The sequence below is a fragment of the Rhodnius prolixus genome, unplaced genomic scaffold (assembly GCF_049639745.1).
Source record: "Rhodnius prolixus isolate KJV_2025 unplaced genomic scaffold, Rpr scaffold_4, whole genome shotgun sequence".
Taxonomy (NCBI): domain Eukaryota; kingdom Metazoa; phylum Arthropoda; class Insecta; order Hemiptera; family Reduviidae; genus Rhodnius; species Rhodnius prolixus.
This window is the reverse complement of record NW_027411614.1, coordinates 18,962,591-19,016,201: the sequence shown is the minus strand read 5'-3', so window position 1 is coordinate 19,016,201 and position 53,611 is coordinate 18,962,591. Positions and strand designations below refer to the sequence as shown.

Here is a 53,611-nt window from a genome sequence, read left to right as displayed (position 1 = left end):
TGCTATAAAATCTTTACTTTGAGCTGATTTCAGTATAATTAATTTAATTACAGTTCTGAGGACGTTGGGAACTAATTAATTTATTTATTATTAAAGAAGTAAGAAAGAATAACGTCAATTTCAGTCATACTTCCCTTTATTACTTTGCTGAGCTTTCGACTACTTCGCCTTCAGGGCTTCTAGAGCAGAATTAATAACAGACAGGACAGAAGGCACACAACTTTACGATAACAATGTAAAAATATTATATTGCCAATAAGACCTGAAGATAACCTAGTCCCGAGGACTAGAATAATGACTAAAATGTCATTATTCTTTCTTACTTCTGGATTAATGAATAAGTTTCCAAAAAACATTTTCCTGTAATTGGTAAATCTTTTGACGAAAGAGGAGTGAAAGAGATTCGTCTCCAAAATAAATATTTAATGACGGACATTTATCACCGAGGAAATGGCGCAGCCTGCGCTGTTTCGGACGTCGATTACGACTTTCGGGTCGGCAAGAGATGTGAGCTGGATGAACTAATGAATTATAATTTCCAGAGAGAGAGAGTGTGATGAAATTAAGTACTTAATGGATTGTTCTGAAGGTAGAGATAAGTTCGGCGCAGAATCGTGGTCTGTCATGGCAGAAGGCTGCAGGTATAGGAAATTCTTGGCTGTTCTCCATTCTTTAGAACCTAGTCGGTTTCTGCAGAGCGAAATAATCAATAATTTGTTGGTCAGTGTTACTTTTAAACGTCTATCAAGTAATCGCGCTAGTAAGTAATAAGGTTTTTAAATAATAGTCGTTACATGTTAGTTATTTGTCAATTTAGAGCCATAGGGTATTTGAGTTTTAATCAGATTTTGAAAATTTTGGAAGGCAAGTCTTCCAAGTTATATTCTGTCATTTATGAACATTTTAATTTTATTTTACGTTTTACTACCAAATAGTCCAGAGAGTATAAGTGTTGCTGCAAGAAAAGGATGTCCTGGGACAAAATGAAGATAGAAGATGGCTACATCATCGGAGTAAGTGAGTGTACTTGCATTGGGTTGAATTTGAAAGTATGAACCAAATAAACTTTCTACGGAGCAAAATGCAACTTCAATTTAACGGTATGGTACAATTATTTCTTTAAATAAACAGAGAATTAAAGAATAAACATTCAACGAAGCTTACAACTTTGAACATGGAAAGCATGCAGAGATATTATGTTTTCGTTAGCTAGTTTATGGACAGCTTCCTTACAAGCGATTGGCAAAATTACAATTTCTCATCTGCGCCAATGCCACTACAATAATTTTTGAGTTTACATTCATTTTGTATAAAAATATTCTTTTATTTTATTTATCTAATATTAAGATCACACTTTACTAGAGTTAAATTAAACGCATTCTCTGCCATACAAACTAAGAAGCTGAAGTTATTAGTTGAAAGGTTAGGAATTAGTTATTCAAGTTAAGCAAAGATACTTATGAATATGGAAATATGAATACCATTGGATCAGTTTCAAAAGGAAATATTTAAGCAATGTCAGCCATCTAAAAGACATTATGTTCCAGATATTTCAAATGCTAATACTTCCGAAGTACTATATAAATGATAGTTCACAATATTTTCTGTTCTGATTAAATCCATTTTATTGATAACTAGTTAATTATTACTCAGAAAAAATGGTGGATAGAAATGTAATTTTTTACTGGTTTTAGTTTCAAACAATTTGCAAGGAAAATGGTCTCATTATGCTTTCCATCTAAATGCCTTAACTTTGGAAAATCAGAGAAAATAGTTGTTATTAAACTTTGGTGAAACAAGTAGCTACCGTAATACTTGAAACATATCTTCGTGAGAATTGATTTTCAAATGAATTCGGTGGACATTGGTGCTTACGAGGGTCGTTTGAAAAGTCCGTGCAAAGTCAGAGAGATAGCACTACTGGCGCGTATCGAGGTTATGTTTAGTTAGTAGCATCTCTTGGAAGAACACACACCAAGTTTCAGCCAGATCGGTCTATTTCTTTGTGTTTGGCATTCGTTTGAATCGAGGAAGTCGAGTGATTTTCAAAAAATGGACGAAAAAGAATTTCGTGTGTTGATTAAACACTACTTTATGAAAGGCAAAACGCCTCAGGAGACTAAAGAGAAGCTTTATAAACATTATGGTGACTCTGCACCTTCGATTAGAACAGTTTATAAGTGGTTTCAAAATTTTCGGAGTGGCCATATGGGCACAAGTGACGTTGAACGTTCTGGACGCCCTGTTGTGGTTACTACTCCAGAAATCATTGATAAAATCCACGATATGGTGATGGATGACAGAAGAGTGAAGGTGCGTGAGATTGCTAGTGCTGTGGGCATCTCGAATGAACGGGTACATAATATTTTGCATCAACATTTGGACATGACAAAGCTATCCGCAAGATGGGTGCCGCGATTGCTCACGCTTGACCAAAAACGAAATCGTGTGAAGTGTTGCAAGGACGGTTTGCAGCTGTTCCAGAAGAATCCGCAGGACTTTAAGCGTCGTTTCGTCACTGTGGATGAAACATGGATACATCACTACACTTCTGAGACCAAAGAACAATCTAAAAAATGGGTTACCAAGGGGGAATCTGCGCCAAAAAAGGCGAAGACCGTTCCTTCGGCCGGAAAGATTATGGCGGCTGTCTTTTGGGATTCGCAAGGAATAATCCTCATCGACTATCTGGAAAAGGGTAAAACTATTACAGGTGCATATTATTCATCGTTATTGGACCGTTTGAAAACCGAGCTGTAAGAAAAACGCCCACGATTGGCCCACAAAATAGTCCTTTTCCATCACGACAACGCACCAGCTCACACCTCAGCAGTTGTGGTGGAAATAGGGTTCCAACTCGTTTCACATTCCCCCTATTCTCCAGACTTGGCTCCCTCTGACTACTATTTGTTCCCCAATATGAAGAAATGGCTGGCGGGAAAAAGATTTTATTCAAACGAGGAGGTGATTGCAGAAACGAATGGCTATTTTTCAGACTTGGACAAATCCTATTATTCGGAAGGGATCAACAAACTAGAGCAGCGTTGGACGAAGTGTATAAGCTTAAAAGGGGACTGTTGAAAAATAAAAAAGGTTCCCCCCAAAAAATTAAGCAGTTTTTATTTTTGCACGGACTTTTCAAACGACCCTCGTACATCTTAGCGATATTTCTATACTTTTACACAGTCTTACCACCCACATATGAGCCGTTCATTGCACAAACTGGTTAACTCAACTTTTTGAAATATCTTAAATAGAAGTGTCAAAGTACATGGTTCAGTCATAGCTTTTTATATTTATAATAAATTTCTCAAATAATGAAGGTTAACACCATTAAACGACAAAAATGTTTTGGCTATTGAATAATAAATAATCTATATTTTAGAAGCCTTTTGATTAACTCTGGACTCTATTGTAAATCGTTGCAATAATTCAACTCAAATTCAGTAGCAGGCGCTGAATGATGTCGGCAAATTTATTTGAATTTATATTATAAACGGAATTTTAAAAAAGAATGTACATTATTTCATAGCATTTCACCATTTATTTATTTACTTATTTATTTATTTAAATTGAGTTAATCGAGATAAAGTGAACAGTTCATAAATAAGAGGGTGTTTTGCTAAAATTCCTTTACAACCCCAAGAACATCGTGAAAGTTACTCAAGATTTTGAATTTTATTATCTGACTGTTGTCATGCCAACACAATTTCGTCTATGTTCTCTCCCTTTCACACTACACACGCGCACGCGCACATAATATTTCCTAAGCTAGATATACCTAAATAAAAAGTTGCGGTTTTAATGATTTTCGACTTTTTCATAACGGCAAGTGAGTGGCTTTGAAACTAGATTTATTTATTTATTTTTTTTTCTTCAAACGGAAGTGAAAAGATTGTGCCACTGTAAATAATTCTTTTCAACATCTACAGGTGTGATCAACACCTGTTCCGTTCGCCTCAATTAGCTGGCCATTGAAAACAATTTATTACATATGCATGTGAAGCTTACATATATTTATCTGTTATAAATTTATACCCGAATAGCTGTTATATCTACTATTGCTAGAAAAAGAGACAAATTTTAAAAAAATAAATACAAATTTCCTACTGCGGGCAATTTATTAGGTTTTAATAATAATGGCCGCCAATAAAATTCCGTGTTAGGCTTTTTTTTTATGCCTTTAACAATTATCAGTTTCATTGTCGAACACTTTTACGGCGCGGACAAAAAACAGTTAGAAGAATCACTGTTGGTGAAATGGTGATATCCATTATTTTTTTATTTTTAGTTACCATCAATTTCTTTTTCCTTTTTATTTACGGACTGACTTATCAGTGAATCTCTTATAATTTTTGATTCTTACTGATGGAAGACACGGAACAACTATAGAAGCTATTAATCAAACTTGAACTATTTGTCAATAAAAGATATCTTTAGAAGAGAACTTTTTAACTGAGAATAAAAATAAATTTAAAGGAAAGAGTAGAATAATATTTTCCTTTGCCACAGGTTGGTGGCCGCTAAAATGTTTTAGAGAATGTTTCTAAATAAGCAGCCAAATATTAGGGATTCAAATTAGCGAGGAATCGGTCCAGAACAAAAAAAAAATAACTCCATCTTTTTTGCCAATGTTTCGACAAATTTATTGTCTTCTTTAGAACGGGTTGGTTTAGTTACAGAAAATTACAACCCGCATAGCAACGCCCTGAAGAAGGTATAAATTTGCCGAAACGTTGGCAAAAAGACTGAGTTGACAAAATCAAAGTTGAATAAATTTGAGATTAATTGAAAGGTGTGTTGAATTGAAAGAGGAAGACTAACGCTCTATTTAACAGGTAAGGCTCATAGCTTAGCAATGCCCTATATTGTAATTACAGATGGCATTTATAAACAAAATCGTATTATTATACTTCGTTGAGTGAATATATTTGCGATTGAATAGCATTGGTATTCATCGTCCCTCTAGAAGGAATCGATCCTTAATTATATTATATCGATTCCCAGGAGTCGATATCGACTACTTTGATGATCGCTGGTGTTGGGTGGACCTATAACTGATATAATATTAATGAGAATCAAATATTTTTCGAAAATGCAAAGTTAATGCAAATATGGCACTGTGACCAAAAGTGAAAAAGTATTGTACGGTTTAGATTAAGTTTTTAGCGATTATTTCGATGAAAAAAGTTCATGTTTTTTTTTAAACTTACAAAATAGTAAGCTCTATTACTTTCATTTTCAGGAAACTTGATTTATAACGGTTTATAGGGAAGGATTGAAGTTAAGCTCAACTTTAAAATGCCAAACTTTCAACAGCATTGTCTAAGATTGTTTAATAATAAGTATATTAAGGATTCAAATTGGCGAGGAATCGGTCAAAATAAAAACAACTCGTCTTTTTGCTAACATTTCGACAAATAGATTGCCTTTATTTGTAATATCCAAGCCCTGAAGAAGGCAATCTATTTGTCAAAACGTTGGCAAAAAAAGAGTTGTTTTTATTTGGACCGATTCCTCGCCAATTTGAATCCTTAATATTACATTTTTACGGTCACTAAAACCAATATATATTGTTTAATGTTACTTTTGAGTATCAAATGTATAGCAAAAATCCAGGGTTGGAAGTTCTTTAACTCGGCTTCTTCGAGGTCTCTGTTATTATTCATACAGACGGAAAAGTCTTTCAATTGAACTTAGTTCACATATCGTACAAATACATACGCATATATTATATTCCAAAATTGCTATCAATACACAAAGCCAGCTCTAACCCTATTTGACTTACTACTGTCAGGTCTCTATCAACCTCGCCGCCAACAAGAAAATTACAGTTGAAAAACATTTGCTAATAGCACAAATTGTCTATAAAACAAAAACGGACTCACAAACGCCATAACGCTGAACAAGTCAGAAACGTTTACAAACTGATGCAAATTAATTGCAGATGTAACAATTTGAAAGCAAACTGCTCACCCATCTACCCATTGAACAACATCACCAAGCATGTTCTTCACGCAATCACACGTGTTTGATGACGTTTTTCACATGCGATGGTAACTTCCGGACGTAATGCTCAAGAGGAGCTGTTCATCGAAAAAATACAAATAACAGTAATCAAACTAAAAGCAAATCTTTGTGAGGAGCAAATTAGTCAGACTCTGAATTTATACACATTAAGGAAATTCGCAAGGGCTTTTTCTTATTTCCAGTTTGTTAATTCTTTTTCTCGAATTTATTTGTTTTCCTTGGCACCAGAAAAAATAAATAAATAAGGACAAAGTCCCAAAAGTAATGTGAGAGGACTTGCGTAAACACATTAGCAAAAACATACGCAGTCTCCTGTCTATCATGTTTCATCACATGTGATGCACATATGAAGGTTGTCCTTGGGATGAAAGAATCAGGAACTTGCCTGAAATAAGCACCTGTACACGATCTTTAAGTGGATAATTAGTTGCACATCTAATTAATTAGAGTTAAATGTGTAAAATGCGATTCAAGCTGGGTCCATCTTTAAGTTGATAATCGTTTCATTTTATACAAATCTCTCAACTTAATAAGTTGTACTTACTTATTATGCTTAAGGTCATTGTAAGACATTGCATAGACCAAAAAATAAAAAATTCTTTAGATCGAAAAGCTAGCTTGAAGAAGTCTCTGGGAATTTGACATTTTTTCCCCTTATTAGATGAAATATCCAATGTCGTGTTAGTTCGTATTAAACAGTAAAATAAAAGGATAAAGATAGTTAATATTTTTCAGCTTAAGACATAATTTTGATATAAGAAAATTAGAGCAAAATTCTGCTCGTTAATGAAGCGACTCAGTTGAAGAAGCTGATAGGTAGCATATTATTCCTCTCTCCTAATTCCGGCCACCGTACCATTCCAAAGCGTATGTAAATGTCTTACAAACAGCATGAGAGCATGAGTTGGTTAGAACTGTTTGTTGAATGTTTCTGATTGTGTGTTTGTGGCAATAGTTACAATTGCAGCCGTTCCCGCTTGGTGTCTGTAAGTTCGGTAAAGGTGAGCAGTTGCAGTAACCAGGTCGATCTGGACAGTTAGAGCTTTGCATCTACCACTACTACCGCGAACGATGTTACAACTGAGCTCTAAATCATAGTGAGGTAAACTTGCCCCGATGATAATTCCAGATAGGACATAGAAACTCCAATAAATTATAGTGCACGGCTTTATAATCACAGTACAACTAGTGCTATGTTAATTCCCGCTCCTTCTCTAACGCCTCGCTGATTGTCTACTCCCACCATATGAATTCGTTTAACCAACTATTTAATCGTTTTATACAAACATTTCTTAAAATCTCTAGATTATGATAAAAATCATACATTACTTTCATAAATCCAAACAAGTTAAAATATAATGTTTGGGTAAATTATTATTATTATTATTTCTTTTTTTTAAATTTATTAGCCTTATTTACAACTTTAACTTATTAACAGGTTAAATTCACATGAAAGTCGTGATAAGAGTAATCACCCACTGGTAAAACTCTTTCTCAGTGTATTGCACTCACATCAATAGGTCCCTAGGCCACTTCCGCTTCAAGCGATGAGGAGGATTGTCTGGAAGGTGTGGAGAGGAGAGTTGTTGCACAAGAGGATTAGGATAGAGAGCTAGGAGGCTGTGAAATTTGCGATAGCGAGACTTTATTAGATCAGAGACAAAGGGGATGTGAAGGTCGGTGTGTATGGTAAGGTTAGAAATGTAGTATGGAGCATTCAGGATTTTCCGTAGGATTTTAGACTGTGTAGTGTCTGCAGGCGTTTGGAGTTAGAGGGTTTGGTTGAGCCCCACACTTCTGCTGTCCATATCGGTCTTAACAGTGTCTTGTAAAATAGTCAGTTTGTGATTCAAGTCGAGTTTGGATCTGCGGTCAAGTAGTCTAGTAAGAAGCGTCTGTTCACGTCTTGTCGTTTCAGTTGAGTATGTGGATTCCACGTGAGTCTCTTGTCAATGTACAGTCCTAAGATAAGATAAGATTAAATTAGGGCGGCCTCAAGGCCTACGCCACTGCGACCCCTTTGGATCTATTGTGGCTCCCCGACTTTAGAGCTCACCCTCCAGACCCGTCCGTTTAATTAGATTCTTAATTCTGGAGAGTGACTCCTGGGTAAAGCTCTCGTAACATCCTTAGCCATACAAGCCCCTCACACTGACACAACACGTGCAGTGCATGTACAGTCCTAAGTAACGTACTATGTCAGCTTGAGGAATCGCCACACCATTCAGTCGAACTGGTTAAATAAACCGGGTAAAATAAATGATAATTTTAAATTGGTTCTAACGTTAAGAAAAATGTCTTATTTTCAAACACCTTGATTTTTACAAATTTTAGAGAAGATCAATTTCTTTAGATTTCTAAAGCTGGATAAACAAATGCAGCAAACATTTGACAAATTAGAGAACCTCGATTTAAATAGAGTTCCAACAGACAGTGAGCTGCATGAAGTACCTAGAAAGAAAAAAATTTAAGGGCCAGCAGTTGGATTCGAACGCAGCAAGTTCGCGTGAATGCAGTAAGTTAGCTACTGAGCTAATCCCATCCCTTTAGGGGTTAAGTTATTATTAATATTAACTAATCAACGGAAAAAATGTTCCTAAATAATAATAAATGGATATTTATTGTATGGTCACAGATGTTTCTCAATAATGTTACATTTGGAGTAAAAAAAAAGATCACAAATTATATTTAATTTACACAAATTTAAATTCCAAAAAAAATAAAAGGTGGGAAATCATTCTCTGGTGAGCAGTTCTTAATTTGAGAAGGTAAATTTGATTTTCTTTATTAATAATCCATTATCCATTTCCATAGACATCGAATTTCTACTAAGATTTTCTTCAATTTTTATAACTGAAAGTTAGTAGACGCTAAAATATCCGGCTGTGTTTGTCGCGTAAAAGTCAACATAGTACAAGTTGCGTTCATTGGGCCATAGTATAGTTTTAATTTAGTGAACTTGGGCAAGATAGTTTCATTAGTATGATTTTGGAAGCTGTACTTGACATCTTTTTGGAATTTTTAATGTTTTCTTTTTATTTCAGTTTGAGATAAATAAAATTTATTTAGAGTAAATTAAATGAAAAGTCAACTTCAAAACACTTGCGTTTACATAGTAACTAGGATATCTGAATCGACAAGGATCTGAAAAAATATCAGACTCTTTTTTTATTTTTGCTAATGTAAAGAATAGTTACCCGGAGGTGTGGCCTGATTATTTTTAGGGCATGCGCAGTACAGCACACTTACCGTTGAGTTTTTAAACTACTTCCCGCCAATGTACTGTATATAATTTGTTTGAATTTCTTACTTCTTATGTTTCGCGCGCATGCGCAGTACACTTACTGCATAGCAACTGCTTCCTTTTTTATGTATTATCAGTTCCCGCGAGTGCCCTGTTTGTGACTTGAGGTGCCTTTTTTTTTGTAACTTTATGAGCATGAGCGTTTTAAATTTGCAGTTTTTTTTTTTTTAAATTAAAGCATGATTGTAGTGTGAGTGAGGATGGAGTAATGAATGTTATAAAATTTTGTTCGATTTTCTGGAGGGAGTTCGACAAGTATACCCTCCTCAGGAAAAGGACTCCACAGAATAAGGTAAGCTTCTTTTGTGTTGTTCTGTGTAATTATTGTAATGAATCTTGTGACACAAATTAAAAAATTGAGGGTGATTAGGTAGGTTAGGAGGGGTGTGTGGGGGCGAAGCCCCCCACATAAAGGGGGGTTTAAATAAAATTATCAATCTTAAATAAATAAATCGAAGTGATTCTGATTCGCTGTTACCATATAACCCGCCAGATTTAAATGTAAATATAAAATAAATAGTTTTATATTTATATTTGAATATGGCGGGTTATATAGTAACAGCGAATCAGAATCACTTCGAATTAGGCCACACCTCCGGGTAACTATTCTTTACATTTACCCGACCAGGATCTGAAAAAATATCAGACTCTTTTTTTATTTTTTGTTATAAATAGTTTTTCATTTTAATTCAGGTGAATATATTTTCCATTCAGTTTAAATTAAATTTAATGCAAATCCTGTAAAAATGTTCACATTCTAAAAAATAATCTCATAGCAACAATACGCTGTAAAATTCTTCTTTACATCTTTTACATTTAAATAATGATAATGTAATGTAACAAAATTTAACATTACCGGAAATTAAGTTTTCGAAATAATGGGACCTATATACTTATACTATTAACCAATAACTTCAACCAATTGGAATGAAGCAAAGAAAGAAAAAGAAAATTTTCACATAAGCGGACAGAGCAAATTGATCATGACAAAATAAATTCCTATCTTATTCTTTGAAAACTATAATTAAATAAAGACTCATCAAATTGTCTAAAGCAAATATCATTTTTATTAACTTGTAAAAAAGAGAAACAAATACAAAATATTAGAATTTTGTAACAGATAAGATATGTGGAAACCTGATGAAATTATCCGTAACGGCGCTAGAGGTATTCTTTTTCTTTGAAATTAATATTCAAGTAAAATTTATTAATTTTAAAGTTCCACCCCCAACTTTAGAGCTGTTCAACAGATACGGCAATTTTATCCATTTGAATATTCAAAGAATATTGTTATTATGGTGTATACAGACGGGCGCTAAAAAACTTCTAATTTCGGTGTAAAATCAATTTTCAAAAACATGATCACAATACATCCACCTAGTATGAGTAGAGAAAGTAAATTAAGGCAAAAGCATACTTGTAAATGCGAGAAAATGTGGTCTTTTTTTTGTAAAATATCTGGTTACCTTTCCTCTAAATGACATTAGTTGTTCCAAATTGAAATCTATGAACATTCAATTTAACAATGCATTCGGAAACATTGAAATAGAATTGTAAAATATTTAGTATAGCGTGTGATGTTTTCAGGTCAGACAGATGGCACTTTTGTATTTTTTTTTTTTTTTAAGTCATTTTTTCACCTGTCACTGGTGTGATATTTATACAGGGTGTTCATTTTAAGACGTCTCAAATGCATTTCATGCTTAAACGGTTGTTCTGAGCAAAAAATGGTAGAGGTAAAATTTGTTGCCCGTCACCTCTAGTATCAGAATATGTGACATGATTTTAGATTCCTTATCGCGTACGCGGCTGACGCGCGACCAAAAGTGAGGATTTGCAGTTGACCCCCATTTTCATATACACCGTTTTAAAGAGTATAAAACGTTATAAAAGAAAACGGAAACCGCGATTCGATATCTTCAAAATTAAAGGTGCTAGGCCATTTCAAAATCTGGTATTTATTAATCTTATTTCAATTTTTTAACTTGTTATCAAAGAGAAAGAAGAGCACGCGATAGGTCATTTTTATGTATTTTTCATCCCCTTTCTCCTAAAAATACTTTCAAGGCAGTAAAGCTAGTATTTTTCTCAATATCGGGAAATAAGTCGTTTTCCGAGTGATTTTTCTAAGAAAAATCAAATGTTAAGAGCTTTAGATGTTCTCAAGCATACACAAAATGGCTAAAAATTAATTTTACATCTGTTACAAACAAGAAGGTTTATTAATTATTTGGTAATTTTGGGAGAGTTGCGTTTAATTACTAAAAAAATTGGAAACCTCCTGCCACATATTTAAGTGATCAATATCTTTTATGTAAAGGATCAAACTTATTCCTTAATTTATCCAATAATGCACTTTACGCAGCTAGTGCAGCAGGTACTGAAGTGCCTCCTCTGGCTCTTTTTTTATTTTTTTTAAATTTTTAGCCATTTTGTGTATGCTAGAGAACATCTAAAGCTCTAAACATTTGATTTTTCTTAGAAAATCACTCGGAAAACGACTTATTTCCCGATATTAAGAAAAATACTAGCTTTACTGCTTTGGCAATATTTTTAATAGAAAGGGGATGAAAAAATACATAAAAATGACCTATCGCGTGCTCTTCTTTCTCTTTGATAACAAGTTAAAAAATTGAAATATGATTAATAAATACCAGATTTTGAAATGGCCTAGCACCTTTAATTTTGAAAATATTGAATTGCGGTTTCCGGTTTCTTTCATTACTTTTTATTCTCTTTAAAACTGTGTATATGAAAATGGGGGTCAACCGTGAACCCTTACTTTTGGTCGCGCGTCAGCCGCGTATGCGGGCAGGAATCTAAAATCAAGTCACATATTCTGAAACTAGAGGTGACAGGCAACAAATTTTTCCTCTACCATTTTTCGCATTTAAGCATTTGAGCCGTCTTAAAATGAACACCCTATATAATGGGTAAGTAAAAACAGTCCGTATTTAGAATGCAACGTTTTGCGCAAATTTCAAAGCAATCGGTGTAGAACTTTCGAAGATTTGAGATTTTGAACAAACGAAAATTTACATTTTTATTTATATACCTAGAGATACATTAATTAATTAGTGAATACAGTTTCTTAATAATCATAATATTTTGTAACTTTATGAAACCTTCTAAGTTCTGAATAACACATTGACCTAATGTTAGTATACTTACGGCTAAGCGCCTGCCACTCTTCGCGTTCTATCTCAAGAACGGTTGATGGTATGAAAAACTGCAAAGAACCAAATTTTATAGAGAATTTTATGCTCTATAACTTTTGTAATAACTGTAAATGTCATTTAGAGCAAAGGAAACAAGATATTTACAAAGAAGAAGAAGATTTTCGTGCCCTTTGACCACTGATTTCCGGTGACGCGTACACGAGATTCTATGAGACTTTTGAGCCTACTTATAAAATGCCAAAACAAAGATTTAAACAAGTTTAAAGATTTATACGTTTTTCTCCCCATTAATCCAACTAAAAACCCATTAATCTTCCATTCCAAGATTTACCTTTTTTTTAAACTAATTTCACTGGGCTATTTCCCCTAATAAGTTATTGTAATTATCTCTCGTTCTTAAGTTACTGAACATACCAGCCTTTAACTCTTAAATAGTAAATTCTATTTAGCCGTTTAACTATTCTAATTAAATCTAAATTATCCAAATGTGCCAATTAAATATTCAGCTACCTTTATTCCCTTTCTATGTGGCTGTTAACAACATTTACCACAAAGATGTAGCTATTCGCACAGGAATTTCTCCACAGAAGATGAAAGTGGCCACAAAAACGTTTGATTTTAGGAAGAATGATTGATTTGAAAAGAACCAAAGAACTTGACCATTCAAAGCTGTAATTTGTAATTTTACAATTTCGAAATTACAGTAATGCGCTCTTTACCTCTCTAAAAATTGCTGAGTTTTGTTTTTAATTATTTTTTTTTTAATTTACGCGGTACGATCCCAATTGCCACGACCGATAGTTCATATTAGTTAAGTTAACGATTGAGATACTTAAAGTTAGACGACAAGAGCGTTTAATAGCTTGTTCATTGTCAAAAGTGTTCTTTTCCAAACAATCTGTTATTATAACATCATATTGTAAAGTTTTTCTTGTCCTTTTACTAAGAAAGAACTCTACTTACACAACTAATGCCTGCCACTAGTTACGTTAAATATTATGTGGGTTTGATTAAATAATAAAACTCGCTAAATTTGTAAGTAATAGCCTGATTTATTAACACATTACCTTTACTCACATTAACATTTACTAGCAACTAACGCTATTCATTACAGTCACCATTTACAACAGTCACAACAGTTTACTGTTACTTACTCACTACGTAACACCACAAAACTGTTCCCCGACTGACCACTGGTCTGCACTGCACCGAATTGCACTAGTCTCTGCTACACAAACAAAGCTCTACTCACTAACTGACTAACCGCCTGATTAGCTAACTTTAAAGCACTCCGCAACACTGACTCTCTCAAACTGTCACTTCCAAAGTGTCTCTCCAAGACTCACTCAAAACTAACTGGTTAAAACTGATTAACAACTCTGTCTAAAAACTCTAATAACTCCTTAAAACTCTGTCTAAAAACTTAATTAAAACTCATTAAGATCTCTAATAACTCCTTAAAAACTCTAAAAACTGACTTCTCCAGCTGGGTCTGCCTCCTTTTAACTGCGTGCCTCCCTCCAACTGGGACTGCCCTCCTCCAACTCTCTGAGCATAAGTTTCCACGCCCTCCTGACGTTCATTGGCTGGAGAAAACATACTGCCACTACCTCAGCTGGGGCCGCCCTCCTCTTATTCTCTGCCTCGCTCCTACCTGTCAATCACTGGCTGGGAAAACACATATGCCACCACCCCAACTGAGGCCTTTCTCTTAACTGGCTTTTACACAGGTCACTAACTCCTTGAACAATCTAGCCCTTTCCTTTCTTGTTCAGGTAGAGACCGGCCTTTTGTCTACACAGTGGTGGCCTGATACCGACTTTGGTCGCTTAACCCCTAGAACAATCTAGGCCTTTCTTCTCTGCCACAGGTAGATACCGCCCTTTTGTTTATGCAGTGGCGGCCTGTTACTGACTTTGATCGTTCAACCCCTAGAACAATCTAGGCCTTTCTTCTCTGCCACAGGTAGATACCGCCCTTTTGTTTATGCAGTGGCGGCCTGTTACTGACTTTGATCGTTCAACCCCTAGAACAATCTAGGCCTTTCTTCTATGCCCAGGTCAACTTCGTTACAATATACTTCTTTCTTCCTTATTCTTCCTAGAGGCAAACGTCAGGTATAACTGTAGTTCATTCTACTCTGTAAATCTGGTTGAAGAGCTCTTTTTGAAGTTCTCCTATCTATCCTCGTCATACGGTATTTATCTTCAAATTCCTCTTGTGCTAAACTAGATATAATCAGTCAATTCGACAAGCAAAGGAAAAGGTTCTTAGCAATGTTCACAATTTTCTTGTACAATTGATGGTTCAAGGAAATCATTTTGGAATATCTTCGATTTAAATGATATTCTGCACCAATAACTAAATTTTAAACTAAATATTAAGAGAGTAGTGAAATGGATAGCAGAAACATGAACAAATACAAGGGCTCTCTTTTTTTTAGGACGTCATAGGAGGATCAAAGATATAAATAATGAAAAAAACGGTTTACATCAGCAAATTGAATTAAGACATCAAGCAACTGATTTAATGCAAAATGAAAGCGATTTAGACATTTCTGACAGCAGAATAAGTTCTACATCCTTAGTTCAAGAACTAATACAAAAGCTCCCAGAAAATGGATGGTTAGAAGAGAAAAAAATAACACCGCAGCTAGGATTTCTAGCTGCATATGATAGTTCTATCAATAAACCGACAGCAGAGTTCGCTGGTAATAAACAAATAAGGTCTGAGGAAAAAGTAAGTGTATATAAACCTCAGAGTGTTTTAAAAACTCGTGAGGAAAAAGAAGTTTCAAAATATATTAGCTCTGATGAAATCCCTCCTGCCATAAAGAAGTATGGTCCTTTGCCAAAAAATCTACTGATTGTAACTGATGATGTAACTCTGAAACGATTGAATGCTTATCCACCAGCCGAACAGGTTGAACCTGCTACAACAATCAATGATAGGATAATATCCATTGATACTTATCCATTCGAGAAAAAGAAAACAATTTTTAAAACTGTGGAAGAGCAGGATTCGTTGCAGGAAAATTTTCAACTTGAATTTGACGAACGTGAACCATATGTAGCTAGAAAATCTGCAGGTCAACCAGTTTCTGTGAGTAATGTAGATGGAAATAAAGGCAGCGTTGCCACACCAGAAGATGTAAAGAAATACAACGAGTTCAGAAAAAAATTTATATTAAAAGAACGAAATATTACACCAAGTTTTGAAGACAATAAATCATTTAAAGAATATTTTTAGTATATGTTCTTGAATTATGAACAGCGAGTGACTTGAGGCCAACTATCAGCCTAAATGTACGAATTTTTCCTTTAAATTAAATATTAAGAAATTAAGAAAAGAACAAAATTAAGAAAAATTAATTTTGAAATCATTTAATCGAGTTCTGCCTAATGCCTAATAATGTTAAAAATTTACATAAGTATTGCCTTATAACTTTAAATTCTCAACAATGCAAACACTACGAAATTTTCTAAAATTTTGATGCAGAACTTCTGCAAAACCTCGCAAGAGGCTTGGTCTTTTTCCATGTTGGCCAATCAAACAATAAGCTGACAACTTCAATATCATGTAACACACTTAAGGCCTCTTGGGAAAATGGTATTTTATAAATCGATGGACAACTATCTTAGCTTATTTAATGCAATATTTAGCTGCTCCAAGTAAAAAAGCAAGATCTAATTCGAAAACTATTCATGTAGGTTTATGATTTAATGATTACACCACTTCTCTGTTAGAGGCCTAATCAATTTTAAAATTTTACATAGTTTTAGAAGATTAATTTAGGCCACAATATGATGTATACATTATGTAACATCCGGCATGGCTTAAACATAGGTAGAAATAGAACAAATTTACTATTTTTCAGGTTACTAATTAGGCAGGATTTGCGAGTAATGTTCATCCTTTCTTCGACTAAGAGAAAACAATAGATGACTAATTGAAAAACTGCTGTTCTCCTTCGTAGAATGCATATTGCATCCCTGACCGCATTCAGTCTTTTAATCTTCATCAAATCAAAGATAGATTAATCAATTGGGTGTAGAAATCTTGACTTTACTTATTTTTGCATCTCGCACTGCACTTGCTGAAACTATCTCTGATGATGAATGAAGTCCGAAAACAGTCAGGGTTGCAATAAGAATGTGTGCTGAAACAGATAAAATCGAATATTTATATATAATATATTTTTCGGGACAAATTGGACACGACAATACCATTTACCATTTACATCCGGCATGGCTTAAACATAGGTAGAAATAGAACAAATTTACTATTTTTCAGGTTACTAATTAGGCAGGATTTGCGAGTAATGTTCATCCTTTCTTCGACTAAGAGAAAACAATAGATGACTAATTGAAAAACTGCTGTTCTCCTTCGTAGAATGCATATTGCATCCCTGACCGCATTCAGTCTTTTAATCTTCATCAAATCAAAGATAGATTAATCAATTGGGTGTAGAAATCTTGACTTTACTTATTTTTGCATCTCGCACTGCACTTGCTGAAACTATCTCTGATGATGAATGAAGTCCGAAAACAGTCAGGGTTGCAATAAGAATGTGTGCTGAAACAGATAAAATCGAATATTTATATATAATATATTTTTCGGGACAAATTGGACACGACAATACCATTTACGTTATAACTTTTTTCTTAATATTTTTTATTTTTATGTTTTGGAGTTTGTTTTCTGTTCTATTTTTTAATATTATTCTAGAGCAGCGGTTCCCAATCTTTTTTCATTAGTGCACCCCTTTACCTGATTGTTTCCTTATTGTGTACCCCTAACATATAAATATATATATATTAATATACAGGGTGACCAAAGTTATATGCTCCACTCACTTTTTATTTTAACGGCGGGAAATTTCAAAAAAATAAAAAACACGTATTTAATCATTTTTAGTCTAGTTTATTTTCTGAGATTGACCCATTTTTTTAAACCCTTGTATCTCGAGATATTGCATCCAACTTTTATTTTTCAAATGGAACGTTATATTTTTTGTTGCATATTTTTGTAGTATTTGAGCTCCTAAAAACAACAAAAAAAATTTTTTTGAAATCGGTAAGGTTTTTCAAAAGTTATGGTAATTTAAAATATGAAATACAAATTTCAGTTTACTGTCAAAATTACGTTATTTTTTTTTAAAGAATCTATTCAAACTGGGCACAACCAACGGTTAGGCAAACCAAAACTCTGGACTCCCACGCTTTGCTTGTAGCAGCATTTATGGTGGCAGTCAAGATCTAGGCATCAGATCATCGACTGAAGCCACGGGATTAAGGATTACACATCATTTTTTTAGGTATCCCCACAAAATATAGTCCATTTGGGTTAAGTCCAAATTTTTTGTTTTTCTTAACCTTATAAAACAAATTTAACAAAATATTCATCATTTTCGTTGGCTAACTAAATTTTCTAAGAAAAACTAAATCGAATTTAATTATATTAATGACCTTTTAAAAGTAATGTGCATTTAAAGTTTCGGGTCAAAGCTGACTCGGACGATACCAGTTGAAGTTGAGATTTTGAGGATACCAGTTAAGGGTTAAGGTTGGTTCTCTCCATGGCAATGTTTAAATCCGATCATAAATCTTACAGAGAATATTAAGAATGTGAAACATGTAAACTCGCATTCTTTCCATTACCTGGTGTACTTGCGATTTCAGTTTTAATGAAATTCGTAAATTAGATATTCATAGAATAGATGAGAGTGGGCACAGCAGATTTTATAGCTTTAATTTACTGAAATAATTTGCCCTAAGGTTAGTTAATATAGTTAAACTATAGTAAAGCAACATTATTTTAGTGGCAACGTTAAGAACCTTTTGTACCTTGTATCTTATAGTGGAGTAAATGCAATTGGCACTGGCTGGTTATTGAAGCTATGGAAGGTAGCTTTATCGCAAGACGAACAACAATGGATATGGCGGGGATACTCAAGCCATCCTTTGTGCAGGTGGCATTCTCTTTGAAATGTTAACGAAAGTAAAGAACAACAGTTAACTAGGCTTTATAAGGACTTGGGGTTGTTTAAAAAAAAAAAAACTGTGCTAGAAGAATTACTGCACTCCATGAGGTTGTGAAAATCCGATTGGTCTGTGAAGTTGCATCTTGCCTGTCTGCGATAGCTTAGTTTGGGTACCCAACCTGCTAGTTGGCTAATCCCAAAACAATGGTCGTTGAAACATAAAAATCAATTTGGGAAGAAATGTCATGTTTGGCAGCATCGATGCTAAACTTACGAGTGGAAACTTATTTCAATTTTAAAACCGTTTCATTTCCTTGATACCGAACGTTTCTGCTGACAGTAGCACGGCCAATAGGTGTGGTGGTAAGTGGCGAAGTAAGTTTCCTGTCGTGAATATTACATCACGATCCGAAGGCGAGTGTTGTGACCTCACAAATATTTGTCCACAGTAAAAAATAAATTTTACTAAACAAAATTGTATACAATTATTTGAAAAACAGTTTCAGAATCTCTGATGTGGTCTATGATACTTTTAGGATTGATAAGCTTAATTTAAACGAATTTAATAAAATTGCAGGTAAAGAGAACTCCATATGGAATATCCAAATCCAATGATACCATAATGCCAAATAAACGACCAAATAGAAAAGATAAAGTTGTTCAACAAAATGTATGCAAAGCATTAACGGAAGAAATAATTAATAATGTTGTACAAATTGGTACTAAGCCACCAAAAGACACAACTAATTTAGTAAGGATTTCTCTTACAGTTAAAAGTAAAAATATTAATGAAAAAATGACCCTAGATGTTCATCCTACAATAGAAGAAATATTAAAAGATTTAATCAATACCATTAAAAAGATGCAAGATTCAAAAGAAAAACCATCTAAATCTAATTTTATTAAAAGAATGTTTTATTTTCGACCACTAACTAATCTATTTTGAATTAATAATGTTGACACTTCCCTTCTGGAATTATTAAAATATATTAATAATGTAATGTCTGATTTCTTTTGTTTCTATTTATTTATTTAATATGGCTGCAGACAATTACCTTGTAACAATTTCCAATAATATAGAAACACGGTAGGACTAGGGCAAAAACATTGAATGCCTTAAGTTTACAATCTCATTGCAATGAGTCTTTTTAAAACACATTTGTGTCGGCAATGATTGAACTAAAAGGGAGGATATTAGGAGAATATTAATAAAAACGGAATTTAACCTTCTCGATTCTCTACCAGAATCACAGACTAGCATACAGTGGCCAGAATAAGTGTATATTTTATTAAAACAGCTTATGATGAAATGATAATTGGATGTAGGATGAACTATGGTTGAACCAAATAGGATATTCTATGGTTGGTTTTGTAGGGCAGTAACGACAGAACTTACGCAAACTTTTTGCGATCTTAAGATTAAGATTAAGATAGTAGATGGGACGGGACCTATGCCCCAAGGCACCGCAGCCACAGAAGACTTATTGTGCCAGTCCCTTCTTAGTTCTAGTAGGCGAACCCTCCCCTCTTAAAGAGGTCAAGGACTTTCCCTACTAGTTCTGTTTGCGCTACTATCTCCTTCGGCCTCAACGTTCATAGCGCAAACGTTCGATTGCAACGCAATCGAACAACAGGTGAGAGGCCGTTTCCTCCTCTTCCTGACATAATCTGCACAACGGCTCCGAGCTGATAAGCCCCACCTTGCGCAGACGCTTCTTGAACCGACCGTGCCCCGTGAATAGGCCTGTAATCAGAGTAATCTGATTTCTGCCCAAACACAGGGTCTCTTTGGATCTTTGCTTACACAGCCAAGGCATCAATGTCTTGCTGTGTTTAACTCCAGGACACATCACCCAGTTCTTTTCATGCTCCCTCCAGATCCAATCTCTGAGAGCCGCGCGAACCGAACCCCAGGTTGAACCAAATAGGATATTCTATGGTTGGTTTTGTAGGGCAGTAACGACAGAACTTACGCAAACTTTTTGCGATCTTAAGATTAAGATTAAGATAGTAGATGGGACGGGACCTATGCCCCAAGGCACCGCAGCCACAGAAGACTTATTGTGCCAGTCCCTTCTTAGTTCTAGTAGGCGAACCCTCCCCTCTTAAAGAGGTCAAGGACTTTCCCTACTAGTTCTGTTTGCGCTACTATCTCCTTCGGCCTCAACGTTCATAGCGCAAACGTTCGATTGCAACGCAATCGAACAACAGGTGAGAGGCCGTTTCCTCCTCTTCCTGACATAATCTGCACAACGGCTCCGAGCTGATAAGCCCCACCTTGCGCAGATGCTTCTTGAACCGACCGTGCCCCGTGCATAGGCCTGTAATCAGAGTAATCTGATTTCTGCCCAAACACAGGGTCTCTTTGGATCTTTGCTTACACAGCCAAGGCATCAAGGTCATGCTGTGTTTAACCTCAGGACACATCCATCACCCAGTTCTTTTCATGCTCCCTCCAGATCCAATCTCTGAGAGCCGCGCGAACCGAACCCCTGGTGATCCCCAGGACAGGCTCTGGACCGATGAAAGGAGTGCTAGCCCCATTCCTGGCCAGATAATCAGCTTTTTCATTCCCTTCAATACCCACATGACCCGGCACCCATTCCAACCGAACTTTGTTGTGCCGCGCCAGTAGTTGCGATCTTAAGTACAGGATTCGCTTCTTTTTCCCCTAATAATCCAGCTTATCGCGCCGAGACTTAGAGACACAGCTCAATCCTATCATAGCATCCGCAGTCGATGTATGGAGAGAATTGCTAGTAATGAGGCTGCCGTCACTGGATTTTTGGAGAAAAATGACATGCCAGGAGATCTCTCTCGCCGAAAGCCACAACTAAATCCTTTGCTCTATCTGGTGTCGTCTTCCTTACGTACATTTCCATCATTCCTTACTCACCCATTCAGTTCGCTATTCAGTCATCTAGTCCTGGGGAGTATTTCCATGTTCTCTGCAGTTTGCGTTGGTACAGTTTCAACTCCCATTTACGTCCTTTCTGTATTTATTCTTTCTTACAGGAGTAAGACTGTCTGATATCTTTTAAAGATCACAGCTTTCATTTTGATATTATTGAAACTCAGAAAGTGCTCATGACTTCCTCTATTAATATTTTGTTTTTATTTATTTTATTTTTTGTGGTTTAATTCATAAAAAGATGTATTATCATAAAAGATATTTTTCCATATCTTTAATAGAATAAATGAAAGGCAATTGGAAAGAATTCTTAAATAAACTTCCAATATTTACCATTAATTTCAAACCTTTTTCCTGTAATAATGGAACAAATCTACAGCTATAAGTTCGAAAATCCAGGGTTTAATAGTGGCTTTTTCCAAATGGGCTGCCTTAGTTTTTTCCTTATATTCAGCTCCCCTTATAAGACCTGTTGAGCAAGCCGTGGAATTATTTTTATCCAAGAATTTATAACAGTTTCTGTGAGCAATTCCTCATCCGTAAAAGCAACGTAAAACGTAAGCTCATTTATCAAAACAAAACGTAATAAGTTCATTAACAGATCTTATTGGTAGATAATTAATTTTTCTTGCTCTTCATTTTATAGCGATATTCTTTCTTAAGCTACAAATTCTATAAAAACTTGCAAGATATAATAGTCTTGTTGCATTCTTGCGTAATTGGCCCGTCTTTTTATTTTTTATTTTATTTCTGCTATCGGGCCCTATATCGTTCACATTCTTCATCCCTTTTCTATGTTCCCTTAAAATCTCTCTTTAACCTCTGAGAGCAAGGATTGGAAACAGACTAATAAGTCATTGCGGTACTTTTCCGTTAGCCGGGCACAAGCGAAAAATTCCTCCAAATTTCTTAAGGGTAATGTTCGTTTGGGGCGATGTGCTCTATTCTCTGAATTCATTCAAAACAAAGAAACACTGGTGTGAAAACTCAGAAAATCGAACCACTTTGGTACAGTGCCAAATAGAGAAATAAAAATCATCGGGGAACTTCTCGCCATCATTTGGAGTCATACCTCGCTGAATTTATGTGGAGACGAGGAGTAAAAGATCCATTTGAGCAAATGACATCACCGTATTCTGGAAAAAACCAATAATTACAAGAATTCATTTTGGGTAAAACTGTTTTCTTAACAATTCATTGATATTTGTTTATAGTTGAACGTTTTCGACTTTTATTCCGTTGACTGTTTTGTCATTCGCTTCGCTTGGCAACGGCTCGTGTTTGGTTCACATTTGGCGACATTTGCGCCCGGCTAACGGAAAAATACCGTAATGGCTTATTTTTTCAGGCGAGATTTACGTCCAACTGCCACTAAGGTATCGTGGACGGAGGCGACTAGCAAACATACTTTACTGTAAATTTCTTTTATTATCCATTAAATAAAATCCAAGGCCTAAGACCGGGAATCGAACCCAGTACCACAATACATATTAGCTTTACAGGTCTCGCCTCTAACCACTCGGCTACCGTCTAACAGACTAATATACGAAATTATACTTTAATGGCAAAAAAGTACAGTAGTTAATACTAAAACAGATAAAAGACATAATGACAGCCGAATTGGTATTTAAAATTAACGGGAATGGATGGAGTGTATTAAATTGATCGAAATAAAATATAAGCACAAAATAAACTTATGTGCTAAAGTGAAATGGAAAAAAAAACAATTTGGAAATCGAAGGGTCTACGTACGAGTCAAGAAAATTGGCACTTGTATCGCTTAGAACAGCTGTGCCCGAAGGAAGGTCAAAGTTCACAATGCCATCGTTCAAAGTGACAATTTTGGGATTGATTTGATAATTTTATTAGTAATAGAAATTAAAATTGGATCTTTGAAATTGTCATTCGCATATTTTTACAATTTCCATTTGCAGGCTGAATCAATAAAACAGCAAACAGTGTAAAGATAGTTGATTTGATAGATATACTTGGTTTGATTCAATGTGAATAGAGTGTGATATATATATATAAGACTGGCAAGCTGGAACTGTAGTCAGTCGTAGGAACACATTACTTGGATTGAGTCCAATGTGCTACCTTAATTTTCGACACCTCTAGCTGTGTCTGATAAATCAATTCTGTTAGTGGCTAGAAGTGTTACTCTGAACCTATTTCAACATTTTACCTTCTTTCCAACTTTGAACATGACTTTCTAAAACTCCATTGGATACTGAGCCAAAAATTCTAATATCCCTTTTAACTTAGCACCAACTCGTTTCTCATTCAAATTTCTAACAAACTAAAAAAGTACCTAACTGTTAATACCAAAAGTTTTGAACAAGAGCAAAAAAAGTAGTAAAAATGGACTTAACCAACCAAGAAATTTCAATATTTCTACTGATATTAAATGATTTGTTATTTAAGAACTGGTTTTTTTTTTTGCGTTTATTTTTGCTACAATCAGCGCGTTGGCGCTATAAGTAACAGTGATAACAGTAACAACAAATAACAGAAGAATACGAGTGGAGAAGTTACCCAGTGGTAACACTCCAAAATAGGCTATTAGTCGCTCTCTTCACTTGAGAGGAGATCACGAGGCCACTGTCTCTTAAGGCGTCTTGTCGGGTTGTCAGGAAGAGTTCTAGAAGAAAGATTTTTAGCTAGAGGATTTATATGAGATTGCAGGCTGAAGTGGAGTTTTCGGTATCTTGTTTTAGCGACTTGTGTGACAAAAGGAATGTTTAGGTCAGTGTGTATAGTCAGTTTGGAGACATAAAAAGGAGCGTTTACAATAGTTCGAAGAATTTTAGATTGTAGAGATTGAATCCTTTGAAGATTGGAGCGTTTGGTTGAACCCCACAGCTCTATTCCATACGCCCAGATGGGTTTTAAAATAGATGTATAAATTAGTCTTTTGTTGTCCAGAGAGAGTTTTGATCTGTCGTCTAAGAGTCTTTTAAGTAGTCGATAGCGTCTGTCCAGTTCTGTTCTTTTAAGTCTAGTGTGGGGGTTCCAAGAAAGCCTGCGGTCTAAGTAAAGCCCAAGGTAGCGGGCAACGTTCACTACTGGTAGAGGGGTTAGGTTATAGATGACTGGAGGAAGAGTAATGCGACGAAGAGTGAAGGTGATATTTTGAGACTTGGTTTCATTAAGTTTAATAGCCCATCTCTTGAACCACTGTTCTAAGGAGGAGAGATGTGACTGCAGATTTCTGTGAGCAAGTACAGGATCATGATTAGTGGACAGTAAAGCGGTGTCATCTGCGTATGTGAGAAGTGTAGTGTTAGTATCTGTTGGTATGTCTGAAGTGTAAATGGAGTAGAGAATAGGACCCAGAATGCTGCCCTGTGGAACTCCAGCGTCGATATGCTTAAGTGGGGAGAAAGAAGATCCTATTTGCACTCTGAAGTACCTGTCGGACAAGTAAGATTTTATGATTAAATAAAACGTGGCAGGTAAAATATTTTTAAGCTTCCACAAGAGGCCAGTGTGCCATACTCTATCGAAGGCCTGCTGAACATCAAGGAAAGCCCCTGAACAACATTCTTTCTTTTCAAGAGAGGATGCAATTATGTCCACTACTCGATGACATTGTTGAATAGTAGAGTGGTTACGTCTAAATCCAAACTGATGATCTGGGATCACATTAGAGTTTTCGAGGATAGGAAGGATTTGTTTGAGAAGAAGTTTTTCGAAAATTTTTCCTAGTACAGGAAATAAACTAATTGGACGGTAAGACGAAGGATGTTGATGAGGTTTTTTAGGTTTTGGGATAGGACGAATTACGGAATACTTCCACAAGAACTGGTTTTTAAAATTAATTATAAGTCAATTGATTAATAGCTATAAATTATTTAGTCTGTGATGGGACAGCTAGATTGCAATGTTGACCACAGCAAAATTAATTGCTAGATAAATTCTTGCGCGGATGATCTCATAGCAAGCTAGGGGTGGTAATATTTTATAGTTTTCTTTCTTTTCATATCCTAATTATTCAGCATGTTGTTGCCTGTTGTAATATAGACAAAAGGGCATCAATCTTCTTGCCCTTCTGACCTTAAGCCCTTGGCAGAAAAGAAACTGTTCCCATTTCGCTAGAAAACAGCGCAAGGCCACAAATACTCATCAACTAAAAAACTTGGTCACAGGTAGTTTTGTAAATAATTTTTCCCAAGGTGGTGCACAAAATCGGTCTTTACGACATGTGTACGCGTGCGGAATATACTTCTTTGCGTCATGAACTCCGCACTGATTTCGTGCGTAAACTTGGATTGCGGTTTTATATTTTACATGAATCTATTTAGTTCAATGCTTAATAACTTCTTTTTTTGTTCTAGAAATACCCCAAATAAATAAAGTTTTAATTAATTTATTTGAAAAAACTTATGTTACTCAAACCTTACTGTTGTATATATTACCATTGACGAATTGAGACATTTTGCGTTTTAATATTTAGAAATAACTTCTTTCCAGACTTATTAAGTATAATTGTGATATGATATTTCAATTTCACTGTATCATATATCATTGTTGTTCAGGTTTGTTCCATCAGATATTTTTGATTAGTTTCAAACTGGTTAGTGTGCCTTAGCCAGCTATTTACTGGTTTGAATCCGATTTGAACTTTGGTTCTGATGAAACTAAATACAAATTACAAAGAATTTTTCAGAATCCTTTCTATAACAGGAAAATGGAGCGGCCTATTGCGCCGCACAGCTTGGTTCTCTATCTACTATCGTACATCAGTTTGAAGATGGTTTATTTTCTGTTTGAACAGTAGGGGAAAAATTGGAAATCGGTTTAAACTCTGATGGATCACCTAATTCACATTCTACGTGTGCTTCATACAATCACAAACCAGTCAGAGGTTCTGTTGGAACAGACCTTTTTTATCAAATTTGTTTTTTCAAATAATTTAATATTTGGAATATATTTGTTAAGCTACAACATTCGCTTCGTGTTTTCATATTCTCGCGATAATCATTGTGGTAGAATTCGCAGATATTTTCTGAAGTAGCAACTAGCCCTGAAAATGGATAAAGATGTAGCGTCGTACCTACAATCTGCCTTTAGTAATAAAATTGCTTAATTATGGGCCAGCAGCTGTATTCGAACCTTTGATCTCCGCATCGGAATAAGCTTACCACTGAGCTATATCCGTTCCCTACAAGTTGTGTTAGTGTTGTTCAGTTGAGGTTCGAGCTGAAGGCTTTTACGGCTTGAGGCTTCAGAGCTCGAGCCGTGAAGCTCAAGTTGGTGGCTCATAAACCTGGAGTTGAAGGGTCACAAAGTGCTAACCCTTTAAAATTCTTAAGGAATGACGAGTAATCAATTTCAATGAGTAACGAACATTTTAGAAATTATTGTATCCATTTATACAAAAATATGTTTGAAAAATTCATTAGCTGCTATAAGTTCATTTTATTTAAAAAAATGAATTTATTAATTAGTACAAATAAAATGTTTCTTATAAAAAACAAAAAAAAAAAGGTCGAGCCTTTTGAGCCTTGGAGAATCACCGAGCTCTCTGTGAGGCTTCAGCTCGAGCTCTGACTCGAGCCACCCGCTGAGCCCTGAGAGCTCGAGCTCTTAAGACTCAAACCTTATAGCCTTATGTCTCAGCACTAAGTTGTGTAGACAAAAATACATTCTAAACAAAGTTAATTTCTGGGTATTTGCAGACTTTAATATTTTTTTGTCTTCAGTTAGTGTGACATTAAATTTAAATATGTAAGAAAGGTGAGAAGTAGTAGATTAGTAGTTAGCCCAGATTTAATTGAACATTATTTTTTTTATCAACATTATAAATGAAATACGTGAGAGCATTCTAAAAAATAAATATAATTATATCTTTCTATGCTTATCATACTAATTTTCTGCATAACCTAAAAATAAGCTGGTAATGGACATTATTTTGTTAAATGGATAATAGTTATTAACGGCTACCTGAAGCTTTTCTTCTTTTCAAAGACAGCGTAAGCAATTATTATAAGAAACTATAAAGGGAAGAGGAGCAAGAAAGGAGGGTGTGGCATGGCGGTAGTCGTGACGGGCCAGCAATAATGAAAGGCCAATCTAGTTGTTGACGTGGCCAAATAATGGAAGGTTATAAGTAGAAAAAGAGAGCTCTGTTAGATCTAGAAGGATAAAAACCTGCCCTTTTAATTCTGCTTTTCTTACATTTATTAAACCTCGAGATCAATGTACCACATGCTGGATTTATATTTTTAAAGTTATTCGCCTCCATTAAATTATTTCCCTCTTCTTTTTACTTTATTTACGGTAAATAATCCATATCTTGAATCAGAATAATAATTAAAGGAATAGCTACACTCTTTTAGTCACAGACCTTCTCCAGCGAAAAGAGGCAATTTCTTAATAGATGGAATAAACAACAGCTGTATGTATTTTTAAAGAAAAGTACACTATGAACATTTGTTACATTTCCATTGTCATTTTAAACCGCTCAGAGTTCAGTGTTCGTAGCATTTTCACTCGTATTTAAAGCAACATCCCAATCACGCACGCCCTGAGTTTACCAAAAATTTTCTTCAATATTAAATCGCTTAAAGCTATTTTGGACAAGAAAAGCCATGGTTTTTTGTAAATAATTGGACTGGTCCTTATTTTGTAACTACAAATTTTAAGATAAGTATCACGTGTAACAGGAGTTTGATTTAATGGTAATGAGGAGGATTTCTGTGCTTTATGTTAGTACTGAGGTGTACTTATGAAAGAAATAACTTTGCTAAAAATTTCCAACATAATGTTCTAATTTTTCCCTCTCTGTAATGTTTTATTATTGCTAATATCTATAGGGTAAAGCTGCAGAATGGCATTTCATATTCTAATAGAACTTTTTTTGATTATTCATAACTTTATGTTAGTAAACTTTTATCATAGTCTAATCCAATACTTCCCAACCTTTTTCTGGTCATGGTACATCAGTCAGATACCAAACAGTTAACGGTTCACTGGAACTGAAATGCTCTCATTTCATTTTAAAATGACGTATTATGCTCAACTTGAGCTGTAATAACCACACTATTACAATCCTACAAAAATACAAGTTCTCGTGGCAGGCTGTAACATTAGTAACAAACCCAATGATTCACCCGTCTATACCGTTCTCTGTCAATACAATTAACTACATGTGTACAGCAGCAATGAGTACTCGCTTCGGCGGTACATATGTTATACTAAAATTGGAACGATACAGAGAAGATTAGCATGGCCCCTGCGCAAGGAAGACACGCAAAATCGTGAGGCGCCTCGGTAGCCGAGCGTTTTAAGAGGCGAGAACTGCTAATATGCATTGTGGTACTGGGTTCGATTCTTGGTCTTGGCCTTGGACTTTATTTAATGGTTAAATGAGAAATAGTAAAGTACGTTTGCTATTCGCCTCCGTCCACGACACCTAGTAAATGGTAGTTGGATGTTAAGCCACACCTGAAAAAATAGGCGATTACTTTACTTTACTTTACTATACAGTAGCAATGAATCTTATGACAAAGAAATTCTTTATTTTAATGCCCATTATTAAAGTCAAGAAGTGCCAGTAATTCATGTAAAATTGTAAATCCGTAACTAAAAGAAAGTGATTAAAAGCACCTCTAAATGAGATTAAAATTACAAAAACTAAACAGTCACTAAAGAAGAACGAAAGCTATGCGACATATTTTACTAATTTAGTTAACAGTTACTAGTCAAGTGACCAACAGTGTGTTAATGCGACGGCTGGCTTTGCAAGGACCGTGTTTCAATTTGAGCGTTAATCTCAGTTGACAAGCACACTCTAAGTCGTAACACCCTCTGTGTTTCGTTTTGATCAGTGCCATTGCTGAGAATGCCTTCTCCCACAGGTAAGTAGTGCTGAAAGGCAGCAGTATTCCGACTGCCTTACTATTATCAATGTGTATTTTTTTTTCAACCATAATCCAGAACTCTACTAAATTCATTTTCAGAAACTTCAATCGCAGTGTACTGTCAGCTGCAACGTCAATAAGCTGTTCCTTTTCCATTATTTGTAAGCCAGACAAATCAACTTGGATATGAACTGGGTTTCTGAAATGGCACAGTTGTGTGCCACGGAGCGTAGGTTGGGAAACACTGGTCTAATCCATAACTTTATTGGTATGAAGTCCTTAATTTTTATTATTAATATAAACCATTTTTCCTTTTTAAAATGTAAACTTTATGGAAAATGTAGTATCATTATCTATTTGAACGATTTCTGAATAAGTCTTACGTGAGGAATCAATCCATCTTGTTTTTTCCCCCGGAAAAGTCCCGTTGTTCCATAAAATGGATCCTTATTTAACAATCCCATTCCTACCTCGAACGTAGTACGCTAACTGGGTTTCTACTTGGACAGTAGGCTCACATGGAACCCACACAGGAGACTCAAAAAGCCAAAGCTAAACGCCAACAAACTAACCCTCTACAAGACTTTTCTTAAACCTCTTTGACTTAAGGTCAGAGCTGTGAGGCTCAACTAAACTCTCCAATTTCTCCAGCCTCCAAACTTTCAATCAAAAGTCCTCCGCCGTATTGTAAATGCTCCTTATTATGTCTCTAAGCTCATCCTTCACAAAGATCCAAATATCCGCTTTTTTCACCTAATCTAGCCATTCACGATTCCTCAACTTCCACAGAAGCCTATCCTGCCATCCCAATTTAACAGCTCGAACTCTTTCCTCTTTAATCCATTCTGATAATACAGCAGGACGTCTAAAACAAAGATGGCCTCGTGATCTCCTATCCTAGATGATTCCATACATTAAAATTCCCGAGAGTATCAGCAGTAGCTGATTTCGTGCATCATGTAATTGTAGTTAACTCTCTGCCCACACTCTGATGTGTACGTGTTTTATACAGACAGCAATAAATATATAAATATAAATAAAAATTTAGCAAGTCCATATTAATCTCGTTTATAAAGTATCCATTCTACTGCAGAGTATTGCTTCTAAAGAAACAAAGTGTTGAGAAGGAAAAGAGTTTTATTTAAAGACCTACAACCGGTGTTCCTTTGAGGGTCGTTCTTAGTAAAGGAGGGGTGTAGCAAAGGAGAATGAAGATAACAAAAAAAAAGAAGTATTTGGGAATGAGAAGGGCTCTCTTAGTGTGCCTTTGGGATCTTTTAAAGGGCGGCACATTACTTTAACGGGCCTCATTAGTGTTACTAGCAAAGTCTCTAGTGTAAATATGTACCATTGGTAGACACTCAGTCCACCTGTTTACTAGGAAAATTTTCCTTTTTTCTACAGATTTTCATCTATTAAAATCGAATGTTTCATTTTCTGTAACAAGTAATATCATCGTAACCTTGCTTTAAGCATGTATTAAATCTTTCATTTAAGTATTTTCCATTTTAAAATGTGAAATAAACGAACTTCTGTATTTATCAAATCTCTTTGAATAGATCAATTTCAAATCATAACGTGGCACAGACTCTTTGAGTAAAACAGGACGGCGATTTAGCAGGCCTGCCTTATAAAACTATTAGAGCTGTTCCTACAGGGTCTCCTGCCAGTTTGTGACAGTAAGGAACATTTGCAGTGGGAGATTGGTGCTCTATCACACTAAATTCAAATTATTTCATGGATCTCATATGCGCACTAAATAATCACTAATTGACTACCGATCTCAAATTGCCTGATAAAACAAACCTATAAAAACAGCATATGATTGGAAACTGATTACGCTAAAAGAAATGAATTTAATTATTTTTTGAAAACATCTAGCAGTCATGAGTTGTTATAAATTGTAAGACATTTCTATAACTCTTCTCAAAACTTAAACCCATTAAGTAGAATCTTTCTCATCATTTTGGCCTGCTTTTTTTTTTTGAACACATAGACGTTTATGAGGGGAAGTTCTTGTTTGTGGACCAAGTGAGGGTTTCAGACAAGTGCACATTGGGACGAAAGTTGTTGGCGTTGGTGAACTTGTAATACATTACTGTTTGAGCAGTTGGCAGAACTGTGCCAAGAGCTTAGCAGATTGTCTGTGGCAGGAGGCTGTACTTGGTGAAATGATGATTTACTGAGTTTCTAACTGTCAGATCTGTTGGACTAACAGCTTTGACGATGTTCCAACTAGCCTGTTCTAGGTTGTTTTCAATCCTCGAATGTCTATTCGCTGTGCCTAGGACATTTACACTGAGTATTGCACTTCAGTGCGTTACCGGTTGAAGGATGCAATCTATGGGCCAAATTTGCAACCACTTTTCACTCTACAGTATTGCAATGGACTTCATGCTCGCAATATTTCAATTCCAAGTCAATCTGGTATATTTTTATCGCCTACTGCAGTAGGTTTTGTTTTAAGCATTGGCTAAATCTAAAGATTTTTAAATATCTAAAACGTAAATTCGATTAACAATAAACCTTAAACCTCCACCCAGTTCTTTACAGAGCTCAGGTATTTTGTCTCTCCTTTTGCATGTTCGGGAGACTAGCTGACTCTTGTCATGATCTTCGGTGGCCCGTCCATTGTTGATGCTAACCAAACTTTTTTGCCGCAAAACAAAGTCATTTGAGAGTTTAAGACTAAAAAGGAGATCGCCTGGGTAACGCTACTAGTGAAAGTAAGGAGGACTAGCAAACATAGTTCACTATAAATTTTTCTTATTAGCTATATTTTTCTTAATTTACTCATTAAATAAAATCCAACGCCTAGACTGGGAATCGAACTCATCACAACGATACAACTTAGCTTCGTGGGTCTTGCCTCTAACCGCGCGGCCACCGTGCCGTGATATGAATCATTATTAGGTTTTAGATTTTATGTTTTTATTTATCAGCAAATTTAAAACCCAAATTATTTAGTGTTAAAATTAGGCGCCACGGTAGCCGAGCGGTTAGAGGCGAGACCTGCAAAGCTAATATGCATTGTGGAACTGGGTTCGATTCCCGGTCTTAGGCCTTGGATTTTATTTAATGGTTAATAAAGGAAATTTACAGTAAAGTATGTTTGCTAGTCGCCTCCGTCCACGATACCTAACTGGTAGTTGGACGTTAAACCCCGCCTGAAAAAATAGGCGATTCCTTTACTTTTACTAGTGTTAAAATGTCTTATTTTAAAATAATTTGGACAAGAGAAATGGAAGACCTTGCAAGTTTATTTTTTTCTTGATATCATAAATTCGTTCTGTGTGTTTTCTTTCCATCTTTTTCTAAATTAATGTTCGTTTCATCAAAATATTTCTCTTTCATTAAATGTTCCCCTAAAATACTTTGTAAGTTAAGCTGTACAAGTGACAAGTATCAAACTGGCCTACCCTCTGAGTACCATAAAAATGTAGAGGATCCGAGGGAAAATTTAGTTCTACTTGTGTACTAATTAGCTTCTGTACGAGTAATTTGGATTTTCTCTATTAGTTGCTTTAAATTTGGGGAGTAACTTAATATTAACTTTTTTGGGTAAAGAAAGCTCGTAAATACGAACCTTGCAAATACCAAGAAAATCTGATACGGGTATATTTCGATAGAACATGATCACTACAACAATCTGCTCCCACAAATGTGCGGACTACTGATTTATTGAATAAAATGGAGTCAAAAATAGAGCGCTTAACGTCAACTGTAAAGTTAGGGACATAGAAAGCAGCAGCAAATTTGTAAGTAAGAAACTGGCTACCCTTATATTTTGAAAGATATTGTTAAAAAAGATATAAAAAAGATAAGAAAGGTAAATTTAGTTTTATTATTAAGGTACCACAGTAGCTGAGCGGTTAGAGGCAAGGCAAAGTAGCAAAGATCTTGTGTGTTATTCGTTTCTAATCCCGGTATAGGCAGTGGATTTTATTGCAATGTTTAACCCAAAAAAATTGAATATATAGGCTTCGTGACCGTAAATTATTAAACTAAGGATTCAAGATTAGCGAGGAATCGGTCAAATAAAAAAACAACAACTCATCTTTTTTGCCAACGTTTCGACAAATATATTGTCTTCTTCAGGGCGTGGCTATGCGGGTTGGTTGAGTTAGACAGTTGGTTGATATGGACAGTTTTACTTTGTCGAAACGTTGGCAAAAATACGAGTTGTTTTTTATTTGACCGATTCCTCGCCAATTTTGAATCTTTAGTCCAAAAAAATTGATTTAAAGTAGGTTTAATTGACAATCTACAAAATTTCTTGAAATTTTCCCTTGTATAATAGCTGAAATTTAGCCTGGAGAAAATGTGATTCCTTTTTCAAAGATTTCTCATTGAATATGGGATTTGAGAATGGATTGTGAATCAAGGCAGCAAGAGAAAGATTGCTTGGTAGGTAGAGCAAAAAATCTAACCAAATTGAGTATGTGACAAATGTTTAGGACCCGAGATGGACGATTTGTTGAACGTGGAACGTAGGAAGGGCGGGGCACACGCTTTCTGAGAGGCACGCCCTCATCTCTCTCACTCATTCTCTCTCTCTCTCTCTCTCTCTCTCTCTCAGAGATTCTCTCTCTTCTTATAACACTCTTTGAAAGAAATTCGTATCTTCTCGCAAAATATAGGCGTGCTCTTTACCAAGCCGAAAAATATATGTATATGTACATCAAGAGCGAAGTGTATATGTTACAGAGGTGTTTGCACCAATAGTGTGCAGCAAGGAGTTATGTGACGAGTGAAATACACTATAGTGTACGATCACACGCTTTGTGGCTGGTGTATATGTGCACATTGCTTGAGAATGCTGAGCAGTGGATAGACAGGGCGCGCGGTGGTGTGTTGATGCTATGATGTTGGGGGCAAAGAAAAAAAAAAAGGATCGTGTGTTAGCGTAAGAGCGGCGCGCGTACGCTCTAGCCAGCTTCTATGTACCTTAATATTGCACATCTCCTGCGTCCTGCCCTACAACTTAAGGTGTCATGCCCTACTCACTCGGCGAGGATAAAATGAATACAAATCACACTAGCTGTCGACATACGTCTTACCTCCGCTAGTACTGGGCTATGTATACATCCTTACAGAATCTATGTATCTAACTACGTTCCAAACCAATCACCCAACAACTCAAACATTACACTTGAAAGCACAATTGGCCATGCCTATTTTGTTATTTACTTTTGTGGTTAAATAATAAAATTGAAACGCTGAGATTTATCACTCTATGTAAACCAATTTAGTGAAATTAAGAATGAAGTTAAATGATTCCTACTATTTTCAGAACATTTGAAATAAGTTATTTAGGTAAAGGTATCAGTTGTCTTTCATTATTATTATTATACCAACTTTGAAAAATGAAGATGTACTCCTAGACTATACACTAGTTCGTAACTGATCGTAAATCTTGACTTTTAATTCTAATAATAGGCAGATAGATTGTGTAGCAAAACAGCAGAAGAAGGCGCAATAATAGCCGTAGTAACAGGAGTGCCAACCGCCGCCAAAAGTTTGTACCAATACCTAATTAACCAGGCGAAGAAGCCAGTGTGTACGCTGCTGGCAAATGAATTATAACTTTGCTGAAAGCAGATGACATTTTTCCTCTTCTCAGCATGCTCTAAAGCACAGTAATGTTAACCCATCCTTGGAACTTAATATAAGTTTCAACGAGGTATAATAATACGTCACTTTGAACTCAGGTATTACACTTGTACGAGTTCTTCCTTTGTGAAATTATTCAATATTGCTTCTAACCAATGGTTACTAAATTAATATGAAAGAGATATAATAGTAATCAAGAAAGCGTATGTTCTGAAAGCTGGCTGCTAAAGCCCTGCTAATTTTAATATAGAATTCTTGTAATTTTTCTTTTTCTTTGTTGTTGTTGAGGAGGTGAATTGCTTAATGCAGGCAGATGTAAGCTCTACAGAGTGGGTCTCCCCCACAAAAACACCCCATAATCTTCAGGAACAATGTTTGTCACATTACTTCAAGATAGATCCTTTCAGCGCCTTAAAGCTAGATCCTCTCTTCCCTGAGTCACTGGAAGCTGATCCTAGACACCTTTCTTTGCAAGGAATACCTGCTAAGTGGCTGCAAGTGGATAATGATTAGCTCAGTGGTTTGTTGAATACTGGATTCCAACGTGAAGAACCCAGAGTCGAATCTAGCTGCTGGTTCTTAGATTTTTTTTTTTTTTTTTTTGAGTGGCTACTTACAGCTCACTGTCCGGCATTGGACAGAGATGTCTATAACGATAAAACACTGACTGCAGGCCGCCTATCCTTTGTACAAAGCTACGGGCACCAATGACCTCAGATGTTGACGCGCCTTAATTGGAACAAAATAATAAATAATAATATGGTATGGAGGATATTAATGGCCGAATTGATCCAGAAAAAATAGCACGAACTCTCAAATAAATTCTCTCACAACAATTCTCGAGGTTTTAACTTATTCACTTCTCAATAAAATATATTTAATTCTTTCCTTCTCAGAATGCTCTTATTCAAATGAATCCCTGCTCAGAATTCAAAATTATTCAAATGGAAGTTACAGATATAAAGGTAACACATACGTTAAGTGACAACCATCATGGAATTATCGAAAAAACTTCTAAAAAGCGGAAAATCCATTCCTAAAGTTTTACTTCCGATTTTGGAACATTTTTGAGGAAAATTCAAAAAATAAAATCCACTCGTTAAAGCGTGCCATATCCTGTTTTGGATTTTTATTAAAACAGAATTTTAGCAAAACATTTTACTCTACTTCATAACTCATGACACATTGTACTGCTGTTACTTTATGGATGAGCAAACCCAGTCACTCTCATCTTCTTCTTGCTTTCTACACCACCACGGTTCTTTCATTCCTCCAGCAAAGAGTTGCCAGGCTTCCAATAACCATCACGAAATCCGGGTCTCAGTCATCCCCTTTCCTAGGACTAGGACCTCTTTGTTGTTTCATCCTGTGCTTGATTGTCATAAGATTGGGTTCTCCAAATAAGCTTTCCAATTTCTCTCATTTTAAGAATTCTATGGATTTCCCTACCCTTCTCTCAATGTTTGTCATTAACATTCTTCCAATATTTCAGCCTTATTTCTTCTGCCGATGTTAAAGCCCAGGATCTCGACCAATAAAGTATGCCGGATCTTCAGATGGCTTTGCGAATGGCGGTCTTTTTATTTCTATACAAAGTTACCTAGTTAGGTAGGCAACACTCCAACATTTCACTAGCTATTGACTCTCGTCGTTAGAGAGAAGAACACGAGGCTACATACTGTATTTTAAAGACGTCTAGGAGTGTTATTTTAAAGTGAAGATAAGGTGTTATATCAGTGGATTGTGGTGAGCTTTTAAGTTAAGATAGAATCTTCTGCAACAGTTTGAGCAACTTGTGTGTTAAAAGGATTGATAAAATATTTGTGAATGGCTAGATTGGCGACATAGAAAAAGTGTTTACTATAGAGCGAAGAATTTTAGACTTCAAGGACCGGATCCTTTGGAGGTTTAAGCGTTTGGTTGAACCCCACAGTTCGATGTCATAAACCCACATTTGCTTTAATGTACTTACATTAATATCGTGTCATTTGTTGTCCAGAGTGAGATTTGATCTGTTGTCGTGTAGTCTTTTCAGTGAACGGAAGTGCCTTTACTCTTAAGTTGTATATGAGGATTTCAAGTAAGTGTTCTGTCGAGATGAGGCCCAAGGTAACCACTAAGTTGACTACATGGTAAAGGAATTAAACTGCAAAAGACCGGAGGAAGAGTGATGCGTCGAAGAGTTAGAAGGTAATGCATTAAAATTAGCCTAAACATTGTGAACTTCATTTTTGCCTCTTGGGACTGCACCTACAGCCCTTTCTTATAAATCTCTTAATCTAATTTAGCTCTGTCTAAATTACTAGTTGTAGACCACTTTGAGTACCATGTGTATACTAAGTTTCAAAACAATATTATTATTAGAGCCTTTTTTAAGATGGAAAAAAAGATCCATTAAAATGGTTTTAGATTTTTTACGTTTCTATTTATCTGCAAATTTAAAACTCAAATTATTTAGTGTTAAAATTAGGCGCCACGGTAGCCGAGCGGTTAGAGGCGAGACCTGCAAAGCTAATATGCATTGTGGTACTGGGTTCGATTCCCGGTCTTAGGCTTTGGATTTTATTTAATAGTTAATAAAAGAAATTTACAGTAAAGTATGTTTGCTAGTCGCCTCCGTCCACGACACCTAATTGGTAGTTGGACGTTAAACCCCGCCTGAAAAAATAGGCGATTACTTTACTTTACTATGATTAAATGTCCTATACATTAATATTACAATTTACTAACAAAGTGTTACTTTGCCCAACAAAGAAATAAACAAAGGAATTACTTATTATGTTGTATACAGATAATTAAAGTACCTAGAATTCTGACCTTAACTCAACAGTTACTGCATTGTCATTAAAGTGACATTTTATTTCCAATTAATGTGACTGTATGTGTATTATATTTGAATAGATACCAATCTTGTAAAGAAATACTTATTAATGAAAAGATCATTGGAAAGACAATACCATTTGTGTAAAGGTTCATGGTTAATTAGTAACCTAGTATTATTAGTACACTAGGTGCCATTTCAATATTGTTCTAAGAATACGAGTATAGTGACCAATCTATCCAATCATTCTATTGTTCCATATCTATTTAGAGAACGTTATTTTCCTTACTTTAGAGCCAATTAGCTTTGTGAAATAAACTAAATTGTACCTTGCACTTCCACAGTGAGAGGAATTAGAAGATGAAGTTCAGAGTAGTAAGTTCCCCCTCTTCACCTTCAAGCTACCGCCCAATTTCCTTACTAAGTTCGGTCAGCCAAAATCTTAGAAAAACTTATCCTAACTAGACTCACAGCACACCTCAACACCCACAATATACTAACTAAGGAACAGTTTGGCTTTAGACCAGGGCTCTCCACTGAACTCCAACTCACATGAATAGTAGACGACGTCACACGTAACTTCCATTACGAAAAAACACACGGTACTGCTTGACATAGAAATAGCCTTTGACACCGTTTGGCATCCGGACTTCTCTTCCGCCTAATCGAATACCACTTTCCTGTATACCTCATTAAACTCCTCCACTCTTACCTCTCCAACAGAAAGTCTGTCATCCACCTAAACTCTGCCTCCTCATACCCCTATCCAATCGCAGCAGCAGGCGTTCCCCAAGGTTCCATCCTAGGTCCTATCCTGTTCATCACCTACATAAATCCTCTCCCCAAACCTCCTCATGTCAACCTTGCCTTGTACGCTGATGGCGTAGCCTTTTACACGTCATCTTGGAGAATGGACACTATCACCATCAGACTTACTCTTGCAATAGATAGACTAACAAAATTCTGCACTAAGTGGAAAATTAAAATTAACCACGACAAGACTAACGCTGTACTCTTTACCAAACGTAGACCCTCCTTTAACCGACATATCAGACATAATAATACTCTCATTCCATGGTGTACCCATGTTGAGTACTTAGGGCTAACTTCGGACAACAAATTGACTTTCACTACACACGTTCAGGACAAAGTAAAGCAGGCAAACTGGCTATACGACTATTATTTCCTCTTCTGTCATGTGACTCCAAAATGAGTGTGACCCATCAAACTCCTCCTCTACAAAGTAGTCATTAGGCTGATGTTGCTCTACGCCTGGAGCCTGGACTTGTAGTAACAACATCAAGAAACTCCAGATAAGCAAAACAAATTTCTCAGATTCGCAACAGACTTTCCACGATGCACTAGAATTGACTCACTCCACGAGACTGCGTCCATTATCCTCTGGTACACTCCTATATCCAAAATCGTCTGCTCAAACTCCTTTCCATCCTAGACTGTCATCCCACTCCACTCTGCCGCGACATAGCCTCCTACGATCCTTCTATACCCTACAGACAAAAAAAAATAAAACAGATACTCCTCTAACTCTCTACACTAGCTGCGATTTTCCTCTCCTTTTTTCCCTGCATTCGTGTCCTACTCACTTAACCTTTCTCGTTCCTCACTTGGGAAGAAGGTTGAAGTGTGTTATATATTATACTTCCGTATTTATTTTATGTATATATATTTATAGAAATAAATATTTATTCTTCCAATTCAAGCAGGGTTAGTTTTTTGTTACTCTTTTTTAACTATTCATTATACATAATTAAACCGGTTTAATATTAATTTATTCAATTAATAAATAACCGTTTATATGTATTTCTAGATTTAAAGTTAGCATATAGAACTGACAGAATGAATTCTGTATGAGATTGTATTTCAAAGCTAATGAGAACACCACTCTTAAACATCACATTTCTCTCATTTTATCGTCCGTCCAGACAGAGTCGCTCTGTCAACATACTTCTACAACGGTGATTGGGGTGACCAATAAGCACAACAATCTTCACCTTGGTTCCTTCTTCAAAAAAAAAAAAAAAAAAAAAAAATGCCTCTAACGTGGCTAACACTCTTAACTGATACAGCCTATACTTATTACATTGCTTACCAATACTAGCTTCTTCTATTTTTTTATTAGTTTATCTCTGAGAGAAAAACAGCAATTTTAAAATATGTTATATTTGTTGCTGTGGTATTTGTAAAATAAGGTAGTTTTTTGCAAAAAAAAAAAAAAACGTTGCGCCTAAACGGGTTAACCGATTTTTTATGAATGAAAAGTCATTTTCGATTAGAAATTTCATGTAGGCTGTGGTTTGGGGGGGGGTTCTCGATGCTGAACATACTTTAGGAAGGGAGTTTGCCCCATTTTATGTGAGGCCCTCTCTAAAACTTATAAGTGTTGAATATTCCGTTTCTAGCTGCACACCAAGTTATTCAAAACTTAAAATAAAACATTATTAAAAGAGAATAAGACTGTCTAGAAGTATTATTTGTTGGCGACTGCCATCAGAAGTAGATTTTTCCATGAAATAGCTTTTAAATTCGAATAAAGTGCGCCTCTAATGGCTGCTTTGTTATTAATATATTATTAACTGTATAAAATATGGACATGAAAATTTTATTTTCAATGTTTTAAAGAGAAAGAAAGAAAAAACCTTCTTTTTTTGACATTACAACCTTTTTAGAAGAAAAAGTTTATTGTGTAAAGAAGGAGTGGAGTAGTTAGTGAAGTTAGGAAAGGTGGATAAGAAATTATGGCGAGAGGTGGATGAAGTTAATGGTGGCAGGACCTTGTTACATCAGCCTCATCCATTCTTACTTCTCTAACTGTTACATACATAACAGCACATCCTGCTGAGCAGCTACTTGCCGATGAAGCCTGCAGGCAAGAGTGATGGATGAAGATGTTCCAGACAGCCAATCATTGTGTTCATATCTCTCTTTCCATCCCTCCGCCTTCTCTCATGCCCTAACTCAGCTATAATACAGGGAGTTATACACTAGTCTGTTTACTTTGCTTTGGTTATGTGATGTCTATTTATGGGCTCACGAAGGAAATTCATATCGATCTTTCACCTGCACAATAAATCGTTACAAACTTCTTGTATGTTCTAATAACAAACATTTTGTTTAAGCTTGCACAAAGTAGGCAGGATAATATTTATCTCTTAACGAATGATAGACGATCTATTAGAAGAGATGTTTTGCTATTCGTTTGTTTTATTTCTTATTCTCTTTTAATAAAGATTCCATTTAATCGAGGCAGTGATTAAAATAAAATTATTGCACTCCATAATGACCGCAGCAGTCGATGCATCGAAAAAAAAGTGCTCCTATACTATTACCTTAATTCTGAACCATCAAGGTACCTAATTCATTTTCGGGGTTGAAGAAAATGCATTATGCCCTTTCGGATGGCAGGGTCAACTCCAATCTTGGCACCTCGTTTATTACAAAGCACCTCCTGAGGCATGGGGAATCCTTCCTTAAACTATGAAGGGAGACGCTGAAAGTGCATCACTAATAGATATTTTTTTATTGATAGCTTAAAAAATGTATTAGTATGAACATAACAATTTTATTTGCAACATTTTAGAAAGACAGATAAGAAAATAGACCAATTTTTTTTAAATTTCTACATTTTTAAGGGGAGAAGTATATTGTGTAGAGGAGATTAGTTCGTGAAATTCGGACATGTTAGAGGTACGTCAAACACAAACTATGAATAAATAGAGAACTACACTACGGTTACATAAACCCTATTTAAACACATTGCTGGAAATTTGAACGAAATCATATATTCATCATAAAAACAATCTATACTAGACTCAAACGACTTGAATTAAACCAGAGATATCGAATTCTCAAAAGACTACTTGACAAACGGTCAAAACTGACTCTTAAAAACAAAAAACTACTATACTCAGCCCTATTTGCTCCTATCTGGACTTACGGACTTGAACTGTACGGAACAGCTAAGCGTTCGAACCTAAACAGAATCCAAACCCTCCAGTCAAAAATCCTTGGAACCATCAACGACGCACCCTTCTACGTGAGCAACCATACCATCCACACCGACCTGTGAATCCCATTTGTTTGTGACCTTGCCCAGTCCCGCTACATCAAATTCTACTCCAAACTTTACCAACATCAAAATCCCTTGATCAGCAACCTGTCCTGCGCTAACCTCCCGTCAAATCCTCCTCGCAGACTGAGGCGCCGATGGCCTCGCGATCATCTGGTCGAACGATAAAATGGTCATCCTTCGTATTCAATCCATTCGGTATTTTAGTTTAACCGACTTATGATGGTCATCGTTGGATGGCCTTCATTCAAGCCCTTCCTGTGATTTTATTTTATTTACTTTTTTATTTATCATTTTATATTGTCTTTACTTTATATCTGTACCTCGGAGGGAAAAGGCACCATGTCCATTTTTTCGATTTTCAGATTTTGGCATCATTTTACAAATTTTTTGTTGCTCTTTCTACAGGTGTAAAGCACTATGTCCTATGTTTACTATTAAGCGATTTATGTATTTTTAAAAAGCGTTATGATACTTCATTACTTAAGGGTAAAGGGCACTACATGGGCATAATTTTTTTTCACAATGGAGATCAAAGTAAAATATTTTAAAATATGGGAGTTAAAGTGGCCATACCAACTATAATAATTACGGTGAAGAAGTACAGGAAAGAGTACAACCGGAAAAGTGGAACAAAAAATGAATTTGGAAAAATATCTTTATTTGGCTCCCCTGTAAAATTTAATTTTTGTGACATGGTGCCTTTTCCCTCCGAGGTACAGATATATTACTTTATTTTTGTTTTATTTTATTTTATTTTTTTCTAAATTACACATTTATGATGTACTATACGCTATCATATTTGCTTGTTGCGTTACGCAGTTGCGAATTTAAGAATAAAGAAAAAAAAAACAATCTGATCAAATCGAACAGCTCTGACGAAAGCTCTAACCTGAAGATAATTGAATATCATAATTGAAAATTTGGGTAAATATATTTTATTCAGGTTGAAGGCAAATAGCTTATTTTTGTTCAAACCATTACAATAGCCTTAGTTAAGTTGGCGATATTTATTTTTTTTTTTGCAATGCAGTTATAAGTTCAAACCGTACAAATGGCTAGTAAATTAAGTTCAAAATGCTAGATTTGTTAAAAATGTGGAATCCTACATTTGATTTTTAAGTATTTCGCTGTCGAAATTCACTTCATTTTCCAAAAAAAATATCACATTCCATTTCAAATGACTAAAAGAAAAGTTAAAGATATTCCCTCTTGCAATCAACCAGCAATGGCAGGATTAAGGGATAATTCGCCATACTAGCTTCCACTTCTTCGCGAAACATTCATGTTAGGTATCCGTTTCCTTGTCGTACATTTTGGTTTTTTGTACTACTTTCGTAGCAATGGTAAATAGTTTTAGCAGAGCGCCTTTCATGTATTAGGCATTGAAATGTTGGGCAGTTAGTACATTTATATAGCAAATAAAGATTTAAATATTTTTTTTCTTCGAATTATAAGTATGTAATTTAAGCATAAGTAATAAACGAGATGCAGTACGCCTGAATTATAATGCTGCAAAAAAATAATTACCACCCAAAATCAGCAAACTGCACTAATGCATGCACATTTTCACTTCAAAGTAATTTTTTTTTAATTTTTTTTAATCATGATTCAGACTGCACTGAGATGAAAGGAGGCTATCTCTTAACAGCATCTTTAAAATAAACTATAGTTATTAATAACGCCTCTACATCTCCACAATAAGGTTAATCCCGCTTTAGCATAAATTTCCAGTACTTGTTCTTTTATAGACTATAAAAATAAGAAATGATTTACTACAAGATATCAACACGAGAGGTGTAATTTTATGCACTTGATGCTGAGATTATGGCCGCATTTAATGCATCTATCGTTAAGATGAATTGGAATATTTAGCAGATGATTAGAACGTTAGATTATTCCTTTAAAACTCGCGACTAAGATATTGTTAATCGGATTAGAATATTCCGTAACATTATGTTACGTGCTCAGGAAAAATTATTAAAGTCTTTTATTATAATTATTTTTTTTACATTACTATTATTATTGTTACGTTTAGGGTGATATGAATCCTGGAAATTCCAAATGTAGTGTACTTTCGATTCATTCTTTGCTGTCTATCGCCGGAAATAGAGGTTTTTGGGTAGGGATACTCTGGAGAGCAAGCTACATCGTACCCGGGACTTCCGTCCTGAATCTGGTCCTAATTCTGAGTTAATCCCTACTCTTATAATTTTGCCTTCCTTCAACGAAATACAAACACCAAGGGATGAGACAATTTCGCTGCATCTTCTCACTATTTTAAGTAAATTATCAGATCATTTAGAATATTTATTATTTTAAACTAAGGCGTGCCAACCTTATAGCTTTTTCTAAATAATAGCCTTTGTTTAGAACTATTTTATAGACAACACTCTCCATTAACAGAAAATGAGCTGTAACAAGCATTTAATGAGGAAGTGAGGTGCCAGCTGGACCAATCCGAGACTTCTTGAGTCCAGAGAGCTCCACAAATATAAGTCTAGGAAAACTCACTGATGTAACAATAATAATACATTTAGAAGGACAAACTATGAATGTTATCCAGAATAACTGGTCATCACAGACGATTCCAAGATTTCTCTGTGAAAAATATATTCGGGTGTTGGATTATAACTAAAAAAATTAAAGCGTGTTTTGGTCTCTGCTAAACCCAAAATGAATTGAGTTTGTGTTGTTCGAAAATGTAATCTCATCTTTCCTTGGTTTCTGTTGTTATGGGAGCGCATTGTTGTCATTTCTCCGAGAAGGCACCCGGCGCCAATGACCTAAGAAGTTGTTATTATTATTGGGAGAAAGGGGCTCAAGGCCTCAAGGCACCTCAGTCAAGAGGCTTATGGTACCATCCCCTAGATAAACTAGTAACTAAATCCCCGCCTTCTTATTAGGTCTAGGATCTTACAAGTTTTTGTTGTAATGTGATCTCCTCTGGCTGCAATGTGCCAAATATCTCTTATCACAATCTCGAGATGTCTATGCAGTCAAATAGGATATGAGAAGCTGTTTCCTCCTCTTCCTGACAGCGGTTCTGGGTTAAATATCCTCACCCTGTGAAGATGTTTTCTGAACCTGCCGTTACCTATAATGAGATCCTTTATCTTAATAATCTGATTCCTAGCTAGCTTTAGAGTCTCCTTGGTTATGATTTTATAACAATCAGGCACTCTTAATACGTTAATTCCTGGAACAGATTTCCAAGATTTTTGTGTTTTTCCAGTGCTATTACTTGGAGCTAATTTCGATTTCCTTGATAATTCCAAGACCTCTAACTATATTGCTCTTTATGAAAATAATAATAACTGAGTCTTAAGACCATTAAAGTCTACACGAAAAAAATAAGGCCATTCCTGCCATTTCGCAACCCAAGACTCAACTTTGACTTCAAAATTTTGCCATACATTTGGTGGTTACTTCTTCGAAACCCACGAGAGCTGGGCATTTGCAGATAATATGCTCTGGGGTGGATACTAAAGATTTGACCTCTCAAATACTGTGGAGGTAGTACTGCTGGTAATAATGTCCCTGACATAAGCTGAGAACAGGTCCCAGCCAAAGCCCTATCTTGCTAAGGTCACGTTTTAAAGTCTAGCTCTGCCTCTGCTCTGACTGTAGATCCTCCGAACATATTCTTTAAATAGCAACTCTGAAAAATTTTCTTTGATGTGATTAATGACAGCAGGATAGTGCTGAACTGTACACAGTTTTTCACCGGAATGTCGGCCTTCTCATTCCTTTGGGTTTTTCGCAAGTGATTGATATCTACTGGAGTAGTAGGGAAATGGCGGTTCTGGCGCACCTAAAATGTGCACCTTTTTTGAGCAAGATGGCCGCCATCCCCACTCCGCCCAAACCAACCCCACCGATCCTTATTGAATAATCATCGAATTCGACGAGAGCGTAAGCCACGCCACCCCACCTTATTGAATAATCATCGAATTCGACGAGCGATTTAGGCCACGCCCCCTACCCCCTCGTTATTGATCAATCATCGACACACCTAAATTGTGCAAGATGGCCGCTCTCCCAAGCAATCCGAATTCGACGACATCACCTTTACCCCCAACCCTTCTTAATCGACCAATCAGCAAATTCGACTACACCACCCCCGCCCACACCATTCTTAAAAAAAAATCAGGAACTAGGACGAGGGCTTTATGCCACGCCCCTTTCCCCTCCCTTCATAATCAACTATTCAGCGAATTCGACGACACCACCTTTACCCCCCTTCTTAAACGAACAATCAGCGAACTCAACCATCACCCCCCTTTTGCTGTGGAGTTATACTAATCGATCTGCACTAAAGAAAACTATACCATACTACTCAGTAAAACAGAGTGTGTAAGAGCACTAAATTTCATACAAATAATCTGTTGTTTACTGTGGGAATTATAAGGGCCCAATTTCACAACAAAACCATGACCAAAAAAAATTTCAACTCTCAATATCTTCACAACTAATGGAACTATACTCAAGAAAACTATAGCATACTACTCAGTAAAATAGAGTGTGTAGGAGCACAAAATTTCATACGAATAATCTGTTGTTTACTGTGGGAGTTATAAGGGCCCCATTTCACAGCAAAACCATGGCCCAAAAAAATTTTAACTCTCAATATCTTCTCTCGTAATGGATCTCTACTCAAGAAAACTATACCATAGTACTCAGTAAAACAGAGTGTGTAAGAGCAGAAAGTATCATACGAATACTCTGTTGTTTACTGTGGGAGTTATAAGGGCCCCATTTCACAGCAAACTCATGACCCAAAAAAATTTCAACTCTCAATATCTTCTCAACTAATGGATCTGTACTCAGGAAAACTATAGCGTACTACTCAGTAAAACAAAGTGTGTAAGAGCACTAAATTTCATAAAAATAATCTGTTGTTTACTGTGGGAATTATAAGGGCCCAATTTCACAGCAAAACCATGACAAAAAAAAATTTCAACTCTCAATATCTTCTCAACTAACGGATCTGTACTCAAGAAAACTATAGCATACTACTCAGTAAAACAGAGTGTGCAAGAGCAGAAAGTATCATACGAATAATCTGTTGTTTATTGTGGGAGTTATAAGGGCCCAATTTCACAGCAAAACCATGACCCAAAAAAATTTCAACTCTCAATATCTTCTCAACTAATGGATCAGTAATCAAAAAAACTATAGCATACTACTCAGTAAAACAGAGTGTGTACGAGCAGAAAGTTTCATACGAATAATCTGTTGTTTATACTGTGGGAGTTATAAGGGCCCCATTTCACAGCAAAACCTTGACCCAAAAAAATTTTAACTCTCAATATCTTCTCTCGTAATGGATCTCTACTCAAGAAAACTATAGCATAGTTCTCAGTAAAACAGAGTGTGTAAGAGCAGAATGTATCATACGAATAATCTGCTGTTTATTGTGGGAGTTATAAGGGCCCAATTTCACAGCAAAACCATGACCCAAAAAAATTTCAACTCTCAATATCTTCTCAACTAATGGATCAGTACTCCAGAAAACTATAGCATACTACTCAGTAAAACAGAGTGTGTACGAGCAGAAAGTTTCATACGAATAATCTGTTGTTTACTGTGGGAATTATAAGGGCCCAATTTCACAGCAAAACCATGACAAAAAAAAATTTCAACTCTCAATATCTTCTCAACTAACGGATCTGTACTCAAGAAAACTATAGCGTAATACTCAGTAAAACAGAGTGTGCAAGAGCAGAAAATATCATACGAATAATCTGTTGTTTACTGTGGGAGTTATAAGGGCCACATTTCACAGCAAAACCTTGACCCAAAAAAATTTTAACTCTCAATATCTTCTCTCGTAATGGATCTCTACTCAGTAAAACAGAGTGTGCAAGAGCCGAATGTATCATACGAATAATCTGTTGTTTATTGTGGGAGTTATAAGGGCCCAATTTCACAGCAAAACCATGACCCAAAAAAATTTCAACTCTCAATATCTTCTCAACTAATGGATCAGTACTCCAGAAAACTATAGCATACTACTCAGTAAAACAGAGTGTGTACAAGCAGAAAGTTTCATACGAATAATCTGTGGTTTACTGTGGGAATTATAAGGGCCCAATTTCACAGCAAAACCATGACAAAAAAAAATTTTAACTCTCAATATCTTCTCTCGTAATGGATCAGTACTCAAGAAAACTATAGCATAGTACTCAGTAAAACAGAGTGTGTAAGAGCAGAAAGTTTCATACGAATAATCTGTTGTTTACTGTGGGAGTTATAAGGGCCCCATTTCACAGCAAAACCATGTCCCAAATAAATTTTAACTCTCAATATCTTCTCTCGTAATGGATCAGTACTCAAGAAAACTATAGCATAGTACTCAGTAAAACAGAGTGTGTAACAGCAGAAAGTTTCATACGAATAATCTGTTGTTTACTGTGGGAGTTATAAGGGCCCCATTTCACAGCAAAACCATGACCCAAAAAAATTTTAACTCTCAATATCTTCTCTCGCAATGGATCAGTACTCAAGAAAACTATAGCATAGTACTCAGTAAAAAAGAGTGTGTAAGAGCAGAAAGTTTCATACGAATAATCTGTTGTTTACTGTGGGAGTTATAAGGGCCCCATTTCACAGCAAAACCATGACCCAAAAAAATTTTAACTCTCAATATCTTCTCTTGCAATGGATCAGTACTCAAGAAAAGAGCAGAAAGTTTCATACGAATAATCTGTTGTTTACTGTGGGAGTTATAAGGGCCCCATTTCACAGCAAAACCATGACCCAAATAAATTTTATCTCTCAATATCTTCTCTCGTTATAGATCAGTACTCAAGAAAACTATAGTATATTACTCAGTAAAACAGAGTGTGTAAGAGCAGAAAGTTTCATACGAATAATCTGTTGTTTACTGTGGGAGTTATAAGGGCCCCATTTCACAGCAAAACCATGACCCAAAAAAATTTTAATTCTCAATATCTTCTCTAGCAATGGATCAGTACTCAAGAAAAGAGCAGAAAGATTCATACGAATAATCTGTTGTTTACTGTGGGAGTTATAAGGGCCCCATTTCACAGCAAAACCATGACCCAAAGAAATTTTAACTCTCAATATCTTCTCTCGTAATGGATCAGTACTCAAGAAAACTATAGCATGCAACTCAGTAAAACAGAGTGTGTATGAGCAGAAAGTTTCATACGAATAATCTGTTGTTTATTGTGGGAGTTATGAGGGCCCCATTTCACAGCAAAACCATGACCCAAAAAAATTTTAACTCTCAATATCTTCTCTCGTAATGGATCAGTACTCAAGAAAACTATAGCATAGTACTCAGTAAAACAGAGTGTGTAAGAGCAGAAAGTTTCATACGAATAATCTGTTGTTTACTGTGGGAGTTATAATGGCCCAATTTCACAGCAAAACCATGTCCCAAAAAAATTTTAACTCTCAATATCTTCTCTCGTAATGGATCAGTACTCAAGAAAACTATAGCATAGTACTCAGTAAAACAGAGTGTGTAAGAGCAGAAAGTTTCATACGAATTATCTGTTGTTTACTGTGGGAGTTATAAGGGCCCCATTTCACAGCAAAACGATGACCCAAAAAAATTTTAACTCTCAGTATCTTCTCTCGTAATGGATCAGTACTCAAGAAAACTATAGCATACAACTCAGTAAAACAGAGTGTGTAAGAGCAGAAAGTTTCATACGAATAATCTGTTGTTTACTGTGGGAGTTATAAGGGCCCCATTTCACAGCAAAACCATGACCCAAAAAAATTTTAACTCTCAATATCTTCTCTCGTAATGGATCAGTACTCAAGAAAACTATAGCATACAACTCAGTAAAACAGAGTGTGTAAGAGCAGAAAGTTTCATAGGAATAATCTGTCTTTTACTGTGGGAGTTATAAGGGCCCCATTTCCTAGCAAAACCATGACCCAAAAAAATTTTAACTCTCAATATCTTCTCTCGTAATGGATCAGTACTCAAGAAAACTATAGCATGCAACTCAGTAAAACAGAGTGTGTAAGAGCAGAAAGTTTCATACGAATACTCTGTTGTTTACTGTGGGAGTTATAAGGGCCCCATTTCACAGCAAAACCATGACCCAAAAAAAATTTAACTCTCAATATCTTCTCTCGTAATGGATCAGTACTCAAGAAAACTTTAGTATATTACTCAGTAAAACAGAGTGTGTAAGAGCAGAAAGTTTCATACGAATAATCTGTTGTTTACTGTGGGAGTTATAAGGGCCCCATTTCACAGCAAAACCATGTCCCAAAAAAATTTTAACTCTCAATATCTTCTCTCGTAATGGATCAGTACTCAAGAAAACTATAGCATAGTACTCAGTAAAACAGAGTGTGTAAGAGCAGAAAGTTTCATACGAATAATCTGTTGTTTACTGTGGGAGTTATAAGGGCCCCATTTCCTAGCAAAACCATGACCCAAAGAAATTTTAACTCTCAATATCTTCTCTCGTAATGGATCAGTACTCAAGAAAACTATAGCATGCAACTCAGTAAAACAGAGTGTGTAAGAGCAGAAAGTTTCATACGAATACTCTGTTGTTTACTGTGGGAGTTATAAGGGCCCCATTTCACAGCAAAACCATGACCCAAAAAAAATTTAACTCTCAATATCTTCTCTCGTAATGGATCAGTACTCAAGAAAACTATAGTATATTACTCAGTAAAACAGAGTGTGTAAGAGCAGAAAGTTTCATACGAATAATCTGTTGTTTACTGTGGGCGTTATAAGGGCCCCATTTCCTAGCAAAACCATGACCCAAAAAAATTTTAACTCTCAATATCTTCTCTCGTAATGGATCAGTACTCAAGAAAACTATAGCATGCAACTCAGTAAAACAGAGTGTGTAAGAGCAGAAAGTTTCATACGAATACTCTGTTGTTTACTGTGGGAGTTATAAGGGCCCCATTTCACAGCAAACTCATGACCCACAAAAATTTCAACTCTCAATATCTTCTCAACTAATGGATCTGTACTCAGGAAAACTATAGCGTACTACCCAGTAAAACAAAGTGTGTAAGAGCACTAAATTTCATAAAAATAATCTGTTGTTTACTGTGGGAATTATAAGGGCACAATTTCACAGCAAAACCATGACAATAAAAAATTTCAACTCTCAATATCTTCTCAACTAACGGATCTGTACTCAAGAAAACTATAGCATACTACTCAGTAAAACAGAGTGTGCAAGAGCAGAATGTATCATACGAATAATCTGTTGTTTATTGTGGGAGTTATAAGGGCCCAATTTCACAGCAAAACCATGACCCAAAAAAATTTCAACTCTCAATATCTTCTCAACTAATGGATCAGTACTCCAGAAAACTATAGCATACTACTCAGTAAAACAGAGTGTGTACAAGCAGAAAGTTTCATACGAATAATCTGTGGTTTACTGTGGGAATTATAAGGGCCCAATTTCACAGCAAAACCATGACAAAAAAAAATTTCAACTCTCAATATCTTCTCAACTAATGGATCAGTACTCAAGAAAACTATAGCATGCAACTCAGTAAAACAGAGTGTGCAAGAGCTGAAAGTATCATACGAATAATCTGTTGTTTATTGTGGGAGTTATAAGGGCACAATTTCACAGCAAAACCATGACCCAAAAAAATTTCAACTCTCAATATCTTCTCAACTAATGGATCAGTACTCAAGAAAACTATAGTATATTACTCAGTAACACAGAGTGTGTAAGAGCAGAAAGTTTCATACGAATAATCTGTTGTTTATTGTGGGAATTATAAGGGCCCAATTTCACAGCGAAACCATGACCCAAAAAAATTTCAACTCTCAATATCTTCTCAAGTAATAGATCAATACTCAAGAAAACTATAGCATACAACTCAGTAAAACAGAGTGTGTAAGAGCAGAAAGTTTCATACGAATAATGTGTTGTTTACTGTGGGAGTTATAAGGGCCCCATTTCACAGCAAAACCATGACCCAAAAAAATTTTAACTCTCTATATCTTCTCTCGTAATGGATCAGTACTCCAGAAAACTATAGCATGCAACTCAGTAAAACAGAGTGTGTATGAGCAGAAAGTTTCATACGAATAATCTGTTGTTTATTGTGGGAGTTATGAGGGCCCCATTTCACAGCAAAACCATGACCCAAAAAAATTTTAACTCTCAATATCTTCTCTCGTAATGGATCAGTACTCAAGAAAACTATAGCATAGTACTCAGTAAAACAGAGTGTGTAAGAGCAGAAAGTTTCATACGAATAATCTGTTGTTTACTGTGGGAGTTATAATGGCCCAATTTCACAGCAAAACCATGTCCCAAAAAAATTTTAACTCTCAATATCTTCTCTCGTAATGGATCAGTACTCAAGAAAACTATAGCATAGTACTCAGTAAAACAGAGTGTGTAAGAGCAGAAAGTTTCATACGAATTATCTGTTGTTTACTGTGGGAGTTATAAGGGCCCCATTTCACAGCAAAACGATGACCCAAAAAAATTTTAACTCTCAGTATCTTCTCTCGTAATGGATCAGTACTCAAGAAAACTATAGCATACAACTCAGTAAAACAGAGTGTGTAAGAGCAGAAAGTTTCATACGAATAATCTGTTGTTTACTGTGGGAGTTATAAGGGCCCCATTTCACAGCAAAACCATGACCCAAAAAAATTTCAACTCTCAATATCTTCTCAACTAATGGATCAGTACTCAAGAAAACTATTGTATATTACTCAGTAAAACAGCGTGTGTAAGAGCAGAAAGTTTCATACGAATAATCTGTTGTTTATTGTGGGAATTATAAGGGCCCAATTTCACAGCAAAACCATGACCCAAAAAAATTTCAACTCTCAATATCTTCTCTCGTAATGGATCAGTACTCAAGAAAACTATAGCATGCAACTCAGTAAAACAGAGTGTGTAAGAGCAGAAAGTTTCATACGAATACTCTGTTGTTTACTGTGGAAGTTATAAGGGCCCCATTTCACAGCAAAACCATGACCCAAAAAAAATTTAACTCTCAATATCTTCTCTCGTAATGGATCAGTACTCAAGAAAACTATAGTATATTACTCAGTAAAACAGAGTGTGTAAGAGCAGAAAGTTTCATACGAATAATCTGTTGTTTACTGTGGGCGTTATAAGGGCCCCATTTCCTAGCAAAACCATGACCCAAAAAAATTTTAACTCTCAATATCTTCTCTCGTAATGGATCAGTACTCAAGAAAACTATAGCATGCAACTCAGTAAAACAGAGTGTGTAAGAGCAGAAAGTTTCATACGAATACTCTGTTGTTTACTGTGGGAGTTATAAGGGCCCCATTTCACAGCAAACTCATGACCCACAAAAATTTCAACTCTCAATATCTTCTCAACTAATGGATCTGTACTCAGGAAAACTATAGCGTACTACCCAGTAAAACAAAGTGTGTAAGAGCACTAAATTTCATAAAAATAATCTGTTGTTTACTGTGGGAATTATAAGGGCACAATTTCACAGCAAAACCATGACAAAAAAAAATTTCAACTCTCAATATCTTCTCAACTAACGGATCTGTACTCAAGAAAACTATAGCATACTACTCAGTAAAACAGAGTGTGCAAGAGCAGAATGTATCATACGAATAATCTGTTGTTTATTGTGGGAGTTATAAGGGCCCAATTTCACAGCAAAACCATGACCCAAAAAAATTTCAACACTCAATATCTTCTCAACTAATGGATCAGTACTCCAGAAAACTATAGCATACTACTCAGTAAAACAGAGTGTGTACAAGCAGAAAGTTTCATACGAATAATCTGTGGTTTACTGTGGGAATTATAAGGGCCCAATTTCACTGCAA

At 35.7% G+C, this 53,611-nt stretch overlaps 1 protein-coding gene and 1 pseudogene across 3 annotated transcripts; both read left to right on the top strand.

Moving 5' to 3' along the window:
• Window positions 1–8,660: 8,660 nt before the first annotated feature.
• On the top strand, window positions 8,661–19,964 carry LOC141455910 (uncharacterized). Of its 3 annotated transcripts, none has more exons than XM_074131399.1 (3): window positions 8,661–8,798; window positions 14,957–15,818; window positions 19,074–19,520. In XM_074131399.1, the coding sequence occupies exon 2, from the start codon at window positions 15,043–15,045 to the stop codon at window positions 15,760–15,762; it is 720 nt and encodes a 239-aa protein (XP_073987500.1). In that variant the 5' UTR covers window positions 8,661–8,798; window positions 14,957–15,042; the 3' UTR covers window positions 15,763–15,818; window positions 19,074–19,520. The 3 variants fall into 3 exon arrangements, 2 of the variants coding, with proteins under 2 accessions (XP_073987500.1, XP_073987498.1); XM_074131397.1 differs by lacking the exon at window positions 8,661–8,798 and adding an exon at window positions 10,106–10,501; XR_012459533.1 differs by lacking the exon at window positions 14,957–15,818 and having other exon boundaries at window positions 8,667–8,798; window positions 19,074–19,964.
• Window positions 19,965–28,577: 8,613 nt separating this feature from the next.
• Window positions 28,578–28,698, top strand: LOC141456608 (U6 spliceosomal RNA; annotated as a pseudogene).
• The last annotated feature ends 24,913 nt before the right edge of the window (window positions 28,699–53,611 follow it).

What these genes read in the sequence shown, in the direction of transcription:
- LOC141455910 (XM_074131397.1), top strand. Translation starts at nt 10,462, where the DNA reads ATGTGGAAACCTGATGAAATTATCCGTAACGGCGCTAGAG. An exon ending in TATCCGTAACGGCGCTAGAG is followed by an intron (nt 10,502 to 14,956) that starts GTATTCTTTTTC and finishes TCTTTTTTTTAG; the next exon opens with GACGTCATAGGAGGATCAAA.